Source organism: Arachis hypogaea, chromosome 19, assembly GCF_003086295.3.
Source record: "Arachis hypogaea cultivar Tifrunner chromosome 19, arahy.Tifrunner.gnm2.J5K5, whole genome shotgun sequence".
Classification (NCBI taxonomy): domain Eukaryota; kingdom Viridiplantae; phylum Streptophyta; class Magnoliopsida; order Fabales; family Fabaceae; genus Arachis; species Arachis hypogaea.
The window spans coordinates 87,345,980-87,418,068 of record NC_092054.1 but is presented as its reverse complement, the minus strand read 5'-3'; the positions used below and the strand labels follow the sequence as shown (position 1 = coordinate 87,418,068).

The following is a 72,089-nucleotide window of genomic DNA, read 5'->3' as shown; positions in this document are numbered from 1 at the left end:
AATGTGTACTTATGGCGCCAACGTTAGCCCAAAAGTTAGAGGCTAACGTTGGCGCAAACCTTTGCTCCTCCCCTTGTATTTTTCATGTGCCAACGTTAGCCCAAAAGTTAGGGGCTAACGTTGGCGCAAACTTTTGGTGGCCAGGGAGGTTTTTCTTATGCCAACGTTAGCCACCAAGTTAGGGGCTAACGTTGGCGCAAACTTTTGGTGCCCAGGGAGTGATTTTCAAGTTCCAACGTTAGCCCAAAAGTTAGGGGCTAACGTTGGGGCTAACTTTTCACCCAAAAGTTTGTGCAAAAGTTTGAGGCTAACTTTAGGTCCAGCTTTTTGCTTCCTGGTTCAATTTCACTTATTCCATTGTCCTCTCTTTACTCCTAGCTATTCCTTCTTGCTTCAACCTTTCTCCAAGCTTTCTTCACCTATCATTAATCAACCAAACACGTCAAAGCTATGCTTAAAATCATGAGATATTCATTCTTTCATAATATGTGACAATTATAGTATAAAACCTCTTGAAATAGCATGAATTCATACATGGTTGATTAAATCAAAGGAAGCATGAAAATCTACCTAATTGACTTGCTTGTAACTCAAGAAAGTGCACAATTCAAGTGAAAACAAAAGAAAAAGACTAGTGAAACTAGGCTAAGATGACTTGTCATCATCATTCTTGAGATTCGGAAAGTTTAAACGTTGTCTGTGGTATTCCGAGTTGGATCTGGGAAGGGATGACTGTGACGAGCTTCAAACTCGCGATTGTTGGGGGTGTGACAGACGCAAAAGGATCAATGGATCCTATTCCAACATGATCGAGAATCGACAGATGATTAGCCGTGCGGTGACAGCGTGCGTAGAACATTTTCACTGAAAGGACGGGAAGTAGCCATTGACAACGGTGATGCCCAACATAAAGCTTGCCATGGAAAGGAGTATGAATGATTGGAAGAAGGCAATAGGAAAGCAGAGGTTCAGGAGGAACAAAGCATCTTCATACGCTTATCTAAAATTTCAACCAAAGAATTACATAAGTATCTCTATCTTTATTTTATGTTTTATTTATCTTTTAATTATCAATTCTCCATCACCATCTGAATTCGCCTGACTGAGATTTACAAGGTGACCATAGCTTGCTTCAAGCCGACAGTCTCCGTGGGATCGACCCTTACTCACGTAAGGTTTATTACTTGGACGACCCAGTGCACTTGCTGGTTAGTTGTGCGGAATTGTGACAAAGTGTGATTCATGTTTAAGAGCACCAAGTCCTTTGGCGCCATTGTTGATGATCACAATTTCGTGCACCATCAACCAAACCCCTTGCTCTTTCATAGCCAATAATCATTCATTTCATTGCAATTTCTTGTGAGACGACCCAGAGTTTAAATACTTCGGTTAATTTTCATTGGGGTTTGTACATGTGACAAAACCATATTTTAATTTGATGTGAGAGTTGTTTGTTGGTTTGGAGCTATGCTTACAACGAAGTAATTCCTTTCTTTAGGAAGAAAATCTAGGCCGACAACAATTTTTGCTATCAATCCTCAAGTGGCACGTCTTCCTCTATTGACCACCCTGGTGTGCCACGCCTTCGAGCCCAAGTGGCACGCCCACGGTTCTTTAAGACCTTGGATAGCTGATAGATGAGACTTGTCGTATCGGTATAGAATTTCACACAAAATGAATTTTCGTTGCAAGTATAGTTCTACACCAACAAACAATTCTCACATAAAAAATTTGAGTTGTCACAAGTACAAACCCCAATGAATTTATAATCGAAGTATTTAAACTTCGGGTCGTCTCACAAGGAATTGCAATAAAGTGCTTAATTATTGGCTATGAAGATGCAAGGGAGGTTTGATTTTTGATAATTGACAAGAAAAGTAAATAGCAAGAAAGTAAATAATAAGAACTAGTAAAATAAATGGGAAAGAACTCTTGGCTAGACATAGGTAATTGAGATCACCATCCTTGTCTACAAACCATATATTGACAATTATGAGGAACCAAGCTTATTAAGTCTACTTCCAAAAGTCTTAAGTACGTAATATCTACTCCTAGACTTGAAGTACGTCAAATGGATTTGATCACATCAACCCATAAGTTCCAACCTATCTACTAATTAGATTAGTAGTGGGTTGGTATCAATGAGTATCAAATTGATCATCAAGGGTTCTCAAATCACCAAATCATTGAGACCCAATGACTCAAGGTCACTCAATCCCCTTAGCCTAGGCCAAGAGTAAAGAAAACTACTCAAAAACTAGAGGAAAATTTTATCAAGCACTTAGTGCGCAATAAAAGTAAACATCATAAAATGCAAGAATTAAAAGAACCCACAACTAACATAAGCAAGAAATTAACAATAACAATCAAGATCAACATAAAAGAAACATGGAAACATAAAATTGCATTAAAGAAAATTAAGATCCAACAATTGTTCATAAACATAAAAGAGAACAAAATAAGAAATCAACAAGAGAAACTAAGAAGATTAAGATAATAGAACACTAAAATATAATGAGAATTAAAATCAAAACAAGAATTGAAAGAGAAATTGGAGAGTGATTAACCTAACTTTACCCTAATTTCTATCCTAAATCTAGAGAGAGGAGAGAGTCTCTCTCTCTCTAGAATTCTACCCTAAAACATGATAAAAAAAAACTAAACTATGACTACTTGGTTCATTCCCCCCTCAATCCTTAGGTTCAATAGCATCAGAAATGAGTTGGATTGGGCCTAAAATGAGCTAGAAATTGCCCCCAACGAGTTGCCCAAAGTGGACCCACGCTGCTCTATCAACATGCATGCGTATAGTGTGCATGCGCCTCCCTAGATGTCAGGAAAATATGGAAAATTTTATATCATTTTGAAGCCTCGGATGTTATCTTTCCAACGCAACTAGAACTGTCTCATTTGGACCTCTGTAGCTCAAGTTATGGTCAATTGAGTGCGAAGAGGTCAGGCTTGACAACTTTGCGGTTCCTTCATTTCTTCATGAGTTCTCCCACTTTGCATGCTTTTCTCCTCACTTCTTCCATCCAATACTTGCCTTATGAACCTGAAATCACTCAACAAATACATCAAGGCATCAAATGGAACTAAGGTGAGTTAAAATCACCAATTTAAGGGCCTAAAAAGCATGTTTTCACATTTAAGCACAAATCAAGGGAGAATTGCAAAACCATGCTTTTACATTGAATAAATGTGAGAAAAGGTGATAAAATCTCCCAAATTAAGCACAAGATAAACCACAAAATTGGAGTTTATCAATAGCTTGGCGTGCCACGCCTTCGAACCCAAGTGGCACGCCCAGGCCTTTTTAAAGCCTTGGTTAGCCTGGCGTGCCACGCCTTCGAACCCAAGTGGCACGCCCAGGCCTTTTTCCCTCTCCTTTTTAGCTTCTGAAAATTTGAATTAGCGTGGCACGCCCAGAGTTTGGCGTGCCACGCCCATGCTATGTGCTTGATCTATCTCTCTGGAATATTGAACTAACGTGGCACGCCCAGGGTTTGGCGTGCCACGCCCATCATGTGCTTGGCTCCCCTGCTTGGCGTGCCATGCCCAGAACTCAAGTGGCACGCTCAAGTCTTCTCTTGGGTGATTGGTGATGATGGCGTGCCATGCCTGGGACTCAAGTGGCACGCCCAAGTGATTTTTAAAGCTGGTGTGCCACTCCTTCGATACCAAGTGGCATGTCCATATGTTTGGCCTTGTTTCTCCCTCTCTGGAAAATATAACCAGCGTGCCACGCCCAAGTGTTGGCGTGCCACACCCATCATTTGCCTTAGTTCCAGTAGCTGGCGTGCCACGCCCAGCATTCGAGTGGCACGCCCAGGTGAGGATCTTCAGTTGGCGTGCCACGTCTTCGACACCAAGTGGCACGCCCAGCCTTTACTTTGGCCTTCTTTGTACCTTGGCGTGCCACGCCCATGTGCTCAAGTGGCATGCCCAAATAAGGGTGGAAGCTTGGCGTGCCACGCCTTACTGCTCAAGTGGCACACCCAGCCTTTTTAGCCTTCAACTTCCTCTCTGGAATTTTGTACCAGCGTACCACGCCATGCTGCTCAAGTGGCACGCCCATTCATTTGTGTCCTTCTTAGCTTGGCGTGCCACGCCTGGTTCCTCAAGTGGCACGCCCAAGTGATTTTAAAGCTGGCGTGCCACGCCTTTAATACCAAGTGGCACGCCCATGGCTCAAGTGGTGGGTTTGGCATGCCACGCCCCTTTGGTGGCCTTCATTGTTGCTCTCTGGAAAGTTGTACTAGCGTGCCATGCCCAGATTCTGGCGTGCCACGCCCATGTAAATGCTTGGAGGATCCTCTCTGGATTTTAGTACTGGCATGCCACGCCCAGCTTCTGGCGTGCCACGCCAATGCAATTTTGTGGCGTTTGCTCCAAGTGGCACACCAGTTTCACACGCCCAGCTTCTTTTATTGTTTTTTATCCCTTTTTGATGTCTTTTTCACCTGAAATTCAGCACAAGCTCATTTCAAAGCAATGTACTATAATGCTCATCAAATAATGCATGAATTGCAATGATCAAACAAGATTATGCTCTTTTATGGTCCTAGAAAAAGGGTAGATGATGCAAGTCATCATCTATTAAGAGAAATTCTAGGCCGACAATAATTCTCTCATCAAATAGCTTGACTTTTTGTTTGTTTGCTAGTTTTTGCTAGTTTTAGGAGTCTATTTTCTTTATTTTCTTAGTAGCTTTTGTTTTTATTCTCTCTTTCTATTATGAATTCTCACCCTTTTGGCTATAAGTTTGGTTCTAACTATGTTGTAGGAAATAAGAATTTCAATGAGGATGTGCATCAAGGATTTGGAAATCAAAGGTGGGAGGAGCCTTAAGCATATGAACAATCTTCATGGCAACAACCTCCTCCGGCATGCTATGAACATAATTCACCCCATGGTGCAGACCAATCCAATGGTTATGTTGATTCTTCTTATGGTTATCAACCACACCTATCATATGCCTATGAACCCTGGTGCACGAAATTGTGATCATCAACAATGGCGCCAAAGACGTAGAGCTCTTAAACGTGAATCACACTTTGTCACAATTCCGCACAACTAACCAGCAAGTGCATTGGGTTGTCCAAGTAATACCTTACGTGAGTAAGGGTCGATCCCACGGAGACTGTCGGCTTGAAGCAAGCTATGGTCACCTTGTAAATCTCAGTCAGACGAATTTAGATGGTGATGGAGAATTGATAATTAAAAGATAAACATAAAATAGAATAAAGATAGAGATACTTATGTAATTCATTGGTAGGAGTTTCAGATAAGCGTACGAAGATGCTTTGTTCCTCCTGAACCTCTGCTTTCCTATTGCCTTCTTCCAATCATTCATACTCCCTTCCATGGCAAGCTTTATGTTGGGCATCACCGTTGTCAATGGCTACTTTCCGTCCTCTCAGTGAAAACATTCCAAATGCGCTGTCACCGCACAGCTAATCATCTGTCGGTTCTCGATCATGTCGAAATAGGATCCATTGATCCTTTTGCGTCTGTCACACGCCCCACAATTACGAGTTTGAAGCTCGTCACAGTCATCCCTTCCTAGATCCTACTCAGAATACCACAGACAAGGTTTAGACTTTCTGGATCTCAGGAATGGCCGCCAATAATTCTAGCCTGTACCACGAAGGTTCCAATCTTAGATTAGAAACCCAAGAGATACGCATTCAAGCCATTGCTAGTAGAACAGAGGTGGTTGTTAGGCACATATTCATAGGTGAGAATGATGATGAGTGTCACGGATCATCACATTCATCAAGTTGAAGAACGAATGAATATCTTGGAGAAGAAACAGACTTGAGTTGAATAGAAAAACAATAGTACTTTGTATTAATTCATGAAGAACAACAGAGCTCCACACCTTAATCTATGGTGTGTAGAAACTCCACCGTTGAAAATACATAAGAAAAAGGTCTAGGCATGGCCATGAGGCCAGCCTCCCAAACGTGAAAAGATCTATCAAAGTATGAGTCAAAGATGGTCAAAAGATGAAAATACAATAGTATAAGGTCCTATTTATAGAGACTAGTAGCCTAGGGTTTACAGAAATCAGTAATTAATGCAGAAATCTTCTTCCGGGCCCACTTGGTGTGTGCTTGGGCTGAGCATTGAAGCATCCATGTGTAGAGACTTTTCTTGGAGTTAAACGCCAGCTTTTGTGCCAGTTTGGGCGTTTAACTCCAGCTTTTATGCCAGTTTTGGAGTTAAACGCCAGAATTCTTGAGAGCGCGCAAATTGAGTATCTATAGCTCCAGAAAATCCACTTTGAGTGCAGGAAGGTCAGAATCCAACAGCATCTGCAATCCTTTTTCAGCCTTTGAATCAGATTTTTGCTCAGGTCCCTCAATTTCAGTAAAAAAATACCTGAAATTACAGAAAAACACACAAACTCATAGTAAAGTCCAGAAATATGATTTTTAAATAAAAACTAATAAAAAAATAATAAAAACTAATTAAAATATACTAAAAACATACTAAAAACAATGCCAAAAAGCGTATAAATTATCCGCTCATCACAACACCAAACTTAAATTGTTGCTTGTCCCCAAGCAACTGAAAATTAAATAGGATAAAAAGAAGAGAATATACAATGAATTCCAAAAACATCTATGAAGATCAGTATTAATTAGATGAGCGGGGCTTTTAGCTTTTTGCTTCTGAACAGTTTTGGCATCTCACTTTATTCCTTGAAGTTCAGAATGATTGGCATCTATAGGAACTCAGAATCCAGATAGTGTTATTGATTCTCCTAGTTAAATATGTTGATTCTTGAACACAGCTACTTTATGAGTCTTGGCCGTGGCCCTAAGCACTTTGTTTTCCAGTATTACCACCGGATACATAAATGCCACAGACACATAACTGGGTGAACCTTTGCAGATTGTGATTCAGCTTTGCTAGAGTCCCCAATTAGAGGTGTCCAAGGTTCTTAAGCATACTCTTCTTTTTGCTTTGGACCTCGACTTTAACCGCTCAGTCTCAAGTTTTCACTTGACACCTTCACGCCACAAGCACATGGTTAGGGACAGCTTGGTTTAGCCGCTTAGGCCTGGATTTTATTCCTGTGGGTCCTCCTATCCACTGATGCTCAAAGCCTTGCATCCTTTTTATCACCCTTGCCTTTTGGTTTAAAGGGGTATTGGCTTTTTCTGCTTGCTTTTCTTTTTTCTTTCTTTTTTTTTCTTCTTCTTCTTTTTTTTTCTTTTTTTTTCTGCAAGCTTTTCACTGCTTTTTCTTGCTTCAAGAATCAATTTTATGATTTTTCAGATCATCAGATAACATTTCTCCTTTTCCCATCATTCTTTCAAGAGCCATGATACACGGAAAACTCGTCTCGCAGCAAATTTCCTTCGGCAGGTGTACCGAATTCGTCGTCAAGTAAAAACTCACAATAGAGTGAGGTCGAATCCCACAGAGATTGATTGATCAAACAACTTTAATTAAAGGAATGTTCTAGTTGAGCGAACCAGAATTAGAAAATTGCAGAAAATTAAATGGCGGGAAAGTAAATAGTGGAAACAGTAAATGCTAGGAATAAAGAGCTGAATGTAAATGGCGGAAAGTAAATTGCAGAATCTTAAATGGGAATGGGGCAATTGCTCATAAAAGTAAATCGCAGAAATTAAAGAGAATGGGTAAGATCAGAAATGGGGAATTCATTGGGCTCAGGAGATGTTGCATTCTCCGGATCAAGTTCATTTTCATCTCTTCCTCAATCAATGCATTCATTGATCTCATTGGCAATCTTAAGTGATCGAATTACAATTCCTTGTAATTCAATCTCTCAAATCTTGATCAATAGCCAATTCCTTGGTCAATTGCTCATGAGAAGAGATGAAGTATGGTCACTGATTATACCACATGCATTTCCCAGATCAAGTGTTGGAAGGATTATAGTCACATATCTATCCAAACCCAATTTGGTCCAGCATGAGAAAGCATTTCTAGCATGATCCCTTCATTCCTCTTTCAAGGTTCAGAAGAGATCCAAGTATGAATAGCTTCTTTTCCAAGATAACTACCCAATTAGATGAAGATCGAAAGCTTTCTAGTAAAATCAAGAGAAAAGATAGAAGAAGGAGAATGAAAACAAAAATTGATCCATCAAATTACAACAGAGCTCCCTAACCCAATGAAAGGGGTTTAGTTGTTCATAGCTCTGGAAAATGAAAACAAAGATGGAGAATACATGCTGAAAGTAAAACTAGAAGTCTAGAGAAAGTAAATACAGAGAGTAGTTCTATGCCCAAAGGCTCCCTAAAGTTTTCCAGCTCTCTAAACTAATTCAAAGCTACTCATATATATACTACTCTTCTGATCTTCTAGTTGGCTCTTCAAGTCTTGGGTATGGGCCTTTGGATCCTGAGTTTGAAGCAGTTATCTTCTTCATTGGGCTTAGCTTTGCTTGCAGAGAGAAAGTGTGAAGTAGGCAGGGACTTTTAGCTCAGGACGTTAGTGGTGTTAACGTTAAGTGAAAGTGTGGGTTCGAGAACGTTAGTGACAATCACCTTTTTCACTAACGTTGCTCACCCAAGTATGAGCCACGTTAACCTCAACATTAGTGACACAAACGTTACCACTAACGTTGCCTCTTGGTCCTTCACACACGTTATTGGGACTTACCTTTCCCAATAATGTTGATAAGCTTCCCCCTTTCCTACGTTAGAGTCCATGTTAACTTAGTTAACGTGGCTCTTAACGTAAGCTTCCCAATCTTTCGAGAACATTAGTGACACTTACCTTTGTCACTAATGTTCCAATGTGCCCCTATTTCTCACGTTAGAGTCCACGTTAACTAAGTTAACGTGGCTTCTAATGTAGTCATGCTAGCCATCTCCAACGTTAGTGACAAAGGTGAGTGTCACTAACGTTGGCTCCTCATCTCTTTATCCACGTTAGCTTCCACGTTAACTAAGTTAACGTGGGAGTTAACGTTGCTCATGGTGGCTCTTGGTGGTTCACCCCAACGTTAGTGACAAAGGTAAGTGTCACTAACGTTGGTGACCAATTGCTCTCTCCACGTTAGCTTCCACGTTAACTAAGTTAACGTGGGAGTTAACGTGGCTTATGGAAGCTTGGCCAACGTTAGTGACAAAGGTGAATGTCACTAACGTTGGCTTCCCTTTTGCTTCTTAACATTAGAAGCCACGTTAACTAAGTTAACGTGGCAACTAACGTGGCCAATTATGAGCTTGGTCCAACGTTAGTGACAAAGGGGAGTGTCACTAACGTTGGCCTTATTGTCTTCTTCCACGTTAGAGTTCACGTTAACTTAGTTAATGTGACTCTTAACGTGGGCTTATGATGGCTTCGAGGGCGTTATTGGCGATTACCTTTCTCATTAACTTTACAAGTTAGCACCCATTCCACGTTAGAGGTCACGTTAGTGGGACTAATGTGACTGCTAATGTGGTTCTTCTTCGCTTCCTTTGTCCTGAAATCAAGCAACAAAGTGCATCAAAGTTCTAGTCCAAGTCATGAGTCACGCATCATCTAATTTATCATATAATTCATGCAAAATCCTCATGAAATCATGTAAAGTGCACAATGTATGCTTGAATGAAGATGTAAGTGAATATCTACCCAAAACTAGCTTATTTTCTAAGAAAATGCATGAAACTACCCTAAAAACAGTAAAAAAAAGGTCAGTGAAACTGGCCAAAATGCCCTGGCATCACAACACCAAACTTAAAGCTTGCTTGTCCCTAAGCAAGTACTAGAACAAGAGAATGATGAATAGAATGCCAAGAGAAATGAGTCATTCTTGTGGAAGTCATGTTTCTGGTTTTATGCTGGTTTCATGCATAGCAACTTAGGTTCATTCCTTCACTGGCTTTCACACCTTTATCATGTCCTAGAATACTCACTGTGATTGCATCCCATGAGACTTTTATTCATTGATCCTTTTGTTGTCATTTCAGGGCTTATTTGTGTTCTTAGGCTAAGTGCTTTGTAAGGGGGAAACTCTTTAAAATAAGCTTTCAGCCAACACTCCCGAACCAGTTGGTTCAAGGTGCTAGGTGTTGAAGCACCCCTAAGGACTTACTTCCTCAAGTCTCTCCCCCATACATACACACCACAGGCACATGGTTTGTTTATTTTCTTTCCTTGAAGTCTTGGTGTCCAGCACCTCTTTGGGCTACTAAATGTTCTGTAGCAAAGATTGCTCTTGATGGTGGACTTTCAGCTGATAATCCCGGGTTAGTTAACCCAAGTAACCAGGTGATAAAGCACCCCTGAGAGCTTAGTAATCCAAGCAGATCCTTGGTACAGGAATACCACAAACACATCCCTCAAGACTCAAACCCTTGGTGCCTAGCCTCTTTTCTTGCTATTTTTTTTCTTTTATTCTTCAACTTTGATTGTTCTTTCCCTTTTTCTTATTCGGATCTTATTATTTAGCTAGTCTCATAGATATGTTCAAAGCATAGTATTCATGATAGATAGTTGTCTTCCCACCTTATGGTTGAACCAACTTATCTAACTTATGACCACACCACAAACTCAGGAACTTACTCCATAGTATGAACTCTACTCTGGTCTTTTATAAAGCACTCATTCTCTTTTCATTTGATTCAAAAGGACAAGCATACAAGTAAGAAAAGTGAGGATGCAGTGACATAAAGACTAGCAAGCATAGACCTATTCAACAAAAAACTTAAAAGACAGAATTTAAAATGGTTCAAACTATCATGGAAGCATGTTCTATTTCATACAAGATCTTCCTTATTTAAAGCATAGAAAAAAGATGGACCAAAGAAGGAACTCCACCACCTTTTACTCATGTGGATGCCTATGCTCTCCCTCTTGCTTATCCTCTTGTCCTCTTGCATTTCCTCGCATCCGTGCCAATCTTGCTTGCTTCCAATCCTCAAGTGCCTTCCTCACTGATTCATGACTCTCTTCCACCCTTTGTCTTTCTTCTCGTGCTAATTCATCCCTCATTTCTTCATACCTTGCGATTCTTGGATGCAATATAGGCAGCTGTCCTACTAAGTATCCGAGCCTGGCTTGAGTGTTTATATGATGCCCAGTCTCGCTCATGTAAACTCCTTCTGCGAATGCCCTTTGCTCGTCCAATAGTTCTGCCTGTTCTATTTGTCTTCGATGCATCTCATGTATGTGAGCACCTTGATGTGCTTGGATGTTGATTAGCTTCTGGATAGATTCTTATTGTTCATTTTGCCTTTGTTCTATCCTGTGGAATGTTTCACTCCATTGTTGTCCTTGACTCAGTTGCTGCTCCATCATTTGTAGTTGAAGCTCTTTCTGTGCTCCTTGGCTTTCCAAATATTGTCGGGACAGGCCATCAATGGCTTTCTATAGTTGGTGCATATCCAAAGTGGCTGGTGCTTGCCCCTCTAAGACTTGTCCTTCTACTACTTGAGGGGCTGGCCTCTTCCTTTGCTTCCGTTGAGGCAAGGGAGATGCGGTAGCATGCATCCGTCGAACGGTTATTGGAACGCCCTCTTTTATCCACACGGGGTCCTCATCTTCAAACACCACCCCAGCTTTCTTGCATAGTCGGTAAATGGTGCTGGGGTAACCTAACTTTCCTCATGAGTCGCTTTTTTCTGCCACCTTTCTAATGCCTGCGGCTATGAGTTCATGAACCTTGATCTCTCCTCCTTTGAGTATACAGTGCACCATTATGGCTCTCTTGAGATTCACCTCCGAGTTGTTCCCTACTGGGAGGATGGACCTCCTTACAATTTCGAACCACCCTTTTGCTTCCGGAGTGAGGTCTGCTCTCTTGATGAACCTTGGTCTCCTATCTGCATATCTTTCCCAGTCAGCTCCGGGTACACAAATGTCTTGCACAATCTGGTCATGATTGGGGCTGTTGTCCATTCTTGAATGATAACTCTCTTCTTTAAACGGTATGGACCGTAGCTTTAATGCCCTCATGACACTCATGGGACCGAAATCCACCATCTTTCCTCTCACAAAGCTTGTATATGACTCATCTGCCTTATCATATTGGACCGCATTTGCATAAAACTCTCTTACAAGATTTGCATTTACCTTAATGACCGGATCAGTGAGGAGCTCCCATCTTCTCTTTTCTGCCTTCTTTGTGATTTCGGGACACTCAGTTTTCCTAACTTGAAACCCCAACTCATAAATGATCTCCTTATCCACCATCCAACCGTATTACAATGCATGGTGCAAGCTTCTAAATCTCTTTTTATCATACGGGTGTTGCTCCATAGGTTCCTTTCCCTTCCTTCTTTTAGAGCTCGAAGATGCCATGAATGAGGGTTAATGTGTGAAGGTGGTAAGGGTGTGGAAATTTTTGGTTGTTTAGGGTTGAGTGCAATGAAGGGAGTGAGGGGGAATGTTTTCAATGGGGTAGGAGGTGCTTTGTCCCGAAATGGAGAGGTGTGAAGAGTGGGCGTGGAGTGTGAAGGTGGGGTACGGAACAAGGATCACTTATATAGAGAAGTTGTGAGTGAATGAAAGGTGTGGATTGATGGAGTGGTTGCTTGATGGACGGTTGGGGTTGTGCATGGAAAAAGGACAAGGATCATCACTTTATGATGGAGATTGTTCGGTCTTCAAGGGTCCATTCTTTTCTATGTTGCATGGCAACATTTTCAATGCGTTCCCTTTTTAGAACAAGTGTGTAGTCCCTCCTTTTGTGGTGTCCGAACCTTCTTCATTTAATTGTCCAATCAATCCCCTTCAATGCTCCTTTCCTTTTCCCTATAAAAATAAAATAAGAAAAATCAATATCATAAAAAAGATTTAAACTTTACGGCTAGAATAATAAAGAAAAAGAATTAGATTATTTATTCATGAATACCAACTAACTAATTAACTGTGTATCCTTATATGCATATTCGTGGCACCTTGGGTGACACCAAACTTAGTTTGGAGCACTGTGATGAAAAGTTTTTGTTCAAAGCTCTAAGACTAGCATGCTCTGGGTTGCATTCATGCTTTCTTGGCATGCTTTGAACACCAAACTTGTTCTTCACTATATACTGCATAATAAGGATTTTACCAAGTGTTTGTCAAGTTTGGGTTAGAATTCATAAATATTGACTTATTCACTATTTTCTAAAAGCATATAAAACATGGGTTGCCTCCCATGAAGCGCTTCTTTAACGTCACTAGCTTGATGTTTCGCCTTCATCAGGGAGGTCGATAATGCTTCAAGTCTTCTCCTCTGGCAGTAGACCTATATCCAGTAGTTGTATCAATGATCTCTACATGTTCCAAGGAGAGAACTCTGTTGATAGTGAAGACCTTAGGTAACTGAGATGGTACAGTGGGGAGATCAGGGGGGATATCTGGGAAGTAAGCTGAGATCACTTTATCCCCTGGAGAGAAGTCCTTGGTGGGGATCTTCTTGTTCCTCCACCTCCTTGGTACCTTCTTCTTTGTTTCTTGTGATGTTGTCTTACTCTTTGTCACCTCCTCCTCTAAGGAAATATGGTTACTGGTCTCATATTTTCCTGGTGGTTTAGGTTCCTCCTGATTTTCTTTGAGCTGTGGCAATTACTGTTTGCCTTGTTCATCAATCAAGGGGATCTCTAGATGTGCTCGTTGTCCTTCAGTGCTTGTCTCTTCCTTCAGTGTCTCACTGTGATCCTTTCTTGGTTCCTTGTTCTCTTGATCTGTTTTTTGTGAGTGTTTGAAAACAGTGAAGGTGAGCTGTTCATCATGGATCCTCAAGATTAGCTCCCTTCGCTCCACATCTATGAGTGCTCTGGCTGTAGCTAGGAATGGTCTTCCCAATATGATTGGGTGAGTGTGACTCTCTTCCATGTCCAATATGACAAAGTCTATTGGGAGTAAGTATTTCCCAACCTTTACCAACACATTTTCCACCACTCCTATTGCTTGTTTTTGAGTTTTGTCAGCCAGCCTGATGACTACATCTGTGGGCCTTATCTCATTGATCTACAGCCTCTTCACAAGGGATAAGGGTATTAAGTTGATGCTTGCTCCCAAATCGCAGAGTGCTTTATCAAACATTGTTTCTCCTATGGCACAGGGGATATGAAAACTCCCTGGGTCCTTTCTTTTTGTAGGCAACTCTGGTTGAATGAGGGCGCTGCACTCCTTGTTCATCACCATAGTTTGGCCTCCCTTGAGTGAGTTTTTCCTGGAAAGCAGTTCCTTCATATACTTGATGTATGCAGGCATTTGTTGGATGGTCTTGATGAATGGTATGTTTACATGAAGAGATGCAAACAAGTCAAGAAATCTTGAGTATATTCTCTTCTCCACAGCACCATTGAGAAGTTGGGGAAAGGGTGCATAGAGTCTCAGCAGCTCTTGTTGTGAGATTTTTTGTTCTTGGTGATCTTTTTCCTTCTTCTCTACTGAGGTATCTCCAGGTTGTTCTGACGGCTTGCTTGGCTTGTCCTCAGTCTCCTTATCACTTATAGTGACCATCTTGCAATCTTCCAATCTTACTTTCTTTGTTTCACCTCTTAGATTTTTTTCTGTATCACTTGGGAATCCATCTGTAGGTTTGGGAATCTGCTTAGAGAGATACCCCACTTGAGATTCCAACCTCTTGATGGTGTCTCCCTGGTTCTTAAAATTTGCTCGCACTTCCTCCTTGAATGCCTTGTTGTCTTGAATCTCTTTGCCTATGCCTTCAAGTATATTCTCAATCCTTGAGAGTCTGTCATCAAATGATGGTGGATTGGGATTAGAGGTGGAAGGATGAGGAGTGTTATTTTGGTTTTGATATGGATGTGGAGAGGTGTTGTCATGGTGGTATTGATATGTTCTCTGTGTGAATTGTTGGTGAGCTGCATTATTATTGGGGTTGTGATGTCTCCAATCTTGGCCTTGATCTTGTTGATTCCTCCACCCAAAGTTTGGGTGATTCCTCCAATCAGGGTTGTAGGTCTTGGAGTATGGGTCATGGTTTTGCCTAGGTAAATTCCCAATGTAGTTGGCTTACTCCTGACTACCCTCTGCTTCTTCATTCACTCCTTCTTGGGTTGCTGATGAAGTGGTAATTGCTGCTACTTGGTTCCTCTCCATCTTCTTGGTGAGGTCAGCCAGCTGCTTGGTAATGAGCTTATTTTGGGCCAGCAGAGCATCTACATTGTTTAGCTCCATCACTCCTCTAGTGTTCCCTCTTTCAGAAGCATAGAAATAGTCATTTTCTGCTACAGTTTCAATGACATCTATGGCCTCCTCAATGGTCTTCTTCTTGTTCAGAGATCTCCCAGATGAGTGGTCTACTGCTTTCTTTGATTCATAAGAAAGGCCTTCATAGAAAATGTGTAGCTGCACCCATTCATTGAACATGTCTGGTGGACACCTCCTTGTCAGGTCCTTAAACCTCTCCCATGCTTCATATAGAGTCTCACCATCTTGTTGCCTAAAAGTTTGGACCTCAGCTCTCAGCCTGTTGATTCTTTGGGGAGGATAGAATCTGGCTAAAAATTTGTTCACCACATCTTCCCAAGTTGTCAAACTCTCCTTCGGAAAAGACTCCAGCCACTTGGCTGCCTTATCCTTGAGTGAGAATGGAAATAAGAGCAGTCTATAGGCGTCAGGATGAACACCATTAGACTTCACCGTGTCACATATCCTCAGGAAGGTGGTTAGATGTTGATTGGGGTCTTCTTGGACGCCTCCTCTGAACGAACAGTTGTTCTGAACAAGGGTGATGAGCTGTGGTTTTAGTTCAAAATTGTTGGCATGGATGGTTGGCTTTTGAATGCTACTTCCACAGTTTCTTGGGTTTGGATTGATGTAAGAGTCTAAAACTCTTCTCTCCTCCCCAGCATGATTTGCTCGACCTTCTCTGCCATGGTTGTGAGCCTCTTCTTCATGATGGTTTTCTATGTTTTCTCCCATGTTTGGTTCAAAGTATTCCTCCTCTTCCTCGGCACCAACTACTCGTTTTTCTCTTGCTTCCCTCCTTAATCTAAAGAAGGTCCTCTCAGGTTCAGAATCAAAGGAAGTTGAAGCCCCGCTTCTTCTCCCTGTCATACAACCAACAAAGCACAAGCAAGGAAAATAGATGCAGAAAGTATTTCTGTTAGAATTACTGTTAGTGTGAGTGATGCAATATATCAAACAGTTAGTGGGTTAGTGAACTGAATTGTAAATAACTAAAAAAACGAAAAAGTAGGGGGAAGGGAAGAAATTAACTAAAACTGAAAGTAAATTACTCAAACAGAAATTTAAATCAAACAAACTAAAAATGCTCAATCTAGTTATCCTCCAATTTAATCATTGTTGATTCAAAATCAATTCCCGGCAACGGCGCCATAAACTAGATACACGAAAAACTCGTCTTGCAACAAATTTCCTTCGGCAAGTGTACCGAATTCGTCGTCAAGTAAAAACTCACAATAGAGTGAGGTCGAATCCCACAGAGATTGATTGATCAAGCAACTTTAATTAAAGGAATGTTCTAGTTGAGCTAACCAGAATTTGAGTTGAGAATTGCAGAAAATTAAATGGCGGGAAAGTAAATAGTGGAAACAGTAAATGCTAGGAATAAAGAGCTGAATGTAAATGGCGGAAAGTAAATTGCAGAATCTTAAATGGGAATGGGGCAATTGCTCATAAAAGTAAATCGCAGAAATTAAAGAGAATGGGTAAGATCAGAAATGGGGAATTCATTGGGCTCAGGAGATGTTGCATTCTCCAGATCAAGTTCATTTTCATCTCTTCCTCAATCAATGCATTCATTGATCTCCTTGGCAATCTTAAGTGATCGAATTACAATTCCTTGTAATTCAATCTCTCAAATCTTGATCAATAGCCAATTCCTTGGTCAATTGCTCATGAGAAGAGATGAAGTATGGTCACTGATTATACCACATGCATTTTCCAAATTAAGTGTTGGAAGGATTATAGTCACATATCCATCCAAACCCAATTTAGTCCAGCATGAGAAAGCATTTCTAGCATGATCCCTTCATTCCTCTTTCAAGGTTCAGAAGAGATCCAAGTATGAATAGCTTCTTTTCCAAGATAACTACCCAATTGGATGAAGATCGAAAGCTTTCTAGTAAAATCAAGAGAAAAGATAGAATAAGGAGAATGAAACCTAAAATTGATCCATCAAATTACAACAGAGCTCCCTAACCCGATGAAAGGGGTTTAGTTGTTCATAGCTCTGGAAAATGAAAACAAAGATGGAGAATACATGCTGAAAGTAAAACTAGAAGTCTAGAGAAAGTAAATACAGAGAGTAGTTCTATGCCCAAAGGCTCCCTAAAGTTTTCCAGCTCCCTAAACTAATTCAAAGCTACTCCTATATATACTACTCTTCTGATCTTCTAGTTGGGTCTTCAAGTCTTGGGTATGGGCCTTTGGATCCTGAGTTTGAAGCAGTTATCTTCTTCACTGGGCTTAGCTTTGCTTGCAGAGAGAAAGTGTGAAGTAGGCAGGGACTTTTAGCTCAGGACGTTAGTGGTGTTAACGTTAAGTGAAAGTGTGGGTTCGAGAACGTTAGTGACAATCACCTTTTTTACTAACGTTGCTCACCCAAGTATGAGCCACGTTAACCTCAACGTTAGTGGCACAAACGTTACCACTAACGTTGCCTCTTGGTCCTTCACACACGTTATTGGGACTTACCTTTCCCAATAACGTTGATAAGCTTCCCCCTTTCCTACGTTAGAGTCCACGTTAACTTAGTTAACGTGGCTCTTAACGTAAGCTTCCCAATCTTTCGAGAACATTAGTGACACTTACCTTTGTCACTAACGTTCCAATGTGCCCCTATTTCTCACGTTAGAGTCTACGTTAACTAAGTTAACGTGGCTTCTAACGTAGTCATGCTAGCCATCTCCAACATTAGTGACAAAGGTGAGTGTCACTAACGTTGGCTCCTCATCTCTTTATCCACGTTAGCTTTCACGTTAACTAAGTTAACGTGGGAGTTAAGGTTGCTCATGGTGGCTCTTGGTGGTTCACCCCAACGTTAGTGACAAAGGTAAGTGTCACTAACGTTGGCGACCAATTGCTCTCTCCACGTTAGCTTCCACGTTAACTAAGTTAACGTGGGAGTTAACGTGGCTTATGGAAGCTTGGCCAACGTTAGTGACAAAGGTGAATGTCACTAACGTTGGCTTCCCTTTTGCTTCTTAACGTTAGAAGCCACGTTAACTAAGTTAACGTGGCAACTAACGTGGCCAATTATGAGCTTGGTCCAACGTTAGTGACAAAGGGGAGTGTCACTAACGTTGGCCTTATTGTCTTCTTCCACGTTAGAGTTCACGTTAACTTAGTTAACATGACTCTTAACGTGGGCTTATGATGGCTTCGAGGGCGTTATTGGCGATTACGTTTCTCATTAACTTTACAAGTTAGCACCCATTCCACGTTAGAGGTCATGTTAGTGGGACTAATGTGACTGCTAATGTGGTTCTTCTTTGCTTCCTTTGTCCTGAAATTAAGCAACAAAGTGCATCAAAGTTCTAGTCCAAGTCATGAGTCATGCATCATCCAATTTATCATATAATTCATGCAAAATCCTCATGAAATCATGTAAAGTGCACAATGTATGCTTGAATGAAAATGTAAGTGAATATCTACCCAAAACTAGCTTATTTTCTAAGAAAATGCATGAAACTACCCTAAAAATAGTAAAGAAAAGGTCAGTGAAACTAGCCAAAATGCCCTGGCATCAAGCCAACAATTTTAACATTCTTTAAACAACAAATTCAAAAAATATGCATTGTTCAAGCATTCATTCAGAAAAACAATAGTATTGCCACCACATCAAAATAATTAAACTGTTTTAAAATTTGAAATTCATGCACTTCTTTTTCTTTTTCAATTAAAAACATTTTTCATTTAAGAAATGTGATGGATTCATTTTCATAGCTTTAAGGCATAGACACTTAGACACTAATGATCATGTAATAAAGACACAAACATAAACAAACATAAGCATAAAAATTTGAAAAATAGAAAATAAAGAACAAGGAAATTAAAGAACGGATCCACCTTAGTGATGGCGGCTTGTTCTTCCTCTTGAAGATCTTTTGGAGAACTTGAGCTCCTCAATGTCTCTTCCTTGCCTTTGTTGCTCCTTTCTCATGGTTCTTTGGTCTTCTCTAATTTCATGAAGGTGGATGGAATGCTCTTGGTGCTCCACCCTTAGTTGTCCCATGTTGGAACTTAATTCTCCTAGGGAGGTGTTGATTTGCTCCGAATAGTTTTGTGAAGGAAAATGCATCCCTTGAGGCATCTCAGGGATTTCATGATGAGGAGTTTCCTCACGCTCTTGTCCATGAGTGGGATCTCTTATTTGCTCCATCCTTTTCTTAGTGATGGGCTTGTCTTCATTAATGAGGATGTCTTCCTCTATGTCAATTCCAGCTGAATTGCAGAGGTGACAAATGAGATGAGGGAAGGCCAACCTTGCCACAGTAGAGGACTTGTCCACTACCTTGTAGAGTTCTTGGGATATAACCTCATGAACTTCTATTTCCTCTCTAATCATGATGCTATGAATCATGATAGCCCGGTCTATAGTAACTTCAGATCGGTTGCTAGTAGGAATGATTGAGCGTTGGATGAACTCCAACCATCTCTTAGCCACGGGCTTGAACTCATGCCTTCTTAGTTGAACCGGCTTTCCTCTTGAATCACTCTTCCATTGAGCGCCCTCTTCATAGATGTCCATAAGGACTTGGTCCAACCTTTGATCAAAGTTGACCCTTCTAGTGTACGGGTGTGCATCTCCTTGCATCATAGGCAAATTGAATACCAACCTTACATTTTCTGGACTAAAGTCTAAGTATTTCCCTCGGACCATTGTAAGCCAATTCTTAGGGTCCAGGTTCACACTTTGATCATGGTTCTTGGTGATCCATGCATTGGCATAGAACTCTTGAACCATTAAGATTTCGACTTGTTGAATGGGGTTGGTGAGAACTTCCCAACCTCTTCTTCGGATCTCATGTCGGATCTCCGGATATTCGCCCTTTTTGAGCTTAAAAGGGACCTCGGGGATCACCTTCTTCTTGGCCACAACTTCATAGAAGTGGTCTTGATGCACCCTTGAGAGGAATCTCTCCATCTCCCATGACTCGGAGGTGGAAGCTTTTGCCTTCCCTTTCCTCTTTCTAGAGGTTTCTCCGGCCTTTGGTGCCATAAATGGTTATGGAAAAATAAAAAGCTTTAGCTTTTACCACCCCAAACTTACAAAGTTTGCTCGTCCTCGAGCAAAAGAAGAAAGAAGAGAGTAGAAGAAGAAGAAATAGAGGAGATGGAGTAGGCTTTGTGTTTCGGCCAAGGGGGATAGGTAGTGTGTATGTTGTGTGAAAATAAAGGAGTGAAGATGGGTTTATATAGGAATGGGGAGGGGGGTGTGGGTCGGCCATTATGGGTGGGTTTGGGTGGGAAAGTGGTTTGAATTTGAATGGTGAGGTAGGTAGGGTTTTATGAAGGATGGATGTGAGTGGTGAAGAGAATGGTGGGATTTGATAAGTGAGGGGTTTTTGGGGAAGAGGTATTGAGGTGTTGGTGAATGGGTGAAGAAGAGAGAGAGAGGTGGGGTAGGTGAAGATTCTGTGGAGTCCACAGATCCTGAGGTGTCAAGGATTTCTCATCCCTGCACCATGTGGCATGCAAAAACGCCCCTTGCTGCCAATCCTAGCATTAAACGCCAGGCTGCTGCTCATTTCTGGCGTTTAACGCCAGCTTCTTACCCATTCCTAGCGTTAAACGCCAGTCTGGTGCCCATTTCTGTCGTTAAACGCCCAGAATGGTGCCAGACTGGGCGTTTAACGCCCATTCTGCTACCCTTACTGGCGTTTAAACGCCAGTAAGTTTCTCCTCCAGGGTGTTCTATTTTTCATTCTGTTTTTCCTTCTGTTTTTGCTTCTTCAATTGTTTTTGTAACTTCACATGATCATCAACCTACAAAAAATATAAAATAACAAAAGAAAATAGAAATTTAACATAAATAAGTTAAAGATTGGGTTGCCTCCCAACAAGCGCTTCTTTAATGTCAATAGCTTGACAGTGGGCTCTCATGGAGCCGCACAGATGTTCAGAGCAATGTTGGAACCTCCCAACACCAAACTTAGAGTTTGAATGTGGGGGTTCAACACCAAACTTAAAGTTTGGCTGTGGCCTCCCAACACCAAACTTAGAGTTTGACTGTGGGGGCTCTGTTTGACTCTGTATTGAGAGAAGCTCTTCATGCTTCCTCTCCATGGTGACAGAGGGATATCCTTGAGCTTTAAACACAAGGGAGTCTTCATTCACTTGAATGATCAATTCTCCTCTGTTAACATTAATCACAGCTTTTGCTGTGGCTAGGAAGGGTCTGCCAAGGATGATGGATTCATCCATACGCTTTCCAGTCTCTAGGATTATGAAGTTAGCAGGGATGTAGTGGCCTTCAACTTTTACCAAGACATCCTCTACAAGTCCATAAGCCTGTTTCTTTGAATTGTCTGCCATCTCCAGTAAGATTCTTGCAGCTTGTACCTCAATGATCCCTAGCTTCTCCATTACAGAGAGAGGCATGAGGTTTATGCTTGACCCTAGGTCACACAGAGCCTTCTCAAAGGTCATGGTGCCTATGGTACAAGGTATTGAGAACTTTCCAGGATCATGTCTCTTCAGAGGTAATTTCTGCCTAGTCAGGTAATCCAGTTCTTTGATGAGCAATGGAGGTTCATCCTCCTAAGTCTCATTACCAAATAACTTGGCATTTACCTTCATGATTGCTCCAAGGTACTTAGCAATTTGTTCTTCAGTAATATCTTCATCCTCTTCAGAGGAAGAAAACTCATCAGAGCTCATGAATGGAAAAAGTAAATTCAATAGAGTCTCTATGGTCTCAGTGTGAGCCTCAGATTCCCATGGTTCCTCTTTAGGGAACTCCATGGAGGTCAGTGGACGTCCATTGAGGTCTTCCTCAGTGGAGATCACTGCCTCCTCCTCCTCTCCAAGTTCGGCCATGTGAGACGTGTTTATGGCCTTGAACTCTCTCTTTGGATTCTCTTCTGTATTGCTTGGGAAAGTACTAGGAGGGAGTTCGGTAATTTTCTTACTCAGCTGACCCACTTGTGCCTCCAAACTTCTAATGGAGGACCTTGTTTCAGTCATGAAACTTTGAGTGGTTTTGATTAGATCAGAGACTATTGTTGCTAAGTCAGAGTGGCTTTGCTTAGAATTCTCTGTCTGTTGCTGAGAAGATGATGGAAAAGGCTTGCTATTGCTAAACCTGTTTCTTCCACCATTATTGTTGTTGAAACCTTGTTGAGGTCTCTGTTGATCCTTCCATGAGAGATTTGGATGATTTCTCCATGAAGGATTATAGGTGTTTCCATAGGGTTCTCCCATGTAATTCACCTCTTCCATTGCTGGATTCTCAAGATCATAAGCTTCTTCTTCAGAGGAAGCTTCCTTAGTACTGCCTGTTGCTGCTTGTATTCCAGACAGACTCTGAGAAATTATATTGACTTGTTGGGTCAATATTTTACTCTGAGCCAATATGGCATTCAGAGTATCAATCTCAAGAACTCCTTTCTTCTGAGCTATCCCATTATTCACAGGATTCCTTTCAGAAGTGTACATGAATTGGTTATTTGCAACCATTTCAATGAGTTCCTGAGCTTCTGCAGGCGTCTTCTTCAGATGAAGAGATCCTCCAGCAGAGCTATCCAATGACATCTTGGATAGTTCAGACAGACCATCATAGAAAATATCTATGATGCTCCATTCAGAAAGCATGTCAGAAGGACATCTTCTGATCAATTGCTTGTATCTTTCCCAAGCTTCATAGAGGGATTCACCTTCCTTCTGTCTGAAGGTTTGGACTTTCACTCTATGCTTGCTCAATTTTTGAGGTGGAAAGAACTTTGCCAAGAAGGCATTAACTAGCTTTTCCCAAGAGTTCATGCTTTCTTTAGGTTGTGAATCCAACCATGTTCTAGCTCTGTCTCTTACAGAAAAAGGAAAAAGCATAAGTCTGTAGACTTCAGGGTCAACCCCATTGGTCTTGACTGTGTCACAGATTTGCAAGAATTCAGCTAAGAACTGATGAGGATCTTCCAATGGAAGTCCATGAAACTTGTAATTCTATTGCATTAGAGAAACTAATTGAGGCTTAAGCTCAAAGTTGTTTGCTCCAATGGCAGGGATTGAGATGCTTCTCCCATAGAAGTCGGGAGTAGGTGCAGTAAAGTCACCAAGCACCTTCCTTGCATTGTTGGCATTGTTGTTTTCGGCTGCCATGGTTTCTTCTTCCTTGAAGAGCTCTGTTAGGCCTTCTAAGGAGAATTGTTCTTTAGCTTCTCTTAACTTTCTCTTCAAGGTCCTTTCAGGTTCAGGATCAGCTTGAACAAGTATGCCTTTATCTTTGTTCCTGCTCATATGAAAGAGAAGAGAACAAGAAAGTAGGGAATCCTCTATGTCACAGTATAGAGATACCTTGAGGTGTCAGAGGAAAAGAAGAATAGAAGGAAGAGGTAGATAGAAGAGAATTCGAACATATAAATAAGGATAGAGTTCGAATTGCAACTTGAGGAGGAGTGTTAGTCCTTTAAATAGAAGGATGTGAGAAGAGGGGAAGAATTTTCGAAAATAAATTAAAAAGATTTTGAAATAATAATAAAAAAGAAATTTTGAAAATTTGATTGAGATTTTCGAAAATTAAGATTGGGAAAGAAATAAAGTGATTTTTGAAAAAGATTTTGAAATTAGAAATTAAAAAGATATGATTGAGAGTTAATTTTGAAAAATATGTGATTGAAAAGATATGATTGAGAAGATATGATTGAAAATCAAATTAAAAAAAGAGAATTTTTTAAAATTAAAGTTGATTACTTGAATAACAAGAAAGTAAAAGATATGATTCTTAAAATTTAAAATTTGATCCTTTCTTAATAGGCAAGTAACAACTTAAAAATTTTGAAGTAAATCGTTAATTTTAGCAAGGATTTTCGAAAATAGTAATAAATAAAAAAAATGGAAAGAAATTGATTTTGAAGAGATATGATTGAAAAGATATGATTTGAAAAATATTTGATTTTGAAAAATTATGAAGATTTGAAAAAAATTTGAATTAAAAACAAAATCTTCCCTCTAGTGTCATCCTGGCGTTAAACGCCCAGAATGGCATCCATTCTGGCGTTTAACGCCCAAAACTCTACCTTTTTGGGCGTTAAACGCCCAGCTAGGTACCCTGGCTGGCGTTTAAACACCAGTTTTCCTTCTTCACTGGGCGTTTTGAACGCCCAGCTTTTTCTGTTTGATTCCTCTGCTGAATGTTCTGAATCTTCAATTCTCTGTATTATTGACTTAAAAAGACACAATTTTGAAAATATTTTTGAATTTTTAATGATGAGAAACAATCAAAATATAATTAATCTTAGGAAACTCAAATCAAACAAACAATGCATGCAGGACACCAAACTTAAAAATTTTCATATAGGAGACACTAACAAATTGAGAATGCATATGAGAAATAACAAAACACACAAAACAAGAGAATTTAAAGATCAGAGCAATGAAATCATCAAGAACAACTTGAAGATCAATGAAGAACATGCATGAATTCGAAAAATGCAAGAAGAACAGAAACATGCAATTGACATCAAACTTAAAAATTGATACTAGACTCAAACAAGAAACATAAAATATTTTTTATTTTTATGGTTTTATAAATTTTTTTGTGATTTTCGAAACTTATATGGAAAAGAAAATAAAGAGAATCAAAACTTTTAATAAGAATTCTAGGAATCATGCAATGTTAGTCTAAAGCTTCAGTCTAAAAAGATTAGACATGTTTGGCCAAGTTTCAGCAAGACATTACATTTAACAGCTAAATTGATGAGAATCAATCAGCTTTTGTGATGATAAGAACATCACCTTGAAACTCTAGAATCCATTCTTAAAAATTCTGAAAAGTACCTAATCTAAGCAACAAGATGAACCGTCAGTTGTCCAAACTCGAACAATCCCCGGCAACGGCGCCAAAAACTTGGTGCACGAAATTGTGATCATCAACAATGGCGCCAAAGACTTGGAGCTCTTAAACGTGAATCACACTTTGTCACAATTTCGCACAACTAACCAGCAAGTGCACTGGGTCGTCCAAGTAATACCTTACATGAGTAAGGGTCGATCCCACGGAGACTGTCAGCTTGAAGCAAGCTATGGTCACCTTGTAAATCTCAGTCAGGCGAATTCAGATGGTGATTGATAATTGATAATTAAAAGATAAACATAAAATAGAATAAAGATAGAGATACTTATGTAATTCATTGGTAGGAGTTTCAGATAAGCGTACGAAGATGCTTTGTTCCTCCTGAACCTTTGCTTTCTTATTGCCTTCTTCCAATCATTCATACTCCTTTCCATGGCAAGCTTTATGTTGGGCATCACCGTTGTCAATGGCTACTTCCCGTCCTCTCAGTGAAAACGTTCCAAATGCGCTGTCACCACACGGCTAATCATCTGTCGGTTCTCGATCATGTCGGAATAGGATCCATTGATCCTTTTGCGTCTGTCACACGCCCCGCAATCGCGAGTTTGAAGCTCGTCACAGTCATCCCTTCCCAGATCCTACTCAGAATATCACAGACAAGGTTTAGACGTTCTGGATCTCAGGAATGGCCGCCAATAAGTCTAGCCTATACCTTGAAGGTTCCAATCTTAGATTAGAAACCCAAGAGATACGCATTCAAGCCATTGCTAGTAGAACAGAGGTGGTTGTCAGGCACATGTTCATAGGTGAGAATGATGATGAGTGTCACGGATCATCACATTCATCATGTTGAAGAACGAATGAATATCTTGGAGAAGAAACAGACTTGAGTTGAATAGAAAAGCAATAGTACTTTGTATTAATTCATGAAGAACAGTAGAGCTCCACACCTTAATCTATGGTGTGTAGAAACTCCACCGTTGAAAATACATAAGAACAAGGTTTAGGCATGGCTGTGAGGCCAGCCTCCCAAACGTGAAAAGGTCTATCAAAGTATGAGTCAAAGATGATCAAAAGATGAAAATACAATAGTATAAGGTCCTATTTATAGAGACTAGTAGCCTAGGGTTTACAGAAATCAGTAATTAATGCAGAAATCTTCTTTCGGGCCCACTTGGTGTGTGCTTGGGCTGAGCATTGAAGCTTTCATGTGTAGAGACTTTTCTTGGAGTTAAACGCCAGCTTTTGTACCAGTTTGGGTGTTTAACTCCAACTTTTATGCCAGTTTTGGAGTTAAACGCTAGAATTCTTGAGCTGACTTGGAATGCCTGTTTGGGCCATCAAATATCGGGCAAAGTATAAACTATTATATATTGATGGAAATCCCAGGATGTCTACTTTTTAATACAATTAAGAGCGCACCAATTGGGCTTCTGTAGCTCCAGAAAATCTACTTTGAGTGCAGGGAGGTCAGAATCCAACAGCATCTGCAGTCCTTTTTCAGCCTCTGAACCTGATTTTTGCTCAGGTCCCTCAATTTTAGCCAGAAAATACCTGAAATCACAGAAAAACACACAAACTCATAGTAAAGTCCAGAAATATGATTTTTAAATAAAAACTAATAAAAACATAATAAAAACTAATTAAAATATATTAAAAACATTCTAAAAACAATGCCAAAAAGCGTATAAATTATCCGCTCATCAAACCCCCTCCTCAACATAGCCCTCAACCACCATACTCACAAGCCTCATACCACCAAATACTTCCATATGATCCTAACCCTTATCTACCATACCAACAACCATATGAGCCATATGAACCATACTTAGAATCACCACTATTCCAATATCAATATCTCCAAGAACCACCACTTCCATACTCTTACCAAGATGAACCACCTCTGATATATGAGAACTTCAACCACATGATGAATTCTCCTTTTCACCATGACCCTTCAAGGAAGAATATCTATATCCATCGTTCCAAGAGCAATATGATCCTAATTATGTTAGCCAAGTGGAACAAGAGCCAAGAGATCACCTCAAGGAAGCAATGAATCGACTTAAAGCAATCATGATTCTCAAGGAGCAAGAGAAAGCCCAAAAGAGGCACGAAACTATCATGGCTAATTTTGCCACAATTAAAGCCAACTTAGACTCATGGGATTCATGCCACAAACAAAGCATTTCCACAGATGAATGTGGAGAATCAACCGAAGACCAGAGCATAAAGGAGATTTTAGAATCTTAACTTGAGAACAAGGAGATGGCTTATGTATTGGAACAAATGGAGGAAGTTGAGGTCATTGAAGAAGATGAAGTGGTTAAAGATCCAGGAGAAGTTGAGTGCGAGGTGGATTCCAAGGTTGTAGAATCTTCTTCTATTGAGATTGAAATTGATGTTCAGGAGGATAATGTGCAACCTCCAAAGCATATTATGAATAAAGAATTGGAAAAGGTTGATCAAGCAACAAATCCTCCTCTTGATGATGATTCCACATCAACGCATGATCTTTTTGAGTTTGAGGAGTCTTCCTCTATTGAATTTAAGGTTGATGTTTAGATAGGTTCTACATTACGTCCGAGTTATGACATGAAGGATGGAGAAGAGTTAGAAGAGGTTGGTGAGAAAGTGATTGAATACGATGAACCTTATCGAGAAGTGGAAATTGAAGACGCTTGCCAAGAGGTAGAGATGATCAAAGAAGAGCACAAGGGAGTGTAACTTGCAAGACCATTGGAAACACCTCTCCCCAAGCCATCACCATCCATTCTTTCATTCAAGTGGGTAAATCTCTTATCTCTAAACTTTCTTATTCTACTTGAATATGGTTTTCTTGAGACGGATAGTCAACTTAGATCTCTTTGTGGCTTTAAGAGCAAAAGGGAGATGGTTAGTAGTTAGAACACCATTCTAGGTTCATTGTGGTTGCATCATCAAGGTTTAGGTGCAAAGGTTGGAGTCATGCTTAATTGATTGGATTTAGGAGGATGTTTGGATGTCTAAATGAGAATTCTATGTACTTATCACCCGAGTAGAATGATGATGATCAATTAAAAGAAAGGGTACTGACAAACAAGGTTTGGGACCCTGGAATACAATTGGGGAATCAACAACTTTGGGGACTTGTTACTTGCTTGAGATTTCTTGGAAGCTTGGTGCGCCTAGTTTGGGATTTCGGTGGACATTGGATATGCAAGTATTGGTGGGAATTCAAGGAATAATACAAGCATAAGCCACCATAGCAAGGCCATCCCCAATTGTCTAACTTAAGGACTTTAAATAAAAGTACTAGCTGGGAGACACCCCACCATGGTAAACTCTTTCTATTTACTCTTGTATGTATAGTTGATGAATGAATTATATTTTAATTATTAGTTACTTTCCTTCTTTATATCACTCTTGTATATATTGCCATTACATGTGAGTTTCTTAGTTAGATTTGTGCTTTAATTTGTATGTTGTAATAGTTAAAAATCTTGTTTTGAATTATATTTTTGTTTGAATTTCTTAGTTGAATGTTTGAATAGTTTTTGGAAGTTAAGGATTTTGTTAATTTTGAAATTTGGTTGTTTTTAAAATGTAAATAGTTGGGTGAAAAATCTTTTTTATGTTTGAGTCTTGTAAAAAAAAAAAAAAAAAAAAAAAAAAAACAACCATGCGTACGCATGCTCAATGGTGCGTACACATGACCACAAAATTGGACCATCTCGCGTACGCAGCCACTTGCCTCATACGCAACCTTGCCAAACAGAGGCCACCATCCGCATACAAGATGTTCACGTACGCGACCTTTCATTCGCATTCCATCCATCTGCGAAGTACCGTGCTTGAATAAAAAGAAAGAAACAAAATGAAACCCTAATAATGAAACGGAGAAAAAACTAAAAACAAAACCTAATAATGAAAAGGAAGTAAACAGAAATGAAACTTTAATAATAAAAAGGAAATAAAACTAGAATGAAAATAAAGCAAACAGGATCTAATTTAGCAATTTAACCCAAAGTATAATGTCAATCTCAATTAATCCCTAGCAATGGCAGCAAAAAACTTGATGAGCAAAAAGTCAAGCTCACATATACCAGCAAGTGCACCGAATTGTTCAAGTAATACCATCGTGAGTAGATATCATTCCCATGAGGATTAAAGGATTGAATATGCAAATATCAAATTAACTCACTAATTGGATCAATAGAACCTAGATTGAGGAATGTTGAAAAACCCTAGAATACTTGAACGCTGGAGTGTTGTAAATTGAATGCTTCGGAGGCAGTGATTGTGGAATTGGAGGAAATCAATGGTGGTGAATGTCTTGGGTTTCGGAGGTTCTCATATTCTCAGGAGAATCAAACTTTGTTAACCTAATTTTAAAGCTTGTAAATCTCTGTTCATAACAAATCTTAAATAATCAATTTCTGATGTCTCGGCTCCTCGATTTTTTCTCAATTAACTAACTACCAATATCTTGGTCAATCAATTAATTGAAAACGTTAAGTGCAAAAATCCAATTTAGTTCCTTGTAAGATTTAAAAATAGTCCTTAGGTCAGATTATACATCACGTATCCAAGCGAGTTTTGTCCGATTGAATCTTATGAGAAAACACAATTTCAAGAATTGTCCTAATCCGATTATATATCACGTATTCAAAACTAGGGTAATTAAAAATCATGTATTGAGTCGCACACTTAGAAAACCACTATGTCTAGTCGATTTAAAAAGCCGTGTGAAAGAGTTTTAAAGCACAATTTGAATATTAGTTCTGTCAAATCAGTAAACAAATCCAAAATGGGCTTAGCACACCTGTCGATACTACTAATCCTTTAGTGATGTAGAATGAAATTCTCAATCATAAATAGATTAATGCAAAGTTTTAAAACAAAAGAAAACTTAGATTAATAAACCATTGAAACATGAACAGAGGTCCTAACTCTTTGACAAAGGATTAGTGACTCATGGTGGGTACAAAATCAACAATGACTTGTTACCAAGGAACTAGGTTACGGCTGTGAATGTAATTCATTTATTTATACCTAGGTTTTCTCTAATTCAAATCTTAAAACCTAATCTTATCTTAATTAGAATAATTAAGAAAAGCTCTAATTAATTTAAATCTTAGAATTCAAAACATAATCATATCAAATTCTAAACTAATTAACTACAGAATCTTATTCAATCTTCAATTGAAATCAAATCCTTGAAGCTGGGCCTTAAGAATTCAGCATTGGAAGCATACTGGGCTAAGCATTTTTGTTAGAACATGGAACACCCACTCTTGCTCATGGCACGCCCTCTTGTGTTTGGGATAGGGCATGACACGCCCTCTTGTGTTTGGGCTAGGGCATGGCACGCCCTGTTCACTTTGTTGCACAACCACTTGGGCTGAGCCAGGATGTGGCACACCTTGTATTTCATGTGGCATGCTTGGTTTGAGGTTGCTCCTAGGAATCTTGCTTCTCCTCTAGTGTGGCACGCCATGCTTGTTCTTCAGAGGGGCATGGCACGCGCTTGTTTCTTCTTCATAGGGAATGGCACGCCCTTGCATTGTGCTCCAGGGTGTGGCATGACCCTGCCTAGGTGTGGCATGCCTATGTCTCCACATTTAGGGCATGGCATACCTCTGCTTGGCCTTGAAAGGCATGTCACGCCTCAGTCTCCCTTCTCTCCTGCATCACTTGCATGGTTTGATCTTAAATTCTTGGCTCTTGACTCTTCATGCAATGCTTTGCCTCTGATTAACCTTCCTTTACTACTTGATTTACCTTCCTTTTAACTATATTTTCTTGAAAACACATAGCAAGCACCTTAGTATCAAAAGAAAGATAAAAGTAATGAGATTAGAAGTTGAAACTATAATTAAACCTAAGAAAATAAGAACTGAAAGCAAGAAAACAACAAAAGATGCGAACACATTAATGAGCATGGTGAATCCTCCATCCTCACCGCAAGCCGGATAAAACCTTCATCCCCACAATATTTCATCTGGTTAACCAAGTGTTAAATCCGGAAATAATTTAACTCAATTCATTATAATCCTTCCTGATGTATTTAATGCTAACTTCAAATGGAGTTCTACAGGGGTTATAAACAGGTTGGGAAGGTTAAGTAGTTCAAAAACAGCAATTTGGCTAAAGCAGGACAGTTGTGCATACACGTAGAACCTGACTCAGGTAAATGGGGTTTCGCAAGTCATGCATGCGTACACATGGTGTGTACGCGCAGAACCTCCCGTTGTCCCAATTGGATTTTTAACTCATGCATACGCATAACCTATACATACACATAGAACCTAGATTTGTTCCAGTTCTGCATAATCTACTACATTTCAATTTTAAACCCCAATTTTTCAATGTTCATATCTTTTAAAGCTCTTTTCACTAGCTTCAATTTATGATAAATTTTACCTAAATCCGAGCTCCGAGCACCAAGTTGGCCCGTCGAAGTTGTTCAAAATTCTGCTTTTACCAATTTTACCAAATTGCCAATTTTTACCAAAACACAATCCAATTCAGTTTCAAACCACTCCAAAACCATTTTTTAACATTCTCAACACTCATTTATCAATTCCTATAATTAACCTACTTTCCAAAGTTTTCCATCAACAAAATCAATCATTCAATTAAACATCATCAATTCACAACCAATCACAACAATGGCGGTCATCCAACTTACCGTAACTTACCAAATAGGGGATACCTCATGCTATTACGGCCTCCAGTCCAATTCTCATACGAAACGGCCCAACAAGAAGAAAGAAGGAGAAGGTGAGGAGAAGGGGTGAGGGTGGCACATGCAAGAAGAAAGAAAGAAAGAAGAAAGAGGTTCGCGTGCATGGCTAGGGTTTCCTTTAAAACCCACACACACAAGAGCAGTCATGTGTACGCATACATGGTTGTGTGTACACACAAAAGGTGAAAAAGGGAAGGGTGTGTAAGCAAAGTACCATGCACGAGTACGCACCAGAGGCTATTGAATTGGGGATGCGTACGCACGACTGGATGCGTACGCACAAAAGAATTTTTTTAAAAGACCTCAAGAGTGCGCGCGCACAATTGGGTTTGTACGCACACATCAGAGTGATGTATTTTTGGGATGTGTACGCACAATAGTGCGCATACGTGGAGCACGAATTGTGAATCACACTTTTCACAACTCGTACCACTAACCAGCAAGTGCATTGGGTCGTCCAAGTAATACCTTACGTGAGTAAGGGTCGAATCCCACAGAGATTGTTGGTTTGAAGTAATCTATGGTCTTCTGAACCTCTGCTTTCCTTTGTCCTCTGGTTCACACACGCACGTCCTTCTATGGCAAGCTGTGTGTTGGGGCATCACCGTTGTCAATGGTTACATCCCCTCCTCTTGTGAAAATGATCCAAATGCTCTGTCACAGCACGGCTAATCATCTGAGGTTCCCGATCGTGCTGGAATAGGATTCACCTCCTTTTGCGTCTGTCACTACGCCCAGCACTCGCGAGTTTGAAGCTCGTCACAGTCATTCAATCCCTGAATCCTACTCGGAATACCACAGACAAGGTTTAGACTTTCCGGATTCTCATGAAGGCCGCCATCAATCTAGCTTATACCACAGAGATTCTGATTAAGGAATCTAAGAGATATTCATTCAATCTGATGTAGAATGGAGGTGATTGTCAGACACACGTTCATGGATAGAGGAAGGTGATGAGCGTCACTGAGCATCACCTTCTCCATAGTTAGGCGCGAATGGATATCTTAGATAGGAACACGCATGTTTGAATGGAAAACAGAAATACTTGCATTAATTCATCGAGACACAGCAAAGCTCCTCACCCCCAACAATGGAGTTTAGAGACTCATGCCGTCAAAGAGTACAAAGTTTAAATCTAAAATGTCATGATATACAAAATAAGTCTCTAAAAGTTGTTTAAATACTAAACTAGTAGCCTAGGTTTACAAAAAGTGAGTAGACTATGACAGATGGTGCAGAGATCCACTTCTGGGGCCCACTTGGTGTGTGCTGGGGCTGAGATTTAAACATTTCACGTGTATAAGGCTGTTTTGGGCGTTCAACACCAGGTTTGGATCCATTTCTGGCGTTGAACTCCAACTTTTGATCCTTTTCTGGCGCTAGACGCCAGAATTGGGCAGAGAACTGGCGTTGAACGCCAGTTTACGTCGTCTATCCTTGAGCAAAGTATAGACTATTATATATTTCTGGAAAGCCCTGGATGTCTACTTTCCAACGCAATTGGAAGCGCACCATTTCGAGTTCTGTGGCTCCAGAAAATCCACTTTGAGTGCAGGGAGGTCAGAATCCAACAGCATCAGCAGTTCTTTTTCAGCCTGAATCAGATTTTTGCTCAGCTCCCTCAATTTCAACCAGAAAAATACCTAAAATTATAGAAAAATACACAACTCATAGTAAAGTCCAGAAATATGAATTTTTCCTAAAAAATAATGAAAATAAACTAAAAACTAACTAAAACATACTAAAAACTATATGAAATTAACCCCAAAAAGCGTATAAATTATCCGCTCATCACAACACCAAACTTAAACTGTTGCTTGTCCTCAAGCAACTAGACAAATAAAATAGAAGACTAATAGATTGAGAAGCAATAATATCTCAGAGTTTTTGAGTGAAGCTCAGATTCTAATCAGATGAGCGGGACTAGTAGCTTTTTGCTTCCGAACAGTTTTGGCATCTCACTTTATCCATTGAAGCTCAGAGTGATTGGCATCTATAAGAACTTAGAATTCAGAGAGTGTTATTGATTCTCCTATTTTAGTATGATGATTCTTGAACACAGCTATTTCATGAGTCTTGGCCGTGGCCCTAAGCACTTTGTTTTCCAGTATTACCACCGGATACATAAATGCCACAGACACATAATTGGGTGAACCCTTTGGATTGTGACTCAGCTTTGCTAAAGTCCCCAATTAGAGGTGTCCAGAGTTCTTAAGCACACTCTTCATTCTGCTTTGGACCTTGACTTTAACCGCTCAGTCTCAAGTTTTCACTTGACACCTTCACGCCACAAGCACATGGTTAGGGACAGTTTGATTTAGCCGCTTAGGCCAGGATTTTATTCCCTTAGGCCCTCCTATCCACTGATGCTCAAAGCCTTGGGATCCCTTTTTTATTACCCTTGCCTTTTGGTTTTAAGGGTTATTGGCTTTTTTTTTTGCTGCTTTTTCTTGCTTCAAGAATCATTTTTATGATTTTTCAGATTATCAATAACATGTCTCATGTTCATCATTCTTTCAAGAGCCAACATATTTAACAGTCTTAAACAACAAATTCAAAAGACATATGCACTATTCAAGCATTCATTCAGAAGACAGAAAGTATTGCCACCACATGTAACTAATTAGAATTTCTCTTATTAAAACTCGAAATTTTATTAGCTCTTATTCAAAAGATCTACTATTTTATTCATGTTTGAGATGATGAGAAAAATAAACTATGGCTTAATTAGTGATAGAATCAAAATAGATACTAATTACTACTATATGACTCCTAAGGTGAACTTCTTTAATGACACTATCACAGAGTTAAAGCAGAAATTGGAATTTAACAACCTTTGTTCTAGGAGATGGGTGTTCCTCTGATCCGTGGGGTGCTTGATTCCTCAAGAGATAACTTCTGGCACTTCAATTCCCTTAAGTCACGCCCTTGCTCCTCTTGTTCTTTAAACATATAGGTCAGTATTTGACTGTGTTCCTTCTGTTCTTTTATTATTTGCTCCATAGCTTCCTGTATCTTGGTGATGGACGTCTCAAGATACTCTCAGTATTCAGATTGAGGGATTTCTGGGAGAAATTCCTGTGTTTTCTTCTTGGTGGGATCATCCTGTGCTTGTTGTTTTTCCATTGATGCTTTGGTGATTGGTTTCTCAATTGAGATATACTCAGTTATTCCCATCCTTATCCCAGCGTCCTTGCAGAGCAGAGAAATCACGTTTGGATAAGCCAACCTGGCTTCTTTAGAATTTTTGTTAGCAATTTTGTAGAGTTCAGCTGAGATCAGCTGATGAACTTCCACTTCTTTTCCCATCATGATGCAATGGATCATCACTGCTCTTTTAACTGTGACTTCAGAACGGTTGCTAGTAGGCAACAGAGAATGCCCAATGAAGTCCAGCCATCCTCTGGCGACTGGTTTGAGATCTTCTCTCTTGAGTTGATTTGGGACACCCTTTGTGTTGGTGGTCCACCTGGCTCCAGGGATACATATGTCCTCTAGAATCTTATCCAGGCCCTTGTCTGTTCTCATCATTCTCCTGTTGAAGGAGTCTGGATCATCTTTCAGCTGAGGTAGCTTTAAGATCTCTCTGATCTTGTCAGGGGTGGTATGAACAATCTTTCCTCTGACCATGGTCCGATATTCATAGAAAGTAGTTCCAGATAGTTTTTGCTTGTCAGTCTGCCACATATTAGCATAGAACTCCTGGATCATATTCCTTCCCACTTTCGTTTCAGGATTAGCTAGGACTTCCCAGTTCCTGATTCGAATTTGCTCCTGGATCTCCGGATATTCATCTTCTTTCAGATCGAATCTAACTTCCGGGATCACTGATCTCAGACCCATTATTTTATTATAATGGTCTGAATGTTCTTTAGATAAGAACTTCCCTTGATTCCAAAGTGGTTTTGGAACGCTCTCTTTCTTGCCTCTTGGAGTGGGTTGTTTTCCTTTAGGAGCCATGATCTTAGTGATCACGGATAAACACACCAAACTTAGAGGTTTGCTTGTCCTCAAGCAAAAGAAAAGAAAGGAGAGGGAAAAAAGGAGAGTTAGGTGCAATTGTTGATGGGAGGGGAGGGAGGCCGAACTCAAATTTAAAGGGAGGGAGGGTGGGTTTTCGAAAAAAGAGATAAAGATATGATAAAAAGATTGATTTGGAAAAGATAAGATAGAAGATATGATAAGAGAGGATATGGTTTAAAATTGAAAAGATATGAAAGATTTTTGAAAAAGATAATCTAGATTTTGAAAAAGATAATGTGGAGATTTGAAAAAGATATTAGTTGGAAAAAAATTAGATTTGTTTTGAAAATAGGATTTGAAAAGAGTTGGATTGAATTTGCAAAGAGGCTTGGTGCTTATGGATTAAGATACATTTGATATTTTTAAAGTAGGATTTTTAGAAATTAGGGATTTTAGAAATCAGGGTTCTTAACATGTTTATGCAAGAAATCATGAATTGAAGTATGAAAATCAAGATTAGAATGAAAAAAATATGAAGAAAAATGAGTTTGCCTCCTCCCTGCCATCCTGGCGTTTGAACGCCCAAACACTGCCTGTTTTGGGCGTTCAACGCCCAAATGCTGTTCTCCTGGGCGTTCAACGCCCAGTTGTTGCCCTTTTCTGGCGTTGAACGCCAGATTGCTATCCTTACTGGCGTTCAGCGCCCACTGGCTGCCCCTTTTGGGCGCTGAACGCCCAGAATGGGCTCTTACTGGCGTTTTCTTGCCAGTGAGCTCTTTTTCTCTGTTTTGTGTGCATATTCCTTCTGTAACCCTGTGAACTTATGCAATTGATTCTTTACCTTGTTATCAATGAACTCTATATAAACAAATAAAAATAAAAATAGAAATGGGACAAATTGCTTAGAGGATTGATGCCCCATGGCTGGGTTGCCTCCCAGCAAGCGCTTCTTTATTGTCTTTAACTGGACCTTGCTGAGCTTTTAGTCTAGCTTCAGCCTTGAGCACTCTTGCTCAATGTTGCCTTCAAGATAATGCTTGATTCTCTGTCCATTGATAATGAACCTCTTATCAGAATCAATATCTTGAAGCTCCGCATAACCATATGGTGATACACTTGTAATCACGTATGGTCCCCTCCACCGGGATTTCAATTTCCCGGGGAATAGCCTGAGTCTAGAGTTAAACAGCAGAACCTTCTGTCCTGGCTCAAAGATTCTAGATGACAGCTTTCTGTCATGCCACTTTTTTTATTTCTCTTTATAAAGATTGGCATTTTCGAAAGCTGTGAATCTGAATTCCTCTAGCTCATTTAGCTGGAGCAATCTTTTTTCTCCTGCTAATTTGGCATCAAAATTTAGGAATCTGGTTGCCCAGTAGGCTTTATGTTCCAGTTCCACGGGCAGGTGACATGCCTTACCATACACAAGTTGGTATGGGGAGGTCCCTATAGGGGTCTTGAATGCTGTTCTGTAAGCCCACAGAGCATCATCCAAGTTTCGTGCCCAATCCTTTCTATGGGTATTTACTGTCCGTTCTAGGATTCTCTTTAATTCTCTGTTAGAGACTTCAGCTTGTCCATTAGTTTGTGGATGATATGGAGTAGCCACCTTATGGCGAATTCCATACCGAACCATGGCAGAGTAAAGCTGTTTATTGCAGAAGTGAGTGCCCCCATCACTGATGAGTACTCTAGGGACACCAAACTTGCTAAAGATATGTTTCTGGAGGAACTTCAGCACTGTTTTAGTATCATTGATGGGTGTGGAAATGGCCTCAACCCATTTTGATACATAGTCAACTGCCACCAGAATAAAAGTGTTTGAGTATGATGGTGGGAAAGGTCCCATGAAGTCAATTCCCCATACGTCAAACAACTCAATTTCCAAGATTCCTTGTTGAGGCATGGCGTAACCATGAGGCAGATTACCAGCTCTTTGGCAACTGTCACAGTTATGTACAAACTCTCGGGAATCTTTATAGAGTGTGGGCCAATAGAAAACACATTGGAGGACCTTGGTGGCTGTTCTCTCACCTCCGAAATGGCCTCCATATTGAGATCCATGGCAATGCCACAGGATCCTCTGTGCTTCTTCTCTAGGCACACACCTACGGATTATTCCGTCTGCACATCTCTTAAAGAGATAAGGTTCATCCCACAAGTAGTACTTTGCATCAGTAATTAATTTCTTCTTTTGTATCCTGTTGTACTCCTTGGGTATGAACCTTGCAGCTTTATAGTTTGCAATATCGGCAAACCATGGTGTTTCCTGAATGGCAAATAAATGCTCATCCGGAAAGGTCTCAGAGATCTCAAGAGAGGGGGGGCGTCCCTTCTACTGGCTCTATCCGAGACAGATGATTAGCCACTTAGTTCTCTGTCCCTTTTCTGTCTCTTATTTCTATATCAAACTCTTGCAGAAGCAACACCCATCTGATGAGCCTGGATTTTGAATCCTGCTTTGTGAGTAGATATTTAAGAGCAGCATGATCAGTATACACAATCACTTTTGATCCTACTAAGTATGATCTGAACTTGTCAATGGCGTAAACCACTGCAAGTAATTCTTTTTCTGTGGTTGTGTAATTTTTCTGGGCATCATTTAGAACACGACTAGCGTAATAAATGACGTGCAGAAACTTGTCATGCCTCTGTCCCAACACTGCACCAATGGCGTGATCACTGGCTCAAATGGTAATGTCCAGTCTGGTGCAGAAATAACTGGTGCTGTGACCAGCTTAACTTTCAGCATTTCAAACGCCTGCAGGCACTTTGTGTCAAACACAAATGGCGTGTCAGCAGCTAGCAGATTGCTTAGAGGTTTTGCGATTTTTGAAAAATCCTTTATAAACCTCCTATAGAATCCTGCATGCCCCAGAAAGCTTCTGATTGCCTTAACATTGGTAAGTGGTGGTAATCTTTCAATTACCTCTATTTTTGCTTGATCCACCTCTATTCCCTTGTTTGAGATTTTATGCCCAAGGACAATCCCTTCAGTCACCATGAAGTGACATTTTTCCCAATTTAAAACTAGGTTGGTCTCTTGGCATCTCTTCAAAACAAGTTTCAGGTGATCAAGACAGGAGCTGAATGAGTCTCCATATACTGAGAAGTCATCCATGAAGACTTCCAGAAATTTTTCCACCATATAAGAGAAAATAGAGAGCATGCATCTCTGGAAGGTTGCAGGTGCATTACACAGCCCAAATGGCATCCTCCTATAAGCAAACACTCCAGATGGACATGTGAATGCTGTTTTCTCTTGATCCTGAGGATCTACTGCAATCTGGTTATAGCCTGAGTAGCCGTCGAAAAAGCAGTAATAATCATGACCTGCTAGTCTTTCTAGCATCTGGTCTATGAATGGTAAAGGAAAATGATCCTTTCTGGTGGCTGTATTGAGCCTTCTGTAGTCAATACACATGCGCCACCCTGTAACTGTTCTTGTAGGAACCAGTTCATTTTTTTCATTATGAATCACTGTCATGCCTCCCTTTTTTGGGACGACTTGGACAGGGCTCACCCAGGGGCTATCAGAAATAGGATAAATAATCCCAGCCTCTAGTAATTTGGTGACCTCTTTCTGCACCACTTCTTTCATGGCTGGATTTAGCCGCCTCTGTGGTTGAACCACTGGTTTAGCATTATCCTCCAATAAGATTTTGTGCATGCATCTAGCTGGGCTTATGCCCTTAAGGTCACCTATGGACCACCCAAGAGCTGTCTTGTGTGTCCTTAGCACTTGAATAAGTGCTTCCTCTTCCGGTGAATTTAAGGCAGAGCTTATGATCACTGGAAACGTGTCACCTTCTCCCAGAAATGCATATTTCAAGGATGGTGGTAATGGCTTGAGCTCGGGTTTAGGAGGTTTTTCTTCTTCCAGAAGAATTTTCAAAGGCTCTTTCATGTCCTCTGAATCCTCTAAATCAGGCTGAACATCTTTAAAGATGTTTTCCAACTCTGATTCGAGACTCTCAGCCATGTTGATCTCTTCTACCAAAGAGTCAATAAGATCAACTTTCATGCAGTCTTTTGATGTGTCAGGATGCTGCATGGCTTTGACAGCGTTCAACTTAAACTCATCATCATTGACTCTCAGGGTTATTTCCTCCTGTTGGACGTCAATGAGGGATCGTCCAGTTGCTAGGAAAGGTCTTCCTAGAATGAGAGTAGCACTCTTGTGCTCCTCCATTTCTAGCACAACAAAGTCAGTGGGAAAGGCGAATGGCCCAACTCTGACAATCATGTCTTCAATCACGCCTGATGGGTTTTTAGTGGAGCCATCAGCAAGTTGGAGACATATCCGGGTTGGTTTAACTTCTTCAGTTAAGCCAAGCTTTCTGATAGTGGATGTAGGTATTAGGTTGATGTTTGCCCCAAGATCACATAAAGCTGTCTTGGTGCATTGACCTTCTAATATGCATGGTATCAGAAAACTCCCAGGGTCTTTAAGCTTCTCAGGAAAGCTTTTCAAAATGACTGCACTGCATTCTTCAGTGAGGAGAACTCTTTTTGTTTCTCTCCAATCCTTTTTATGACTCAAGATCTCTTTCATGAACTTGGCATAAGAAGGTATTTGCTCAAGTGCTTCTGCAAATGGAATCTTTATTTCAAGAGTCCTGAGATAATCTGCAAAGCGAGCAAATTGCTTATCTTGCTCCTCTTTCCGGAGTTTTTGAGGATAAGGTATCTTGGCTTTATATTCTTCAACCTTAGTTGCTGTAAGTTTATTGCCTACAGAAGTGGTTGAAGAAGCCTTTTTAGAGGGGTTTCTCTCAGCATTTGTGTGTGTCTGATCCCTCACTGGCAATTGAGTGCCAGAGTTAGACACTGGAGTGACGTTAGATGCTAACTCCTTGTCTGTTCCTGGCGTCTGAATGCCAGAACTGTGCCCATTTTGGGCGTTCAGCGCCAGATCTTGCCCATTTTGGGCGTTCAACGCCAGATCCTTGCCTATTTCTGGCATTGAACGCTAGTCCTGCCTTGTTTCTGGCATTGAACGCCAGTCCTGAGCATGGTCTGGGCGTTCAGCACCAGCCTTCCACCAAATTTCTGGCGTTTTAGTTCCAGAATTACTTTTCCCTGGGCTCTTACTGTCCTCAGGTGAATTTTGGGTGGTTTGCTCATTTCTTAGCTTTTTGCTGCCTTGAGGTGGGGTATTTAATGTTTTCCCACTTCTTAGTTGAACTGCTTGGCATTCTTCTGTTATTTGCCTTGACAGCTGTTGCTTTGTTTGCTTAAACTGTTCGTCCATATGTATATTAGCCATCCTTGTCTCTTGTAGTCTATCTTTGAATTCGGCTAACTGCTTTGTTAGAAAGTCCAATTGCTGATTGAATTCAGCAACTTGTTTTACAGGACTGAGTTCAGCAGTTGCTGTTTTAACCTCTTCTTTCATGGAAGGGTCACTGCTTAGGTACAGATGCTGATTCCTGGCAACTGTATCAATGAGCTCTTGAGCTTCTTCAATTGTCTTTCTCATGTGGATAGATCTACCAGCTGAGTAATCCAAAGACATCTGAGCTCCTTCTGCAAGCCCATAATAGAAGATGTCTAACTGAACCCACTCTGAAAACATTTCAGAGGGGCATTTTCGTAGCATCTCTCTGTATCTCTCCCAGGTATCATAAAGAGATTCATTATCTCCTTGTTTGAAGCCTTGGATGTCCAACCTTAGCTATGTCATCCGTTTTGGGGGAAGTATTGATTCAGGAATTTTTCTGTTAGCTGTTTCCATGTCCTTATGCTGGCCTTAGGTTGGTTATTCAACCACCTCTTAGCTTGATCTTTTACAGCAAATGGAAATAGTAATAGTCTGTAGACATCCTGATCTATTTCTTTATCATGTACTGTGTCAGCAATCTGTAGAAACTGTGCCAGAAACTCTGTAGGTTCTTCCTGTGGAAGACCGGAATACTGGCAACTTTGCTGCACTATGATAATGAACTGAGGATTCAACTCAAAGCTACTGACTCCAATGGAGGGTATGCAGATGCTACTCCCATATGAAGCAGTGGAGGGGTTAGAATATGACCCCAGAGTCCTCCTGGACTGTTCATTTTCACTTAGATCCATGATGGAGAAAGGGAGATGATGTCAAGTAAAAATTTTATTTTTATTTATTTATTTATTTATTTATTTCGAAAATAAATTAAATTAAAATAAATAAAAATGGGTGAAGATTTTCGAAAAAAAATGAGGAGAGAGAAAGTGGTTAGGAAATATTATTTTGAAAAAGATATTATTTAGAAAAGATTTTTAAATTTTGAAAAAAAAATCTGAATTTTAGAAATGAATTTCAAAAATTTGTTTTAGAAATAGAGAGAAAAGATATTTTTGAATTTAGTGAGGAAAGAGAAAAACAATAAAATAGTACAAGATTTAAAATTTTTAGATCTAATGCTCCTAGTTTTCAAAAATTTTGGAGGGAAAACACTAAGGAACACCAAACTTAAAAATTTTAAGATCAAGATACAAGGAAAACTCAAGAACACTTCGAAGACTCACAAGAACACAAGAACATGAAGGAAGAACACCAAACTTAAAATTTTTAGAAAACCAAACTAAAATTTTCGAAAAACACAGAAAAATCAACAAGAAAACACCAAACTTAAAGTTTGGCACAGGATTTAATAGAAAAATTATTTTTGAAAAAGATTTAAAAAAAGAAAATAAGGATTCTAAAATTTTAACACGACAATAATAAGAGACTCTAAACTAAAAAGGGAAATTTTTCCTAATCTAAGCAACAAAATAGACCGTTAGTTGTCCAAACACGAACAATCCCCGGCAACGGCGCCAAAAACTTGGAGCACGAATTGTGCATCACACTTTTCACAACTCGTACCACTAACCAGTAAGTGCACTGGGTCGTCCAAGTAATACCTTACGTGAGTAAGGGTCGAATCCCACGGAGATTGTTGGTTTGAAGCAATCTATGGTTATTTTGCAATTCTTAGTCAAGAAGTCAATTATATTTATCAGTTGAATTGCGAATGAACAAGAGAGCATGGGTTAAAGGTCACTTGTTATGCAGTAATGGAGAATATGTTGGAGTTTTGGAGATGCTTTGTCTTCTGAACCTCTGCTTTCCTTTGTCCTCTGGTTCACACACGCACGTCCTTCTATGGCAAGCTGTGTGTTGGGGCATCACCGTTGTCAATGGTTACATCCCCTCCTCTTGTGAAAATGATCCAAATGCTCTGTCACAGCACGGCTAATCATCTGAGGTTCCCGATCGTGCTGGAATAGGATTCACCCTCCTTTTGCGTCTGTCACTACGCCCAGCACTCGCGAGTTTGAAGCTCGTCACAGTCATTCAATCCCTGAATCCTACTCGGAATACCACAGACAAGGTTTAGACTTTCCGGATTCTCATGAAGGCCGCCATCAATCTAGCTTATACCACGGAGATTCTGATTAAGGAATCTAAGAGATATTCATTCAATCTGATGTAGAACGGAGGTGATTGTTAGACAAACGTTCATGGATAGAGGAAGGTGATGAGTGTCACTGATCATCACCTTCTCCATAGTTAGGTGCAAATGGATATCTTAGATAGGAACACGCATGTTTGAATGGAAAACAGAAATACTTGCATTAATTCATCGAGACACAGCAGAGCTCCTCACCCCCAACAATGGAGTTTAGAGACTCATGCCGTCAAAGAGTACAAAGTTTAAATCTTAAATGTCATGAGATACAAAATAAATCTCTAAAAGTTGTTTAAATACTAAACTAGTAGCCTAGGTTTACAAAAAATGAGTAGACTATGACAGATGGTGCAGAGATCCACTTCTGGGGCCCACTTGGTGTGTGCTGGGGCTGAGATTTAAATATTTCACGTGCATAAGGCTGTTTTGGGCATTCAACGCCAGGTTTGGATCCATTTCTGGCGTTGAACTCCAACTTTTGATCCTTTTCTGGCGCTGGACGCCAAAATTGGGCAGAGAACTGGCGTTGAACGCCAGTTTACGTCGTCTATCCTTGAGCAAAGTATGGACTATTATATATTTTTGGAAAGTCCTAGATGTCTACTTTCCAACGCAATTGGAAGCGCACCATTTCGAGTTCTGTAGCTCCAGAAAATCCACTTTGAGTGCAGGGAGGTCAGAATCCAACAGCATCAGCAGTCCTTTTTCAGCCTGAATCAGATTTTTGCTCAGCTCCCTCAATTTCAGCCAGAAAAATACCTGAAATTACAAAAAAATACACAACTCATAGTAAAGTCCAGAAATATGAATTTTTCCTAAAAACTAATGAAAATAAACTAAAAACTAACTAAAACATACTAAAAACTATATGAAATTAACCCCAAAAAGCGTATAAATTATCCGCTCATCAATACGCATGAATTGATAAAAATTCAAGGTGATGCATACGTATAGCAGTGCTCGTACGCATGAGTCAGAGGCTGTTTTCCAAACTTTTTGCACTAAAATAAGCCCTTCAAACACCCAACAAGTCACCAAGACAATTCCAAACATTATTAGACATGCAAATCTATCAATTAAACCTATCAAAACTATCTAAAAAGGAGATTTAAAGTCCTTAAGTTGGATATTTTGGTGAGCTCTTTATCAAGGAGGTCTGTGCATGAATTCATCATTGAACCTCCACCAATGCTTGGAGTTCAAGTACTCATCACAATTCCCACGTAAGTACACCAAGCTTTCATGACAATCCAAACAAACAGTGAGCTCCCAAAATTGTTGATCCTCACTTTATATATCGAAATTCTAAACCTTGTTTTTGTATCCGTCTCCTAGTTGATTCTCATGATTCCATCCGAGTGACAAGAATTCAAAATTCTCCCTTGCATGCCAAATCATCCTCCTATATTCATTCAATTGAGCATAGCACCATCCTTGGAATCCAAACCTTGAAGTTTCAACCCTAGTAAGCCTTGATTGATTTTGCCAACCACTGCCCATCCCTCTCTTACTCTTCAACCCACAAAGAGCTCTAAGTTGACCATCCATTTTAAGCAAAGCATATTCAAGTGGGCTAATAAAGCTAAAGAATAATAATGTTATCCACTTAAATTGTGTGTTCGATGGTGATAACTTAGGAAGAGAGGCTTCCAATGGCTTTAGAAATGTGAGTTCCACTCCCTTTTGCTCCTCTTGTATGATCTCCACCTCTTGACAAGCTTTTTCAATCTCGTTTCCTTGTTCAACTTCTCCAAACTCTTCAACCACTTCTTCCAATTCCTTCATCTCAATCTCCTCCACTTGTTGCAAGTTTTGTTTCAACTCCTCTTTTTTCTCTTGAGGTTCTAATCTCTCTTCCACTCCACATGCTTCAATTGAAGTTGGTTCTTCACTTTTATCCATAGAAGTGCTTGAATTATTGGAAGAGTGTATTGAGACTAAGTGAGATAGAGATTTGGCTAAAGTAGCCATGATGTTTTCTTGCCTTTTTTGGTACTCTTCTTGCTCTTGGACAAACACTTGGAATGCTTCTTCTGTTGAGGGTTGTGGAGAAAAAGAGGGTTCATCATGTGGGAGGAGATTTTTATATATAGAAGGTGGTTCATATTGGTAAGAGTGTTGAAGTGGTGTGTATGAAGGTAATTGTTCAAGAGGTTCATGGGAGTATTGGTGTTAGAATGGTGGTGGTTCTAAGTATGATTCATAAGGTTGTTCATGAGGCACATAAGATTGGCGGTATGGTGGACATGGATTAGAATCATATGAAGGTGTGTGATGGTGGAATGGGGCTTGAGAGTATTGTGGTTGAGGGTTATATTGAGGGTATGATTATTCATAAGCATATGGTGGTGGAGGTTCATAATCATAGTAAGACCCACCATATCTATTGGATTGATATGCATCATGGAGAGGATTTTGCTCATAGTGACACGGAGGAGGTTGTTATAATGAAGGTTGTCTATATGCATGTGGCTCATCCCTCAATTGATTTTTCGTCCCATATTGTCAACTAGCATTGAAGTTACCATTTTCTACAACATAATTACAACCAAACTACAAGGCAAAAGGGTGAGAATTCATAGAAAAGAGAGAAAATAAAAAGCAAAAAGATATCAAGAAATAAGAAAAGCACAATCCTAAATACTAACAAAAACAAGCAAACAACCAAAAAGTAAGCTATTTACATATTAACATATTCACAATAGGCAAGAACAAGCACACATTACAATTCTCCGACAACGGTGTCAAAAACCTGATAAGGGCCAAACGTCGGTTTAGAATTCTCTAAAAAAATTGCTTCATCAATAATATAGTTCCAAACTAACAAATGACTCTAATCAAAGTTTTTAAATGATTGTCACATTTCGAATAAATAAAAACCGGGGATTTTGAATTCCATATCATTATATACAATTTCAAAAAATAAATACAAGATAAGTGGATAGAATCCACTCTTTTTAAATAAAAAATAAACGTAGAATATGGATTTATTAAGTGCGCTCTTTCTCAATAAGCAAAATTCACATTTTGCTAAGTGTGATTTGTGTTTATGTGTGTGGAGTTGAGCCGGATGAAATGCGTTTTAAATTTTTCTAGTTTGATAAATAATAATAAGTCTTATATTCAAAATATGTCCGACAGATAATACGATCACTCAACGAATTCTCCATGCTTCTTAAAATAAAAATCAAATCCACACCAGATTAATCATTTAGCTTGTTGGGAGTAAATCCTCATAGTAGTCCCTGAGATTCGCGTGAATATTCAATGTAGTTCTCAAGATCCTGATTTTTCCATTATAGTCCTCCACATAGAGCTCCGAGTACTCATAATAATCCCTGGACATATTTTTGGTATGAGTCATCACCAGAGCACTGACGTGGCCATATTTTGCCACGCTGGAGGGCTCCAAAACGTCGTCGTTTTGGTTTGGCGCCCTTGAGTACAAATAACGACGCCGTTTAGATGTTATTTAGAAAAACAGTTGTCTCCAATACAAACACTTCATCTTCGTCACTTCTTCTTCTACCCTCTCACTTCATCTTCATCTCTTCATCAATGGCGCTACCGTAAGATTCTATTTGTTGGGTTAAAAAAGTTGAGAGAAGAAGTAATCCAACTGAAAACTCTTTTCGTTCTTTCCCTCCTCTACCAAAAGCACGAGGTTCCGACTTTGTGATCAGACTCAAAGTAACATTTTCTTTTTACCTTGGGTTTTCAATATAGTGTTGGTTCTTCATGATATGCAAGTTGTTAGTGTGGTTGAGGTTTTCTCATTTTTTCAGGATGGAGGATGTTTCCCAGGATGCCCTCAACAACCTCAAATCTCTCATAGATCAAGGCTCACCTTTTTCATCTCTCTCTTAATCTTTGCTCTTTTTTCTCATCTGGGTCTCACCTTTTTCCTCCTTTTTTATGCTCATGTTAAAAAATTGCTTCTTTTCTCTTTTTGTAATTATACTTAGTTGAGGAGCCATTGCAGAAAACCTTTCAGGTAATCTATTTTTTTTTATCTTTTTTTATTTATTGTTTCTAGATACTTATTCTGATCTGATTTTAACATTTTGAATTATTCATTATGTACTGTGTGACTGTGTAAATTATTCTCTATTAGTTCCTTTTCGGTGGATTGTGTCTAGTGTGGCCATTTGGAATCATGATGGTTAAAGTAATTTTGAATGTTTCATTCACGTTATTAACTAATTAGTGCTGCTATTCTCCTGCATGCTTTTTGGTGAGATTTATAATTTGTATTGATTTAGTAGGAAAAGGGATTCAATCAATGCTTGAAGGATTATTTTTAACAAATGGCTATGAATTTTTACTTGGTTATTATTCTCGATGATGTTTCATTTTCAGAAACCAATAGTCCCGCCTGATTTGTGCAGATCAATTCGCGAGTCACAACTAATATGATTGTCAGGTTACTCAAGAGAGGTGCTCATTTTGAAACAATCTTTTTTTTTGTTGGTATCCCATGTCATCTCGGTCACTTCTAAATGTATTTTCTTGTCAACATGTGCAAATTATGCTATATATAATTGTCTTATCTCTGTTTCTTTTTTTTTTCTCTCTCTTTCTTTGTGATCAATTCTAGGATATTCCTGTCTTTGCAATTGGTGTTGGGCTTAGCACATTTGACAAAGCATCTTGTAAGTTAAATTTATTAGAGAAAGAAAGAAAAATATTGGTCTGTTGGGATAAATTATTTGACTTCTAACTGTGTATCTTGATCTTGTATAATCCGCATGTTCATTATTATGTTCAATCTCACATTCAGATCAATGAATATTCTGATCGTGTGGTCTTGGTGAATATTATTCTTTGGATTTTTCTAAGATTAATTTGGTAGTTTAGCTTCTGCCATTTCATTCTGAATTTTTATCATATTTATCTGTAGCCTTCTTCATAAAAAAATACGAGTAACCTATCACCACATGTGTAAAGATTTTGGATATGACTTGGTCTGAAGTTTTCGGCCTTGAAAAAAAAAAATTAGCATAATGAGAACTACATTGTGTATTCACGCGAATGTCAGGATTATTATGGGATTTACTCGCTTGTTGGAGAGAGATACTGGTCAACCAATTTTTTTTTATTACATTTAGCATTTTCTTCTCCAGTTCGCGGTCTGCCTTATCATCACTGCATCTGTCACCCAAGTGCCGCTGTATACGCTTTTTCTCTTTACACACGCACATGCATTCATGTCCACCTTCCTCTTCCCCGGCAGTTACGCTTATCACTGCTATGGTTATAACCGTTTTCCGTTCCACCTCACAACCTCATCTCCCCGAACGGTAACCGTTCGTGCCGCGGTTCCAGCTCTCGAGAAGCGTGGTAGAAAGAAGAAGTCGGCCAAGGAGGTAGGCGGCGGCGGTGACGATGTATATTCTGCGCTCGAGAATGGACTTCGGTTCACTTTTATGGAGGAGCTCATGTACCGAGCAAGGAACCGGGACTCCGCCAGCGTCTCCCGAATCATCTACGACATGGTGGCTGCCGGCCTCACCCCTGGCCCGAGGTCCTTCCATGGCTTGGTGGTCTCTCAGGCCCTTAACGGTGACGAACAAGCTGCGGTAACCACTTTCTCTCCTTGTTTTTCCTCTTGTATTTCTTGAAATTTTTAGTTTCTGCTTCAATTTCGGAATCTGAAGAATTGCGTTTACTGAAATTGAAGATGGAAGCTCTGAGGAGAGAGCTGAGTGCGGGGCTTAGGCCAGTTCACGAGACGTTTGTCGCGTTGATAAGGTTGTTTGGGTCCAGAGGGCGGGCTACTAGAAGTCTTGAAATACTTTCAGCCATGGAAAAGCTTGATTATGATATTCGCCAAGCTTGGCTTATTCTCATTGGTACTATTCATTCCTATCATTATCATATGATACGTCTACCAGTTAATTTTCTTATGGTCGTCATCATCATCATCATCGTTGTATATATATATATATATTTTTTTTTTGTGAAAAAAAGAAATTGTTTGAACGGACTTAGAGCATGTTTGAATTTAGAATTCCAAACCCTCAGGCAAAAGCTACTGTTTATCTTAAAAATACCTTGTCTGTAGATGTGGTTTATGACAATGACATTTTATGAGTCATGTGGTTGAAACAATGTAATCGGATGAGGCCCAGCTGTTGTTGTATTTGTTCGCCACTCTCACTGCTGTATGATATGTTGTATTTCTTGACTTGGCATCATTAGACGAGCTTGTAAGGAACAAGCATTTGGAAGATGCCAACACTGTGTTCTTTCAGGGTTCCAAGGGTGGACTTAGAGCTACTGATGAGGTTTATGATCTTCTAATTGAGGAAGACTGTAAGGCAGGGGATCATTCTAATGCCTTAGATATTGCCTATGAGATGGAGGCAGCTGGCCGTATGGCAACTACTTTTCATTTCAATTGTCTGCTCAGTGTGCAGGTAATATTCCTTAATCGCCAGCTTTTGTAATTTATCAATATAGTAGCTGAAAGACTGATAGAAATGTAGGAAGACTTGTGTACAGTTTTTGCTTTCTATTACGGAAAGCATTTCACATGCAAATCTGAGGGTCAGATTGATATCATCTTGATAATGAAGGTGAAAAATTTAGAGAAAACAATTTTCATGTATATCTTATTCCTCAATATCAACTATTCATCAGTTTGGTCCATTAATGTGGCATTGTTTTGATAAATTCAATCCTGAAATCACGTTGAATCCTTGCTTCATGGTTTGTTTTTCTCTGTGACTATACTACCTGTCTAGGTAACTGATACACCAGTTCATTTGTATATATTTTGGGGCCATCAATGAGCTTGGTTGATTTTTCTGATCAGTTTTTTATACTTTTCATTCTTTAAAAATGTTATATTCAATTAATCAGGCAACCTGTGGAATACCAGAAATAGCATTTTCAACGTTTGAAAACATGGAATACGGAGGAGAAGGTTTGCACTCAACATTTCTCCTTGCTTTCCCTTTCTTCTTTTGCTCACCTTGAAACTTATATTTTTTTATCATGGTGTGGTTTACTATCTTGAGTTATGCTTTGCTTCTGTTTCTTACAGCTTTTCAAATTCCTCTGTTCAACTTGTATGTTCATTTTTCTTTACCTGTTTCTGTGTATGTTGTTTGGGGGAGTTACCCTTTTCTGAATTGTTAGTCCTCTTTCTTCATTATTAACACTTCAAGTTAAATCATCTTTGTTCTTCACATTACAGATTATATGAAGCCAGATACAGAGACGTACAATTGGGTTATACAGGCATACACTAGAGCTGAATCTTATGACAGGTCAATCTGTTTTCTGTACATAGCATGTGAATAATTGTCATTAGCCTGTGTTATCACCTCGTTACCTATGTTAATGGTTTGAACAGTTTCCTCAGTCCTTAGTATATGGTTTACAAATATGTGGAATCATATTGGCTAACATTTTCACTTCAGGATCTTTCATATATCTTTTATTGTATAAAATATTACTTTGGATTTTTCTATTCACACTTTCATCTGTTATTATTTATCAACAGATCAATAAAAAAAAATTATCAACAGTTGACATTCTCAGTTTGTCTATGACTTATCTGACTCTTCCTATTTCTTTCTTTTTTTATAACTTAGAAAGTTGGAAGGTCTCCAAAAATGGCTTCATTAAATTGAATATTCTCTGGATTGAGTTATGCTTGCTATTTTGTAATCCCATCAACTTGCTTTTGTGTGGCTTATTATAGAGTACAAGATGTTGCAGAGTTACTTGGCATGATGGTTGAAGATTACAAGCGCATACAGCCAAATGTGAAGACTCATGCGTATGGCTATAAACTTGATCACTGTAACATATTTTATGCAAATTTTGATGTTATGCCGTCTGTCATTATTTGTGGTATTTGAGTAAAGTGAAACTCTTGCAATTTTAATGGCAACCTTGTACATGGGATAGTGTAGGTGTCTGCTTCTATTTTGTGAAAGGCGCACAATCCTTTTGGTGTCTCTCTAAAATATGCAGATATTCAAAAGTTTTGTTCATTTTGTGTTCTTTTTTTCTCTTTTCTATTCCTATCTTATTATTGAGAACGTCTGATCCTAGATGCTGTTTGTGTATTATCCTACTTTTTTTGTTAGTAATATTTCTTCTTTTAAAACAAATACCCAATATTTTGTGTTTTTAAATTTTGTGAACGAAAAACTAAAAACCAGAAAAAACACCTGTTTCATTGTTTCATTTCCTAATTTGTCACAAAACCCAAAAAAGTAGGAGACAGAGGACAAAAACATGAAATGAAAACAAAAATCAATCAAGTCTTTTGTTTTTTCCTGTTTTAGACCAGATTATCTCTACTCGTCCATATATCAACTTTTTCAGGTTTGTATGCAATTCTTTGATGGACGTTTCCTCTCTGTTTTCTATGTGATACTTGTATTGTCAGGAAAACCGAGTTATTTACTATCGTTCATTTTTGGGTTTGATAGTCATTCATTAAGCTGGTTATGTCAACACTAAATAATTCACAATGGCGAAAAATTTTGTTATATGGAATCATGAAATTTCCATTTCCTCCTGATCTGATCAGCAGCATAGTTTCTCTGCAGGTTGTTAGTGGAGTGTTTTACGAAGTACTGTGTAGTAAAAGAAGCCATTAGGCATTTCCGTGCCCTTAAAAACTTTGAAGGAGGCACAAAAGTCCTATATAATGAAGGCAATGATGGAGATCCACTTTCCTTGTATCTTCGGGCTTTATGTCAGGAAGGTAAGCATATACTGTTAACTCGTTATGTTTCTGTTAGGGACTTGGGTATTATGGGGTGCTCAAAGTCCCACATCGAGTAGTATGGGATGCTTGATGTTGTATATAAGGAGAGTGGTTCTTCCCCCTTATCAGCTAGCTTTTAAGGTGTGGTTTCCCACTTTCCTTAGATACTTAACAATGGTATCAGAGCGTGGTTGTTGGCGCCATGGAAAGGGCTACCTATAGGCTGGATTAAGGTGAATACCGAATATCGTTGGGTCAGTGTCGATAGAGTGAAGTCGCCGTGGACGTCGGCTCTCTAGGGCCGGTGTATTGTTAGAGACTTGGGTATTATGGGGTGCTCAAAGTCCCACATCGAGTAGCCGCCGTGGACGTCGGCTCTCCAGGGCCGGTGTATTGTTAGGGACTTGGGTATTATGGGGTGCTCAAAGTCCCACATCGAGTAGTATGGGATGCTTGATGTTGTATATAAGGACCACTTATTAGCTAGCTTTTAAGGTGTGGTTTCCCACTTTCCTTAGATACCTAACAATGGTATCAGAGCCTGGTTAGGGACTTGGGTATTATGGGGTGCTCAAAGTCCCACATCAAGTAGTTTGGGATGCTTGATGTTGTATATAAGGAGAGTGGTTCTTCCCATTTAACAGCTAGCTTTTAAGGTGTGGTTTCCCACTTTCCTTAGATACCTAACAGTTTCTTTAGTTTTTCCATTCTTATAGACGTTTTATTCTTAAAGAATTTATTTCTTTAGTTTTTCCATTCTTATAGACGTTTTATTCTTAAAGAATTTAAAACTTCGTTCGATCTTCTGTATCAAATGTTAGTATATTGCCATGCTTTCCATTGTTTTAATGAGGTTTCCATGACAAGGAAAGAATTTTCAGGTTAGTTATTGATGGGTAATCTGTATGTCGCTGCATGCAGGATCTGGATCTACAAATAAGATTCATCATAGTAGTAACTATAGATAATTATCATGGTTAATGATTGTCTTTGGAGTTCAATATTTTTATCCATAATTGTTTATAGAAAGTGATGACAAAATTGTCACTTTGTGTGTTGTCTGATCCTGGTAGTCATTTTCAAATTCAGGAAGGATAGTTGAAATGCTTGAAGCTCTAGAAACAATGGGAAAAGATAACCAGCCAATCCCACCACGGGCAATGATCTTGAGCAGAAAATACCGGACATTAGTGAGTTCATGGATTGAACCTTTACATGAAGAGGCTGAACTGGGTTATGAAATTGATTACATTGCTAGGTACTGCTTGTATTTTGGCGACAGTTATGATTTTATATTTAATTATTTATTCTATTTATATTTTTATATTATATGTAGTAATTGTTCATTCATGGCTAGGATACTGAATCCCAACATTACAATTTTCCTTGTATTATTTTTCCAGACTTTCAGCTCAGTTTTTAGTCCAACAATGACTTCTTTCTTGTGTGCAGCCCAGACTAATGTGTTAAATCCCTTTAGTACTTAAATTTCCATATTATTGACATAAGCAATCTACATCTAGATAATGATCTCAGTAAAATCTTGTAGTCTCCTTTTACTTGGAAATTTTACATCAATTTTCTTTTAGGTCTCTTTCTTACTATTTTAAGCAAGGATATGGTAGCAATAATCTGGTAAATGATAGTTGAAGTACTTATTCCTTCAAGTTGTTGACTCCTTTCTAAATGAATTGGGATTTTGCTATGAATGGCCTAATACATTCAATATTCACCTATGAGATTTTAATATGTTGATTCCTATCAATTGAAACAGATATATTGCAGAGGGAGGCCTTACCGGAGAACGAAAGAGGTGGGTGCCTCGAAGAGGTAAAGAGCCTCTAGATCCTGATGCTCAAGGATTTATATATTCAAACCCAATAGAGAGCTCCTTCAAACAGAGATGTCTTGAGGAATTGAAGTTGTACCATAAAAAGCTCTTGACGACCTTGCAGAATGAAGGGCTTGCAGCTTTAGGGGATGATGCTACTGAATCTGATTATATTAGAGTGGAGGAGAGGCTAAAGAAAATAATAAAGGGGCCTACACAGAATATTTTAAAGCCTAAAGCTGCTAGTAAAATGGTTGTGTCTGAATTAAAGGAAGAACTAGAAGCCCAAGGTTTACCTATTGACGGAACAAGAAATGTTCTTTATCAGCGTGTACAGAAAGCAAGGAGAATAAACCGATCTCGTGGTCGGCCCCTTTGGGTTCCTCCTGTTGAAGAGGAGGAAGAAGAGGTTGATTATTTGTCTGTTCTATTTTACGGCTTCTCTCTCTCTCTATCTCTCTCTCTCTCTCTCTCTCTCTCTCTCTCTCTCTCATTAATATGTAATGCTTATACCTACATTGTAGGTGGATGAAGAGCTAGATGTGTTAATTTCGCGAATAAAGCTGGAGGAAGGAAATACAGAGTTCTGGAGACGTCGATTCTTAGGAGAAGGATTAAATAATAATCATATAAAGGCAATGGATGCAGATAAATCAGAGTCCACTGAAGTCTCAGATGATGTTAATGCTGTGGAAGATGCTGCAAAGGAGCTTGAAGATGATGAAGCAGAAGATGATGAGGAGGAAACAGAACAGGCAGAAGAGGAGGTAGAAGTAGAAGTAGAAGTGGAACCATCAGACAACCAAGATGTACACAGGGTAAAGGAAAAGGAAGTTGAAGCTAAACGGCCCCTTCAAATGATTGGAGTTCAGTTGTTGAAAGATTCTGACCAACCTACCACCAGATCTAAGAAGTTCAAAAGATCCTCTGCTCGACTGCAGGCCGAGGTATGAAAATCCCCCGATATCCCATATTTTTAATATTTAAAAAACAAGGTTTTTCTTCTTTTTCTTTTTTGGTGGCTTCTTTTTGCTGGTGGGTTGTTGGGGAGAGAGGAAGGGAGGGAGAGGTTTGCAAAAGATCTAGAAATCTTGGAAAGTAACAGCAAACAAGTGAAAACTGTTCTAGGAGCCTGAGATTTTGCATAGGTAATGTAATTCATGAGAGCCAGGTGTAGACCTCCAGCCTTGTTTTTATTTACCAGTATTTCGTTGTTGCAGGATTGCATGTTAAAAGTTTCATAGTTTGAGGATCCCAATCTGATTCTTTGCAGGATGATGACGACGATGATTGGTTCCCTGAAGACCCATTTGAGGCATTTAAGGAAATGAGGAAGCGAAAAGTGTTTGATGTATCAGACATGTATACAATAGCAGATGCTTGGGGATGGACATGGGAGAGAGAACTGAAGAACAAACCTCCGCCTAGATGGTCACAGGAATGGGAAGTTGAGTTGGCAATAAAAGTTATGCAGAAGGCAAGTAGCTGAACCTTTTTTCCATTGCAAGCTTGCTTCTCATTCGATTGGTTTGAAATGTTCAGATGTCTTGGTTTCATATAGATATGGAGTCAACCCTTTATAATGTAATCCAAAAATGTTGCTGAATGGCTTTAAAAATTATATTTTGATGGTATTATCTTATTACCATTATGGAAATCCTTATGTCGGGATCTATTCACACAGGTTATATATTGAGTTTATTTTTTATCTGTTTTTTCAGTCGTTTGATTGTCAATTTGTGGTTTAATAAGATTGTTCCTTCCTCCATCTTGGATATTAGTGTCCTTAGCATGCCATTTCTGAATTTATAAATACTGACTAATGATATTCTTTTACTAGAAAGAAGGAACAAAACTAGGTTGATGTTTACATATCTGTTTATAAATTCCTGTTCAAACATGGTGTTATATTAACTATTTCTATTATGAAATTACGTAGCTAATCAACAATGTATTGGAAGTTTAGGCTGTTAGCTACAAAAATAAGAGGAGTTTTGAACAATAACAACTGGCCTTTTGGCCTTATTTACATGGACAATAAATATACAATGCAGTAAACATGTTAAATTTTAATGTTCAGTAGTAATGTCTTTGCTGAATGAGATTCTGGACTGTATGATACAGGTAATACAATTGGGAGGGACACCCACTATAGGAGATTGTGCCATGATATTGCGTGCAGCTATAAGGGCACCTCTACCTTCCAATTTCTTGACGATTTTGCAGACAACTCATAGTCTTGGTTATAAGTTTGGGAGGTAAATCTATTTTCTTTATGTAACAAAATTCTTTCCAAACTATGCATGCCGGCCACAGTATCTTGAAATGTTATGTGCCTTTTTGAGATGTTATTAACCACTAGGATTTCCAAGAGAAGAATTATCTTTGTTTGACCGAAAAAACTCTGTAAGAAAATATGCTAAGTGTTGCATTATGAAGATTTTAGTTAAGTCAGAAAGAGCATAGACACATTAAACAAGATAGCATTGCAGATCATTTTAAACTAGAGAGAGTTGGGATAGCAACTATGTTAAGTATCTAAGGAAAATGATAAACCACACCTTAAAAGTTAGCTATTAAGGGGGAACAACAACTATCCTCGAATACAACATCAAGCATCCCATACTACCTGATGTGGGACACCCTAAGAGAGCCAACATCCACGACGCTATACTACCCAAGTTCCTAACAATACACCACCCTAAGAGAGCCGACATCGGCTATCAGTATTCGGTATTCACCTTAATCTAATCTATAGATAGCCCTTTCTATGGTACCGACAACCTAGATCTGATACCATTGCTAAGTATCTAAAAAAAAGTGGAAAACCACACCTTAAATGCTAGCTGTTAATGGGAAAGAGGAACTATCTTTAAATAAAATATCAAGCATCCCATACTACTCATAGTACCCGATGTGGGATTTTGGACACCCTATAATACCCAAGTCCTTAACAAACTAGTATAGAGATGATGGTAAAATCTTACTGTAGATGGTTTGTACATGTGGATCAAACCAGTAAGGTGAGTGGATCAAACCCATAATAGTCCTGTAAATAGATGCTACAAGAAATAAATGAATAAGTAAAAGGTAAAGTCTGCCTTTTGTCCTCATTATTTTCAAAAAGTTTCAAAAATATTCCTAACTTCTAATTTGAATCAATAACGTTTTCTATTAGTTTCAAATCTATCCTTATGCTTAATTTTGTGTGATAAACTTCTTTTTACCAATTTTTACCCCTCCCCCAATCACCGCACCTTACCATTGCAACCCGATTACACCAACCTCCTCATTAGCATCATCAACATCAACAACCACATCTCCCCCACCCAACCATGACCTTCACTACCACTACCTTTTCCTATTTCTCCTCCTCTGGGATTCTCCTTCTCTCCTTAATTTTGATTTTTTCTTCAATCATTTTTCTGTCTCTGTATTATGTGGTTGTTCATGATGCGTGGTGCAGCAAAGTGAGGCGGGACGGGGCGAGGTTAGGGGTGGGGGTGGTGAGGGTGCGGCGGTGCACTAGTAGAGTTGGTTTAAATGGGTGGAGAGAGAGAGGAGGAGGAGGAGGATGTATAAAAGGGTAACACAATTAAGAATAAGGGTAAATTTGAAACTAATAAAGAAGTTAGAAACAAAAATGATACAAATTAAAAGTTAGGATATTTTTGAAACTTCAAAACATTAGACAAAAAGAAACTTTACTCATAAACAGATATTGGTAGTTGAAACTATTAAAAGATATTCAGATAGTTATGATTTAGAACATTATAGCATAGTTCTAGGCTTCTAGCTAACCTCATCTAGTGGAACAATGCCAAGTTATCGTTATTTGAGTTCTGTGCGGTTAGGTTTTGTTACCTCATCATTGAAGGCATGCTTGTTGAGTAGATTGGATTTTTCTTTTGCATTTTTTCTACTACTGTCATTGGTTGTCTGCCTCTCCTTATCTTATGCATTTCAGCTCATTGTTTCCCTTTGCTATACTCATTTTGCAGTCCCATCTATGATGAGGTCATTTCTCTCTGCCTTGATCTTGGGGAACTGGATGCCGCCGTTGCTGTAGTAGCAGACTTGGAGACAACAGGGATCTTGGTTTCAGACCAGACATTGGACAGAGTGATTTCAGCTAAACAGATGACTGACGATAATTCCAATGGAGGCATAGCAGAATCAGATGCAGGACTGTAAATTATACCTTAATGTTGTACTGGAGTACTGTAGTTCTATATTTTCATTGCATTCCTGCAATTTTGAGCCGAGCCTAATGTATAATGTCAGGCCTTGAATATACTTGTACAATAGTTGTACTGTAGCGTTCTTATTCCTTATTTTTCCATTTTTTATAGTCCACTATAATATACTACAAAAACGTGCTTCTAAATAGCTTAGATTTAAAGCAACTCAGGAAGGTAAGTAAATTATTTCTCTGAGTTGTCTGAAATTAAGCCACTGAAGGCTCTAGTGGTTCCGATGACAATGCTTTTCTCTTTCTTTTTACCCTAAATGGTGATGTGAAGCATTAATGGCGTAGACATGCCAATCTAGATTTTATGGTGGATGATATTAAATGTTCTAGATTTTATGGTGGATGATATTTAATGTTAATACCGAGTCCATTTCGTTGGAAGAGAGTCCCGACACATTAGTAGATTTCAGTGCTTGTTTGAGTGGTAATAAGTTGATAGAAAAATATTTTTTTTAGTTAGTTTGATAAATTTTTAGTAATAAAAGTAAAAGTAATAGAAAAATAAAAAATATTTTTTTTAGAAATTATAATTTATATTTTTTTCTTAAAAAGTATTTTTTTTCTTAAACATATTTTTTATATAATAAATAAACAAAAGTATTTTTATATTGTTATTTTTAAATATAATTAATAAATAAATAAAAAATTTATATGAGATATCTATATAAAATTAATTTTACTTTTTTATAAAAGAAAGATAACTCAAAAAATATATATTTTTTAAAAGTTCATTCAAGCAAGTACTTCATATAACATTTAAAAATTGTCGATAACATTGATTTAAAGAATCTAATGATAGATTGACAGGTAAATTTAATGGTAGTAGTGACATGAAATGGCATTGAAGGACATTGAGGGGACACAGAAATTACACACTTACACAGCCTTGCAAAATTCAATTCTGCTTATCCGAATGAAGTGAAGCAATTGTGGTTGCCCATCTGCATTCTGATTTGGTTTTCCATCAAGGCTGCTAGAAGACTGTCATGCTTGTCCTCCGCCGAGGAAATTTTTTCAGTTGTAGCTCTTTCCACGTTTTCATTGAAGTTATTTTCTCAATAAAATTTTGTTCCTTAATATGTTATTTAAATAATTTCTGACATGTACTTGACTTATGGAAATCTCATATTGAAGCTCATTCACCAGTTAACTAATTTTATTGTGATGAAATTGAAATGTGATTATGAGATATTTTAGACTTCGAAGGTGCCTGCACTTCCTTGCTTCGAGATGTTTAGTAACGAAATAGTGATATAACCGAACAGCATATTTGTCTTTTAGATTTGCATGGCATCTAATCGGTGTTGAAAATTTTTTGTTTCTTCAATCCAAAAATCCTTTATATTAAATTATTAAAAAATATAGCCAAGAGCATAGAAATGTACTTGAATTTGTGAATATAATTGTGAGAGTTTGATTTTTTTAATTTTTCTCAACCAAAGTCTTTCTCAGATAGGCTGAATTACAAATCCTCAGCTAGGAAAAGAACTATGGAAGGAGCTTAAATGTTGTTCATACCCTAGCCTAAAAAATATAGCCAGACCTAAATGAATAGAAGCTCACTCAAGAGATCCAACTACTACACCTATCCGACCTTATAGAAGTTGGGTGCGACGACGGCAGTTCAGTTCAGCTCTACTTATTTGAATAAGTAACTAACTCCTAAGATATCTCTCACTTATCTAGATTGGAGATCTCAACAATTTACCTAAGAAAAGGAAATAGTTATCCAGCATTAAAGATGGAACTATTATACATATACTAACATTCTCAAGTATATTCAAAACCCAATCTACTAAAACACCAATTTAAAGCCCTTGCTAACTTCAGTAACTTCAAAAGTCGGATGTACCTGGCTGATGCGTCCGATGCGACCCATTGTAAGGATTTCCTATCGACATTAACCAAAGCGGTGATGAAGTGGTTTGATAGCTTACCCCTTAGGTCAGTAACCTGTTTTAACTATTTGGCAAGAAAGTTCCTCACCAAATTCTCAATTCAAAAGGACAAAGTCAAGCATGCTCCAAGTCTCTTAGGGGTTAAACAAGAAGTCGGAGAAACTTTCCGAGATTATATGGAAATGTTCAATAAAGTTTGGTTGGAGATTCAAAATTTACCCACAGAAGCAGTGATAATAGGTTTAGTTAACGGCCTCATGGAAGGACCATTTTCCCAATCTATATCCAAGCGACATCCAACCTCTCTATACAAAGTACAAGAACGGGCGAAAAAATACATCAACATGGAGGAGAATTCCCGATTTAGAGAGACAATTCCAAAGTAAAACCTTTCTTATCAAGCTTAGGATAAAGATAAAGAAGCAAATAAAAAGGATTAATACAACTCGGATAAGCCCAGAAGATACCATAATTACACCCCGCTCTGAGTTTCTTTTGTCGATATCTACAGGGAGTTTTGCCACACTGAAAAACTCCCACCTCCTCGTTCCATCAAGAACAAGAAAGCTGGAAGTCATGCCAATTTGGATTTTATGGTGGATGATATGTAATGTTAATACCGAGTCCATTTCGTTGGAAGAGAGTCGTGACACATTAGTAGATTTCGTGCTTGTTTTGGTATTATTAAGTTGATAGAAAAAGATTTTTTTTTTTAAGTTTGTTTAGAAAATTTTTAGTAATAAAAGTAAAAACAATAAAAAATAAAAAATATCTTTTTCAGAAATTATAATTTATTATTTTTTCTTAAAAAAATATTTTTCTATAATTAATAAACAAAAAGTATTTTTATATTTTTATATCCAAAAATATTTAACAAATAAAAAAATTTTTTTAGACGAGATTCTATATAAAATTAATTTTATTTTTTTAAAAACTTTATTCAAACAAGTCCTTCATATAACCTTTAAAAATTGTCGATAACATTGATTTAAAGAATCTAATGATAGATTGACAGGTAAATTTAATTGTAGTAATGACATGAAATAGCATTGAAGGACAATGAGGGGGACACAGAAATTACACACTTACACATCCTTGCAAAATCCAATTCTGCTTATCCGAGTGAAGTGAAGCAATTGTGGTTGCCCATCTGCATTCTGATTTGGTTTTCCTTCAAGGCTGCTAGAAGACTCCGTCATGCCTGTGCCCCGCTGAGGAAACCTTCTCAGTTGTAGCTCTTTCCAGGTTCTCATTGAAGTTATTTTCTCAGTAAAATCTTGTTCCTTAATATGTTATTTAAATAACTTCTGACATGTGCTTGACATATGTAGATCTCATACCGAGGCTCATTCACCAGTTAACTAATTTTATTGTGATGAAAGTGAAATGTGATTATGGAGATATTTTAGGCTCCGAAAGTGCCTATACTTCCTTGCTTCGAGATTTAGTAATGAAATAGTGATATAATCGCACTGCATCTTTGTCTTTTAGATTTGCATGGCATCTAACCGGTGTTGAAAATTTTTTGTTTCCTCAATTCCAAAACCATCTAGATTAAATTATTAAGAAATATAGTTGAGAGTACAGAAATGTACATGAATTTGTGAATATAATTGTGAGAGTTTGTCTTTTTAATTTTCCTCAGGTAATGCCTTCTATATTCTGATAGGCTAAATTGCAAATCCTCAGGTGGGAAAAGAGCTATGGAGGCGACTTAAATGTTGTCCATATTCTGACTTAAAAAATATAGCCAGACCCAAATGAATAGAAGTTCACTCAAGAGATCTAACTACTACACCTATCCAACCTCATAGAGGTCAAGCACGACGACAGCAATTCAGCTCTACTTGTTTGAATAAGTAACTAACTCCTAAGATATCTCCCTCTTATCTAGAAGGGAGATCTCAATAACTTACCTAAGAAAATGAAATAGTTATCCACCATTAAATGAGGAACTATTCTAAAAGGTGGTTATCTTTTCTACTATGCATATGCTAACATCCTCAAGTATATTCAGAACCCATTCTACTAAAAAACTGGTATAAAACCCTCGATAACTTTAGTATCGGAGTCCCTTGCAGGTATCACATCTCATCTCCTGATGAGGAACTCGGACAGCGGTACCTCGGCACCAACAAAAGTTGGAGGCTTCCCAAAAGGAATCTGGACCTCACGTTCAAGCCCAAAAACAACCTCGTTTCAGGTAACCCTCGGAATATTGGCGATGTTGTCAGGAACCTAGAAGTCTACACCCAATCATGGCGGACAATCAGTTCGAAGACGGTCACAGGGCATCTGAGTCGGAACTAGAACCTCATAACGATGACTGAGCACTCATGATATCTACACGGCATGATAGATCGAATGGACCTAACTGGGAGGGAACATCGGAAAACCAACCATTTCACTAGGAGAATTAATTCCAAAATACATCTATCAGATGATGAAGAGCCCCCGAATCTAACCGAGATTATAGAAATTGTCCACTCGCACCATGGTTGGAGAAACTCGAATAGGAGATCGAGCAAGAAAGAGAAGCCGAAAGAGATTTGCGAAAAGAGGTACGCTGGTGAAGAGAGCTAGAAGAAAAGCTCTCGAAAATGCCCTTTTGGAGGAGAAGATCCATTCATAGAAGAGATCATGTGAGCAAGGGTCTCCAAAAATTTTAAAAGCCCTAACATGGACCTCTATAACAAAACGACCGACCTAAGACACCACCTCAGTAACTTCAAAAGTCGGATGTACCTGGTTGACGCGTCCGATGCGACCCGTTGCAAGGATTTCCTGACGACATTAACCAAAGCGGCGATGAAGTGGTTTGATAGCTTACCACTTAGGTCAGTAACTTGTTTTGACGATCTAGCAAGGAAGTTCCTTACCAGATTCTCAATTCAAAAGGACAAAGTCAAGCATGTTCCAAGTCTCTTATGGGTTAAGTAAGAAGTCGGAGAACTTTTTGAGGTTATATGGAAAGGTTCAACATAGCTTGCATTGAGATTCAAAATTTACCCACAAAAGTAGTGATAATAGGTTTGGTTAACAGCCTCAGAGAAGGGCCGTTTTCTCAATCTATATCGAAGCGACATCCAACCTCTGTGTACGAAGTACAAGAACGAGCGAAAAAATACATCGACATAGAGGAGAATTACCGATTTAGATAGACAATTTCAAAGTAAAAGTTTCCTTATCTAGCTCGGGATAAAGATAAAGAAGCAAAGAAAAAGGATGAATACAACTCGGATAAGCCCAAAAGATACCATAATTACACCTCGTTCTGAGTTTTTATTGTCGATATCTACAAGGAGATTTGTCACAATGAAAAACTCCCACCCCCTCGTCCTATCAAGAACAAGAAAGCTAGAAGTTGGATGGAATACTGCGAGTATCACAAACTATATAGGCATTCCACCAATAATTACTACGACTTGAAAAGTGTGATAGAAAAACTGGCTAGAGAAGGACAGTTAGAAAGATATCTTGGAGAGAGATTGGACGATCTAGGAAAAAGAAAGAGGGGTGATGAAGATAGGAGTCAATGAGATCAGCCACCACAAACCCCTTATAGGCACATCCACATGGTATTTGGTAGGGTAACCAAGTTTTCTAGTAAAAGTCATCTAAAAGAAGTCTATCAAGTCTGTGAAGAATGTGAAGTTTTCTATTTACCCATAATTTTATTCACTAAAGAAAATGCTCATGGAATAAACCTTTGCCATGATGATCCTGTCCTAATTCCAATGGTACTCGCCAATACAAACCTCCACAGAACTCTGGCAGATCAGGGGAGCTCAGCCAACATACTAATCAAACCTATATTTGACAAGCTTGGGTTAGAAGAAAGATAGCTAAGAGCCTATCTTGACAATCTTTTCGGGTTAGAAGACACATGACAATGACCAAAAGTATAGGTTTGGATTTTCACACTAAAAGTAGAAATTGTCCGTTGTAAGTATAGTCTAAACCCAACAATTGATCATCAATCAAATATTAAATTCAAATCAAAATATATAACCGAGAGTATTTAGCTCCCGGGTCGTTCTTCCCTAGGAGTTGCAATTAAGTGTATAATTATTGGCTATGAGAGAGCATGGGATGGCAAGAGAAGCAAGTAATGTAAATAGCAAGAGAGCAATTGATCATGCAAGAATTAAAAGTCAAAGCAAGTAAAAGTAATGAAAATGGAAATTAAATGCTAAAAAGGACTCTTGGCAAGAAGTGGGTAATCTAGGCTTCCTATCCAAGTTATGGACCACAAACATGGCAATTGTGTGGAATCAATCCAAACCAATCAATCCTCCTTGAGAATTAGTCAAAGAGTGTAATTGGTCTCAATCCATAAGTTCTAGTCAACTCACTAATTACTTAGTGAAAGACTAGCGTCAATGGAAACCAAACCAATTAACTATTCTCACACAATGAAGAATGGACATCCACAACTCAATTCCACCCAAACACCCAATTTCTCAACCAAGAGTGTGAAAACTAAACATGCAAGAAATTAAACATCAAAGCAATAAAAGTCAAGGCAATAAAGTGCAAGGAAAGGAAATAGCAAGAAAGTAACTTAGCATGCAAGAAATTAAATAAAAGCAAATAAACATCAAAGCAATAAACTTCAAATGCAAGAAACCTCTTGGCAAGTAATTGAGAACTAAGGCTACCTATCCTAGCCATTGACCACAAACATATGATGATTATGAAGAGTTAATCCTACTTAGTCAACCTTACATCGAAGATAAGTCAAATAGGCATAGTTAATTCCAATCCCTAAGTCCTATGTCAACACTAAGAGGTTACATAGAGTCAAGGGAAACCAAATCAACTAACTACTCTAATGTATCAAACAAGAATGGACATCAATGACTCAAGGATCACCAAAGTCATCAATTTCAAGCCAAGAGTGTAAAAAAAGCTAAGTAAAAACTAAGCCAAGTATTTCATCAAACACTTGGTATGTATGAGAATAAAATAATACTAAATTGCAATAAAATAAATTCTATAGCTACCAAAGCAAGAAAGTGACAATGACAACTAAAGAAAGTAATAAATGACATGGATACATAAAATTGCATTAATTAAAATTAAATGTAACATGAGTGTCATAAAACATAAAATTGACAAAATAAAGGAAATAACAAGAGAAATGAAGAAGAATAAGATAGAAGAACATAGAAACATAAATTAAACTACACTAAAACAAGAATTAAAAGATGAAATTAAAAGGAAATTAACTAATAAAACCCTAATTCTAGAGAGAGGAGGGAGCTTCTCTCTCTAGAAACTAAGAGAAAATATCATAAAAGCTAAACCTAATTACCCCCCTTCATCCTTCTTCAATTTGGCCTTAAATAGCTTCAAAAAATGAGTTGGATTGGGTTTTGGGGGCCCAGAAATCACTGCCAGCAAGTTGTAATTAATGAGGTCACGTGCAGGGACCTATGCGGACGCACAGATGTGTGCGTCTGCACACATGCTGAATTCTAACTTGTGCATACGCATAAGTACCTGTGCATACACACACTTAAACTTATTTCCACTATAGAAAATTGCATATCATTTTGAAGCCCTGGACGTTAGCTTTCCAATGCCGTTGGAACCGCCTCATTTGAACTTCTGTAGCTCAAGTTTTGACCAATTTAGTATAGAGAGGTCAAGGCTGGCAGCTTTCCAAATCCTTCATTTCTTGAATTCTTCCCTTTTGCATGCTCTTTTCCTCACTTCTTCAATCCATACTTGCCTTGGAAACCTGAAAATTACTTAACAAATACATCAAGGCACCAAATGGGATTAAAGTGAATAAAATTGACTAAATTAAGCACAAAAGAGCATGTTTTCACTTTCAAGCACAATTTAGGAAGAAATCTCAAAAGCATGCTATTTAGGTGAATAAATGTGGGTTTATGTGATGGAATCCACTTAAATCAAAACAAAATATATCGTAAAATATGGATTCATCAACACACCTATATGACCTCTCGGCTTCATCTCCTTGCATACCACTTTCAATAAAGGTTTGAAGTCCCGAACTTTGAGTATAGACTACATTGTGGTCAACGTGGCATCTGCCTATAATACCTTGATAGGTCGGACAACTTTGAACCAACTAGCTGCGGTCGTTTTGACTCTCTGAATGAAATTCCCGACTTTAGAGGGAATTACTACCGTAAGAGAATATAAGAGGTTAGTGCGAAAATGTTATAATGAAAGCTCGAATCTACAGAAAAGTATTAAGGGAAAAGAAGTCAACACCATTGAACTAGATAGTGTCTGAATTCGAGAAGAACTATGACCTCAACCTGATGGAAAGACCAAAGAGGTTTGATGAGCGGATATCTTATACGCTTTTTGGCATCATTTTCATATAGTTTTTGTTATGTTTTGTTTATGTTTTATTATATTTTCATAGGTTTTAGCGCTAAATTCATATTTTTGAATTCTACTTTGAATTTTTGGGTTTTATGATAATTTCAGGTATTTTCTGGCTGAAATTGAAGAGCTTTGGAAAAAATCTGATTCAGAGATAGAGAAAGTACTGCAGATGATGTCAAGATCTGACCTCTGTGCATTCGAAGGAGCCTTTCTGGAGCTACCAAAGTCCAAATGGCGTGCTTTTAATGGCTATGAAAAGCTAACATCTAGAGCATTCCAGAAATATATAATAGTCTATACTTTGCTTTGGAAATGAAGACCCAAAACTAGCCTTCAACGCCAGCCACCTACCCCATTCCTGGCGTTGGATGCCCAAAAGGGAGCAGCTGGCGTCCAATGCCTAAAAGGGAGTCCCAAGCGAGCGTTCAACGCCCCTAAGGAGTCCTAGGACATGAAGACACTCTTGGCTCAGCCCAAACACTCACCAAGTGGGCTCGGAAAGTGGATTTTCGCACTATAAGACTAGTCTATGTTATTTTCTTTAATCCTTAGTTGCTAGATTAGTATATATAGAACAAAGATCACCCTTGTTAAGGATCTTTGCCCATTCAAATCTTTCATTATTGTTTTCTGTACAGTATGAGTCACTAACATCCTAAGGTTAAGGTTAGGAGCTCTGCTGATTCTTATGAATTAATAATATCACTATTCTACTTCAATCTATAATGAATTGTATTCTAAGATGTATCTTTGTTCTTCATCCTAACGAATTGGGAGTGTAACTTGACCCTCATCCCTATTCACATGGGCTCTTGAGAGTCCTTGACGGGAGAGTATTGAACCACAAACTTGATTATACATCTCTTAGATGGCTAATCCATAGCTTCGTTGGGGACTTTTTGAGATATCAGTTCAGTCGAGGTGCGGGGAGATTAGGACCTTTGTGGTGTAGGCTAGAACCAAGGAAGCAACGTTCTCTGATCCAGAAGATCCGACCTTGTCTATGGCATTTTGAGTAGGATCACCAAGGGAATGGACTGCTAGAGCTTCACCCCCGTTTAGATTGGATGACCGCTGACCCGGCGTTTATCATATACAGCCTGCCATGGAATGAATCAAACAGAAGTTGGAGTAGATGGTGAGAAAAGTTGATCCAGAAGGAAGAAGCATCTCCGAAGCCTCAACCGTTCTCATACAATTGATTTCACACCTATCTAGTAACGTTTTATTTATTTATCTGCTTTATGCGTTTTCTCGTGACAATTATATTTTCTATCCGCCTGACTAAGATCTATAAGGCATCCATTGCTTGCTCAAACCAACAATTTCCGTGGAATCGACCCTCACTCACCTGAGGTATTACTTGGATGACCCGGTATACTTGCCGGTCTATCTGTGTGAAACGTGCAGAGTCAGTTTCGTGCACCAAGGTTCAAATTGGAGATCAGGCAGAGAAAACAACAAGCATAGGAGCTAACTTGGATAAAGAATTAAAAACAGATCTTGTTAAGCTGTTGCAACAAAACTCTGACCACTTTGCTTGGAAAGCCTCAGACATGTCCAAGATACACCCTGACCTCATGAGTCACAAGCTTGCTGTCTACCCTGACTCACCACTTGTTCAACAAAGATGACAAAAGCTTGGTCTTGATGGAGAGCACAAGTCATGGAAGAGCAGCTATAAGCTTTATTAGAAGATGGATTCATAAGAGTGGTAAAATATCCTTTATGGTTAGCTAACATGGTACTCGTGAAAAAACTGAATGGGAAGTGAAGAGTGTGTGTCAATTATACCGACCTCAATAAAGCCTGTCCTAAAGACTCATACCCACTTCCCAGCATTGATACCTTGGTAGATTCAGCCTCATGGTATCGATACTTATTTTTTATGATGCATACTTCTGGTACAATCAAATCCCGATGTATAAGCCGGAACAAGAAAAGACCTCCTTCGTCACCCCAAAGGCTAACTATTGTTATGTAGTAATGTCTTTTGAATTAAAGAATGCTAGAGTCACCTATCAACGGCTAATGAATAAAGTATTTTCATCACACCTTGGTATGTTAATGGAGGTCTACATTGCGACATGCTCGTCAAAACAAAGGAAGATACTAATCTCTTGTTCGACTTAGCTGAGGTGTTCAACACAATTGGGAAGCACAGAATGAGACTAAATCTCTCAAAGTGCACGTATGCAGTGGAAGATAGGAAGTTTTTAGGCTTCATGCTCATCTAAAGGGGCATCGAAGCCAAGTTGAATAAATGTAAAGTGATACTCGAGATGAAAAGTCTGACTTGCCTCAATGAAGTCTAACAATTGAATGGAAGGTTAGTAGCCTTATCCAGATTCTTAGTGGGATCATCCCTTAAGTCTCTACCCCTGTTCTCAATTCTCAAGAAAGGATGCCAACTTGAGTGGACTCCGAAATGCGAGCAAGCCTTTCAAGACTTCAAAAACTTCCTGAGTTAGCCACCAGTACTCACCCAACCTGTTCCAGAGGAAGAACTCATGTTGTACTTAGTAGTTTCAAGTAGGGTCATAGCCTTGGCTTTAGTATGAGAAAATGAGAATGGACAACAACCAATTTATTTTGTTAGCAAGGCTCTACAGGGGGTAAAACTAAACTATTAGAAAATAGAAAAATTTTTCATATGCCATTGTGATCACTTTCAGAAGGCTCCGATCTTATTTCCAAGATTATACCATAAAAGTCCGAACTAATCAACCTATGAAGCACATCATCCAAAAGACAGACATTGCAGGTTAGATGCTACAATGGGCAATAGAACTATCTGAATTCGATTTAAGGTATGAAACTCGGATAGTAATCAAATTCCAATACTTATCCGATTTTGTGGCTGAGTACACCGAAATGCAGGGAAGTCTTATAGTCTGAAATTTGTATATGGATGGATCATCCAATGAAGTTGGAAGTGGAGCAAGTGTCACTTTGGTGAGTGAAGAAGGAACTCAGATAAAACTTTCATTAAAATTCGAGTTTCTGGCCTCCAACAATCAAGTAGAGTACAAAGCATTACTTGTTGGCATGAGGCTAGCCAAAGAGGTCGGGACAGTAAGGTTGATCATGTATAATGATTCTCAAGTAATAATCTCTCAGGTAAATGGGACTTATCAAGCCAAAGATCGCAACATGTAGAAGTACTTGGAAGAAACATTAGCATAATTAGCTCAATTTCCTGGGACAGAAGTCCTACATATAGCCTAGGAATCAAATATCTGAGCTGATTCCCTCTCCAAGTTAACTAACACCAAGCCAGGGGGCAACAATAGAAGTCTTATCCAGGAAACCTTTCACACACCATCAGTAGTCAAAGAAGTTGACAAGTCGAGTACAATGACCATCTCCAATCTAGGTTTGGGTTGGATGACTCCATTGTCAAATACCTTAAATTCGATATCATCGCTAAAGAAGAAAGGGAAGCAATGAGGCTCATAAGGAAAGCATAAAACTACATTTAGTCTACAACATTTTCTATAGAAGAGGAATATTTATACCTCTATTAAAGTGTATTTCAACTTCCAAGACTAAAGAAGTCCTAGACGAAGTCCACAGCGGCATATGTGAAAACCACTTAGGGACATGGTCGCTTTCTAAGAAAGTGATTCGAACTGGCTTCCTTTGGCTAACCTTACAAAGGGAGGCAGCCGACTTCACTAAAAAATCTCTGTCCTATCAAAAGCATGCTAATTTCTATATGGCACCTCCTAAAGAGCTCATTAGTATTACTTTACCTTGGCCATTTGCAAAATGGGGGTTAGACTTCCTTTGACCATTCCCACAGGCACCCGAACGGGTAAAGTATCTCATTGTTGCGATTGACTATTTCACTAAGTAGATAGAGGCAGAACCTCTAGCAACCATCACAGTTCAAAAAAGTCAAAGTTCCTGTAAAAGAATATTATCATCCGGTTTGGAGTTCCACACTCCATTACCATGGATAATGAAATTCAATTCACTAATTCAGCATTCAGAAGTTTAGTGAAGCATCAGTTCACGTTGATAGAAAACCTCCATGCCAATGAACAAGCAAAAGCTGCAAATAAAATTATACTGACCGGATTGAAGCGCCGATTATAAGACGCAAAGCAAGCATGAGGATCAAAATCCTAAACTCGCTATTTATATTTGCGTTGACGCTCATTAAACGCTAAAGTTTAAATAAAATAGTATCTTTAATTTTATTCTTATTTAAATCCAAATTAAAAGCTATAATGATTTAATTAATTCAATATTCATGACAATAAATAAGATCACCGTTATATAAATTATTTAATATAGAATAGTTTAATTTGTGATTATAATTAATATATGTATTATAAATAATTTAAGAAATTATAATTTTCTACCGGTCTGACGTTGAAGGCATCAAAATTATTCATTGCATGAACTTGAGGTTTTTTTCTCAGAGTCATGCATTTCGTCCACTTTTGTTACCCTATTTACTTTCTTCTATAAAAAGTTAGCTAGAGTCTAGATGAGAAATAATTTTGTAGGACTGCAGGAGTTTCACAAACAACCTTGAAGGTTGAAAATTTTCCATTCTTACCGAAGCTGTAGAAGTTTCGGCAACTAGTTCCCTATTTTAATTTGTTGTGTAGAATCTGTGCACAGTGAGATAGTGAGGATTTACCACATGGAAGGCACACATTCCCTGAAATTTATTCACGATTATTCACAATTTTCTCTTGTTCTCTTGACTTTTCAAATACAATTTACTAAGGGGATATCGAAAATGGGCAAACTTGTTAATGATGCTTCTATTGATGCCGTCATCGCTAACATCACGACGGTTCATGTGTGTCACTCAAAAATCCTGTATCACCTACTATTAGTAAGGCTATCCTATTGCTTGAATGCTTGTACTGTTTTTCACCTTTCATCATCACCATTCACCATCACCATTACTGTCATCGATCTCCACCTTAAAGCATTATCGACGTGATTGAACCATAGCCACGTGCACACAAATACTAGCCGGCTGCCATATATATTGTTTGATCTTGTTTATTTCTTAGCTCTTTTAGTATTGATACACTATATTCGGTCATGTATGTGGAGTAGACTAGAGAAGCAAATATCAAATAATTTTCATAACCAACCAAAGAACCAAATGTTATCAAGTGGTTAACTAACTCGTTTATTTAACAAGTGGAAGAAATTCGAATGCTTATTATATATTCTTCAATCTATTAACTAGACTTTGAGATGGAACTCAAATTCATGACAAGGTTTAACAATAAAAAAAAATCAATGTCACTCTTGGTCTATTAACTTGATTTAAATATTCTATACCAATTCTTCACCTTAAATACGTTGAAATCGTACTGCAGGTCGCCAATAACGTCTATCGTTTGAACTTGAAGAAAGTAGGGTGAATATGAGCTCTTAACCAAGTCACATAGCAATATGATATCAGCAATGCTATACATCTAAGTCTTTTTAATAACTAAATCCAATTAAATTGATCTATAGCCATCAAAAATCAGATTTATTACTGGAGCATGAATATATACGCTCCTCCTTCTCCTCCTCTTTCTTTTTTCCTTTCCTTTTGGGAATTTCTTCTTCTTTTTCTTTGTATGTTTCCTTCTTATCGCTACATTTTTTTCTTTCTCTCCTCTTTTTCCTAGTAATTTTACTTCATTATGTGTTTTTTTTCTTCTTTGTTTGATTTTTCTTGTTTTTATTTTTTTTAAAAGGGTAAATAAAAGGTAAAACAAAAAAATAAATAAAAAAAGAAGATGATGATAATGATCAAGAAAAAGAAGGAAGATAAGGAGTTTTCAGTTATCATTAAATAATTTTGGTGCATTCCGAATTTAAATAACGTGAACTTTTGGTCTGTGTTTGTTTTGAATTAAGTTTGTTTGGGTGTTGTTATCATTAAGTAATTTCGGAGTATTTTGGTTTTGAATTTCAGTGCATTCTGTATTAAAATAAAGCAC

General features: G+C 38.6%; 1 protein-coding gene and 1 non-coding gene across 3 annotated transcripts; both read left to right on the top strand.

Moving 5' to 3' along the window:
- The first annotated feature begins 15,301 nt into the window (after positions 1-15,301).
- Positions 15,302-15,405, top strand: LOC112781534 (small nucleolar RNA R71). Its single transcript, XR_003192307.1, has one exon. It is a non-coding gene; the product is annotated as a small nucleolar RNA R71 (small nucleolar RNA).
- Positions 15,406-47,915: 32,510 nt separating this feature from the next.
- Positions 47,916-58,084, top strand: LOC112775110 (uncharacterized). Of its 2 annotated transcripts, none has more exons than XR_003189455.2 (13): positions 47,916-48,618; positions 48,720-48,891; positions 49,241-49,458; positions 49,904-49,967; positions 50,241-50,313; positions 50,751-50,828; positions 51,610-51,767; positions 52,860-53,028; positions 53,545-54,010; positions 54,126-54,749; positions 54,875-55,078; positions 55,726-55,859; positions 57,603-58,084. XR_003189455.2 is itself a non-coding variant. In XM_025818577.3 (13 exons), the coding sequence occupies exons 1-13, from the start codon at positions 48,247-48,249 to the stop codon at positions 57,793-57,795; spliced, it is 2,724 nt and encodes a 907-aa protein (XP_025674362.1). In that variant the 5' UTR covers positions 47,916-48,246; the 3' UTR covers positions 57,796-58,084. The 2 variants fall into 2 exon arrangements, 1 of the variants encoding a protein (XP_025674362.1); XM_025818577.3 differs by having other exon boundaries at positions 54,126-54,548.
- Positions 58,085-72,089: the final 14,005 nt, after the last annotated feature.

Excerpts from the sequence above, each read along its gene's own strand:
- LOC112775110 (XM_025818577.3), top strand. The coding sequence starts at position 48,247 with ATGTCCACCTTCCTCTTCCCCGGCAGTTACGCTTATCACTGCTATGGT. Across the intron at positions 54,011-54,125 it reads TTGAAGAGGAGGAAGAAGAG|GTGGATGAAGAGCTAGATGT; the intron begins GTTGATTATTTG and ends CCTACATTGTAG. Across the intron at positions 55,860-57,602 it reads CTTGGTTATAAGTTTGGGAG|TCCCATCTATGATGAGGTCA; the intron begins GTAAATCTATTT and ends CTCATTTTGCAG.